This window comes from Lactuca saligna, chromosome 8, assembly GCF_052625555.1.
Source record: "Lactuca saligna cultivar CGN05327 chromosome 8, ASM5262555v1, whole genome shotgun sequence".
Lineage (NCBI taxonomy): Eukaryota > Viridiplantae > Streptophyta > Magnoliopsida > Asterales > Asteraceae > Lactuca > Lactuca saligna.
The window spans coordinates 9,534,074-9,606,162 of NC_136424.1; the positions used below are offsets into that span (position 1 = coordinate 9,534,074).

The 72,089-nt window shown below is 37.3% G+C and overlaps 2 protein-coding genes and 1 non-coding gene across 7 annotated transcripts; 1 reads left to right on the top strand and 2 right to left on the bottom strand.

Moving 5' to 3' along the window:
* Positions 1–6,415: 6,415 nt before the first annotated feature.
* Positions 6,416–6,518, bottom strand: LOC145013753 (U6 spliceosomal RNA). The gene has a single exon (XR_013665272.1). It is a non-coding gene; the product is annotated as a U6 spliceosomal RNA (small nuclear RNA).
* Positions 6,519–23,951: 17,433 nt separating this feature from the next.
* LOC145009383 (uncharacterized) lies at positions 23,952–24,464 on the top strand. The gene is made up of 2 exons (XM_078968092.1): positions 23,952–24,129; positions 24,289–24,464. Exons 1-2 carry the CDS (start codon positions 23,952–23,954, stop codon positions 24,462–24,464), a joined length of 354 nt encoding a protein of 117 aa, XP_078824218.1.
* Positions 24,465–28,695: 4,231 nt separating this feature from the next.
* Positions 28,696–33,636, bottom strand: LOC145011459 (trehalose-phosphate phosphatase A-like). 5 transcript variants are annotated; one of them, XM_078970184.1, is made up of 13 exons: positions 33,467–33,634; positions 33,219–33,319; positions 31,240–31,310; positions 30,702–31,129; positions 30,545–30,616; positions 30,366–30,443; positions 29,906–29,962; positions 29,718–29,819; positions 29,560–29,637; positions 29,419–29,488; positions 29,267–29,337; positions 29,088–29,180; positions 28,696–29,005 (listed from the first exon to the last, which is right to left on the bottom strand). In XM_078970184.1, exons 4-13 carry the CDS (start codon positions 31,122–31,124, stop codon positions 28,952–28,954), a joined length of 1,098 nt encoding a protein of 365 aa, XP_078826310.1. In that variant the 5' UTR covers positions 31,125–31,129; positions 31,240–31,310; positions 33,219–33,319; positions 33,467–33,634; the 3' UTR covers positions 28,696–28,951. The 5 variants fall into 5 exon arrangements, 4 of the variants coding, with proteins under 4 accessions (XP_078826310.1, XP_078826311.1, XP_078826313.1 ...); XM_078970185.1 differs by having other exon boundaries at positions 30,702–31,132; XM_078970187.1 differs by lacking the exon at positions 33,219–33,319.
* Between the last annotated feature and the right edge of the window lie 38,453 nt (positions 33,637–72,089).

The window sequence follows — 72,089 nt, forward strand, 5'->3', positions numbered from 1 at the left end:
GGAAGACCCAACATACCACCAAAGCCGAAGGCGAGAGCCTTCCAGATGACGCTCGAGGCTGCAAAGGAGGCAGCAGACGTCGCTTCAGGTACCTTTCTTGTAAATGGTTTGCCTGCAAATATACTGTTTGATTCCGGAGCCAACTACTCCTTTGTGTCGCATAAATTTAGTGCGAAATTAGCATTACCTGTAGAAAAACTTGATAACGCCCTAATTGTAGAAGTTGCCAGTGGCAAATTTGTACATGTTAGTAATCGTATTAGGAACATCATCATTGACCTAAACGGAAACGAATTCCAGGAGGAACTATTACCCATAGAGTTAAACGGTTTCGACATCGTTTTGGGTATGGATTGGCTTAGCGCCAACGATGCCGAGATATTATGCCGAAAGAAGATAGTTAGGATAAACCCACCCGGAAAGGAATCATTTATGGTGTACGGGGACAAACGCAGAGTGAGTTCTGGAATCATCTCCTTGATGAAAGCCAGGAAATGTTTGTCCAAGGGATGTGCATCGTACTTGGCATTCGTAATCGATGCTAAGAAAGAAAAGAAAGAGGTGCAGAATATACCGGTTGTGTGCGATTATCCGGAAGTCTTTCCTGAAGATCTTCCCGGATTACCACCTGATAGGCAAGTAGAATTTCGTATAGACTTATTACCAGGAACAACACCGATAGCAAAGGCACCTTACCGATTAGCACCGACGGAGATGAAGGAGCTCATGATGCAACTTCAGGAGCTGTTGGACAGCGGTTTCATTCGACCTAGTTCATCACCCTGGGGAGCTCCGGTGTTATTCGTGAAGAAGAAGGACGGAAGCATGAGGATGTGCATAGACTACCGAGAGCTGAATAAGGCAACGGTGAAGAACAAGTATCCATTGCCGAGGATTGATGACCTATTCGATCAGCTGCAAGGTTCAAGCTACTTCTCAAAGATCGATCTTAGGTCAGGATATCATCAGCTGAAGGTGAGAGAGCAGGATATTGAGAAGACTGCATTCAGAACAAGATATGGACACTACGAGTTCTTGGTTATGTCATTCGGACTAACCAATGCTCCTACATCATTCATGGATTTGATGAACAGGGTTTGTAAACCATTCCTCGATAAATCCGTGATAGTGTTCATCGACGACATTCTCATCTACTCGAAAAGCCAGGAGGAGCACGGCAAGCATCTACGAGAAGTATTGGAGGTGTTAAAGAAGGAGAAGCTTTTTGCAAAGTTCTCCAAATGCGACTTTTGGATACGGGAAGTCCAATTCTTGGGTCATGTTGTTAACCAGGAAGGAATAATGGTTGACCCTGCTAAGATCGAGGCTGTAATGAAGTGGGAACGTCCGAAGAGTCCCACGGAGATTCGAAGCTTTCTAGGATTAGCCGGATATTACCGACGATTTATCCAAGGCTTTTCTTCGATAGCTGCTCCATTAACAGCTTTGACCCATATAGGAGCTACGTATACATGGAGTGAGAAACACGATGAGGCATTCGAGAAGCTAAAGAAGAAGTTATGTGAAGCGCCGATACTTTCTCTACCCGATGGAGTCGAACATTTCGCAGTTTATAGTGATGCATCTGGAGTCGGGTTAGGTTGTGTTCTGACCCAAAGAGAAAAGGTGATAGCATACGCATCTCGACAATTGAAAGAGCACGAAAAGAACTACCCCACTCATGATCTGGAGTTGGCAGCGGTAGTATTCGCCTTAAAGATATGGAGGCATTACCTCTACGGCACGAAGTGCAAGCTCTTCACTGATCATAAGAGTCTCCAGTATCTCTTTAATCAGAAGGAGTTGAACATGAGGCAACGACGCTGGCTAGAACTTCTCAAGGACTACGACTGTGAGATACTTTACCACCCAGGTAAAGCAAATATTGTTGCTGATGCTCTCAGTCGGAAAGTCAATCTTGAAAGAAGAAGGCCAAGAGCGTTAAGAATTGAAGTCGTCTCGACGATTGTGGAAAGTATCAAGAAAGCTCAAGAAGAAGCCTTAGAAAAGAATGACCGAAAGGAAGAACGTTTGGGAAAAACGTTAGTGTTCGGTACGAACAGTCGAGGACTGAAGGTATTCCAAGATCGAATTTGGGTACCTAAGACGGGAGGAATAAGAGATCTTCTAATGAAAGAAGCACACAAGACCATGTACTCGATTCATCCCGGTAGCACTAAAATGTATAGGGACCTAAAACCCTACTACTGGTGGCCGACGATGAAGCTCGATGTTGCGAAGTATGTGGCTGAGTGCGTAACATGTGCGAGGGTTAAGGCACAACATCAAAAACCGTATGGGAGTTTAGAACCCTTACCTGTACCCATGGGTAAATGGGAAGACATCACCATGGATTTTGTGACTAAACTGCCCAGAACGAAGAATGGTCACGACATGATTTGGGTAGTCGTGGATCGTTTCACCAAGAGTGCACACTTCATAGCAGCCAACGAGAAGTGGTCTATGGATAAGCTCGCAAATGCTTACGTGAAGGAAATTGTAAGACTTCACGGTATCCCTCTTACGATTGTGTCAGATCGTGATAGTCGTTTCACGTCGAGGTTTTGGAGGAGTCTACAAGAGGAGTTGGGTACAAAGTTGTGTTTGAGTACTGCTTACCATCCGCAAACTGATGGTCAGAGCGAAAGAACGATTCAGACGTTGGAAGATATGCTGAGAGCATGTACCCTCGAATTCCAAGGGAATTGGGACGACCACTTACCCCTAGTAGAATTTTCCTACAACAATAGTTTTCACTCGAGCATCAAGATGGCACCTTATCAGGCCTTGTATGGACAGAAGTGTCGTACGCCGTCTTGTTGGCTTGAAGCCGGAGAGAAGCAGTTTATGGGCCCCGAGATAGTCCATGAGACTGCTGAGAAATTGAAGGTGATTAGGGAAAGAATGTTAGCAGCTCAGGATCGTCAGAAGAGCTATGCCGACAAGAAAAGACGACCGATAACCTTCGAAGTTGGGGATTCCGTTTTACTTAAAGTCTCACCGTGGAAGGGACTTATACGATTTGGGAAACGAGGAAAGTTGAGTCCAAGGTTTATTGGACCATTCAAAGTTCTTCAGAGGATTGGGAACCAAGCTTACAAGCTGGAATTGCCCGAAGAACTCAATGGTATTCATAACACCTTCCATGTGTGTTATTTGAGGAAATTCATGGGAGATGTTCCCGACATAATTCCAATCTCGGAATTAAGGATGGATGAGAATAAAAGGCTGATCGAAGAGCCTGAGGCAATTATTGACCGTAAGACTAAGAAGTTACGACGCAAGATGGTCGACTTGGTGCTAGTCCGATGGAAAGATTCGAATGGGCCGAATCTCACTTGGGAAACAGAGGATGACATGATGAGTCGCTATCCACATCTGTTTGCTGATGCATGATTCCGGGACGGAATCATCCTAAGGGGGTGAGAATTGTAACGCCCGGGTTTTCAGGGCTAAGCATTTTTGTCAATGTAATAGTCTAGGTCAACTATTGTAACTCTTTTTGAAGTAATAAATATGAAATATTTGAGTATTATGTGAATTATGTGTGTTTATGTGTTTATTATTTAATTATAAATGTATAATTAAGAAAGAATAAAAATGAGCGTCAAAATTAAAGTGTGAGATAATCCCGATATCTCTACATAAAGTTGTAGAATATGTCTCAAGGTTTCCGTACATATAAAGAATGCCCAAATCCGAGCTATAACGAAGAAGTTATGGCCCGCCGAAGTTTTACGGCTAAACCGGCACGACACCGGGAGACGTAAATAGTGAATTTACGATAGAAGACTTTTTAGCCTTAGCAATCTAAACAAAAGTCGTAGAATGTGTTAAACTAAGAACATCGATAAAAAGAACGCCCAAATCTGACTTCGTATGAAGAAGTTATGATTTTTCTAAGATTCGGCTTAGCAGTGCACGGCCTGAAACTCGAAGTTTAGTTCGAGCGGTTTTTGGCTTACGCAACGTAAATGAGAGTTGAAGATCTCATTAATAGGAAATCAACGGTAAAAAGACAGACAAAAACAGAGTCCGTATGTAGAAGTTATTAATTTTACGCAGACGTTTAACAGTATAATCTCCTTGTACTGTTAAATTTAAGATCGGTCGAGAATTAGCTGACGGTGTCAAAATGAAAGTTGTAGATCTTATTATTACCTACGCGTGGATATAAAGAACGTCAAAAACGGAGGTCGTATGTGAAAGTTACGGATTTTAGAAGTCGGAAGTGTGCTGTGCGAAAATGGGTGATGTGGCACAATCTTGGCCATTGCTTTCTCCCCAAGGCTTGCCACCAGATGGTGACATGTGGCACCAAGTTCAGCCACATTTCACCCTATAAATACCACCTCTCCCACCCTCATTTTCTTCACACCTTTCCCATTCTTTCTTCTCTTTACTCTCTCTCTCTCTCTAGAACCTCTCTCTAGCCCCGAAATCCCCCGAAAAGCCTAGGGAACCTCCCTAGCACGAGGCGGAAGCCCCGGAGTGCTCGAAGGCTCTGAGAAGAAGAGATTTTCGGCTCGGGAACGCTGCTCCAAGCAAAGCCCGGTTTTCTATAAAACCCGCTGTAAGTGAGCTACGCCTACGCTATTTTTAATATAACTTTTATTTAATTATAGTAACGTTATTAGGAACTTATAATAAATACTTGGGCTATTATTATGGGTTATATAAGTATTTTTTTGACGCTTATATAATAATAATAATAATAGCTAGACTATTAATTAGTCTCGACGAATAATAAACTAAACTCTAGTGGTAATAATACTAGGTTTCGTCGAAGAAAAATTCTTTTTAAGAAGCGAAGCGCTGTCTGAGTTCGGAATCACCACCTTTTCCGGTGACTGCATAGTTACCTTCAACTTACACATAGATATGAAGTATTTTATATAAATTACGTGCTATGTGTGCATATTATCTGAATACTTGTTATCTATGCTAGATGAACGTTGTTATACATGTTTTCAATGATTTAAACTGTATACGTATTTTATATCTACGAAAATGTTGGGGTAAAACATGGGTAGATGTAATAGGTGATGTGTGATAAAATGATGAGAGGCCTCGATGTTTTTGTTGTTGATCCAGTCATCTAGCGGAGTATAGATGACGACCACGGACTCTTCTAGACAGTCCAGTGGAACACTAGCAGGCTCGCAACCTGTAGGTGTTGTGAACGATGTGTTCACCGGTGTACTCCATCCCCCACATGGTTGCCTATTAGGACATTTATTGCTAAGGAATCCCCTTAGCAGTAGTGTCCGTCCCGATGATAATCCTTAGGCTAGGTCCCTTATAATAGGTGTTTAGGGACGTAAAGTGAGGATAACGGGAATGGGTAATCGGGTTATTGTTGATTGATGAAATTAATAAACTTATTTATTGTGGGTTGAAAACCCTATGTGCTCACCAGGCTCCCAAGCCTGACCTACTCAGTTTTATGCATTACAGGTAGTGGCGCATGAGCATAGGTGTGATGTTTTGGACGAGGGATTACGGATATAGGCCTGTAGATATGAAATAATGTAGTAAGGCTTATATTGTACTGTTTATACTTTTGATCTGTACGAACATGACATCCCGAGTCTTTTAATGAAATACATTTCTATGGAAATGCTTTTGATAAATCTTTATCATATTATTGTTTTGGGACAAATTCCGCAACCCTTTTTATTAAAAAATAACTCTGATTTTGAAATAAAGTATAAACAAAACCGGTCTTTTCTGGCCGTGATTTTGGGGATGTCACACTAATCAATGTGAATGATTTGTTTGATGGAAAATAGTTGCTTCCATTTAAACTTATCTCACAACCCTTCTAGAACTTCTAAGTCCAGAAACTCATATAATTGATGATCTTCATTACATAAATATGCAACATTTTATCAATAACTTCTTTTTTGTCATTTAAATGTTTACATGAACACATCCATATGTACAAAAACAAAATCTCACTTTGATACCTCCCATCAATGTCTACATTTGATAACGAATGGAAATGTAAAACCAATAGGGACTTGTATAGGATGTCTATTATCAATTATTTTATAAAAAGCAAAACCACAACATGAACTAAGAAACTGAAGTTGCAAAATGAATAAAAAAATCAACACATAAACAAATACATACATACTATATACAACACATAAACGGAAGTTTATAAAGCATGAAACTTAATGACAGGAAAAAAAAAAAAACTTAGAGGAGACTTTATAGAAAGAAAGATCACCCTTACTTGCCACAAATGGTTGAAGACATCAACAAGAAGATTAATCTGACCATAGAATCCACATATTGTCTGATCATGACTTCAGTAGATGAACTACTGAAACGTAAGAATTGCAATTGAACTCTATTAACATTTGAAAAGGGAATTAGGCTTCCAGAGAAGACGACGAAGGGTTAAAAAATTATTTTGGACCATTTCTCGATTTGTGTGTGTCATCCTTGCGCAGAGACCATGCTAATCTTCTCTGTATCGTTCCAATTTTATCGGATGTCCCCAAAGGGACGACTATAGATGAAGAGCTTCGTCACATAGAGGAGTAGCAGGTTATATGGGACGACGTGAGTTCTAAAGGAAGTAGTTTACTGTTGATGGTCATATATTCTCGATGTCTTTAAAATTATGGTTATGACTTGGGAGGGTAATAAGGTTTCCAGTTTGTCCGTATTAGGCCACTAAGGTTTTTTTGTGCGTATTAGACCAATTTGGTTGTTATTACCGTTTACAAATAGTCATTTTTAACCGTTAAAACCGGTAAAAGAACTATTTCTAAACGGTAATAACAATCATATTGGTCTAATACGCACAAAAAAAACCTTAGTGACCTAATACGGACAAACTGAAAACCTTATTACCCTTCTAAGTCATTATCCTGAAAAATATAATGTTGTAACTAGGTATGTATACAAATTATAAATTCTTAAAAAAAAAATTGAAAGTATAATAATATTATACTATAAAAATATAAAAGCAAGAATGCAAGATACTATAATGCATAAAAATGATATAGATAAAAAAAAGTACGCCATATGAGTCTTTAATTTACAAGAAATTGTTAGAGAACCTAGTAAATTATACGAATGGTCTTTATGGTTTGGAGTAATTTACGTGTTTGGTCTCTAACTTATTTTTTTAACTCGGAAGGTCCATACTGTTTGTTTTTGTTACTCGTTTGGTCCCTATTGTTTGTTTTTGTTACACACTTGGTCCCTGTCTTACCTAAAACGACTAGTATTTAAATAGAAAAAAATGATGGAGTAGGTAAGGTAAGGTGAGAGGGGTGGGGTTGGGGTGTGTTTATTTAAATAAATTAAAAAATCAAGGACAAAATAGTCTTTTTATGTATGATAGAGACCAAACGCGTAACAAAAGCAAACAATAGGGATCTTCCGAGTTAAAAAAATAAATTATGGACCAAATACGCAAATTACCCTAAACCATAGGGACCATTCATGTAATTTACTCTAGAAAAAAACTTATGAACTAAGAAAGAAATAGGTATCGTATATTAAAAATATTAATACTTTTCCAATTAGAAAATTTAATGTTTCTAGGAACATAAACAATGCTGTGTTTTAGATATCACGTGGCCGATATTGGAAAAATGAAGCAATTAATAATGTTGCTTGATGTACGATAATATCGTGTGTTAGTGTTAATAAATCCTCTAATCAATCTTCAATCATTTATATTGCAAGCAACCATGTATGCCTCATATCAGTTTTTATGTTTATGTCGAGTGAAATATTTCATATAAAACATTAAACTTTCTGTAATTATGTAAACTCCATCAAATCATATATTTGAGATTTTATTATGACTGTAATTAGTATATCCTAATTAATATAATTGTTTCATCGATTTTTGAATAAGTTGAATCTTGGTTTCAAGGTATGTATAACTTTTGTTACTTCTAGAAAAATCCTGTTGATACTTCATACTGATTTTCAAAAAGTATGGTGATTTTTTCATTCTTTATTTTCACATGTTTGATATTATTGGTTAGGATATTAAAAACAAAAAATCATAATAGCCTAATCCACAGGATGTCAACGGGTGCAAATGAGACGGGAAGTGCATTCCCCGCCCCTGATTGATTTTGGACTGTCTTTTTATGGGTTAAAAAAATTATTATTTAAGCTAAAAGAAGTTATTTTTAGGTAATAAATAATTATTTATGGTATAATTTTACATGTTAAAAATCAAAAAGTTATGTCATCTTTAAAATATTATACTAGCAACTTAAAAACATGTTTTTTTGATGAATTTTGAAAACTCAAAATCATGTTGTTTTTTATTATATTTATATAATTAATATATATAAATATATGTCTAATTTATTAAAGTGGTCCCCATGATCATTTTAAAAAGAGATTGCCTACCCCGCCTTCGCCCCCATATTTAAAACGGGGATTAACTTTGTCCCCAACCCGTCCCTACCCCCTATTTAAAAAAAAATCCCCCAAACGGAACGAGGCCCCCACGGTAACGGGGTCTCATGAGACTTTTTGACATCCCTATTAATTACTTTGTGGAAAATAGCAAAAAAAAACCCAAATTACAAAAATAGTCACTAAAATCGCAAATGGACTCGGTTCATTTGCGATTTTACTTGTTAATCCGTGATTTCCCCTTTTTCAGGGGTATAAAAACGTAATTTTTTTTCTTTTATTTTTCAAACTTTTTGTTGGAGAACTCTTTCTTTGGAGGCGCTATAGACGATTTCATTTTTCAAACTTTTTGGTGGAAAATTCATTTTATTAGAGAGGTTTTAAACAAATTTTCCAAAGAAATAACAACTAAAGTGATATTTTTTTGCAAAACTTTATATATAATAAGGCTGTTTCATAGTCAAACCACATGAATTCGTAGTCAAAATAAAAAAACATAAAATCGTAGGTGTGATGAAAGGAAATCGCAGACAAACTTAGTTCATCTATGATTTTAATTAGATATGGGGGTATTTATATGAAAAAAACAAAAAAAAAACCCCACCTGCGAACGTACAAATCGTTAAAGCACGATTGTGTTTTAGCGACTTATACGCAGTTGGAATGTTAAAATCGCAGATGAACTTAATCCATCTGTGATTTTCATGGCTACATTTGCATTTTTTTTTTTTTTTTGGCTATTTTCCACACAGTAATTAAGAAATTATGTTATATTTGAAATTCTCTATTAGAAAAACAAATTATATTTTACTTTCTAATCTATTTATATAATAAACTACTTTTTATTATGTTTATGATGATATGGGTTATGACTGATATCCAATTTGTTTATCAGTCCAAGTATTTTAGCGGATTTAGTTATTTTCTTCCTGTTTCTCCATTCTCATTAATACTTAAACATGTGATAAACAATAAAGCATCTAACTATTTATTTTGAACTTATGAATATAATTATTATTTTGTTCATGTGGAAAACCTATAATTACTATTCTCTAATAATAACTCTTAATTTGAAAGATTAATTTTCTTGACCAAACTTATTTAACATTAAGTTTCTTAGATTTTTAGTGCATTGAACTTTTAATAATTTAATAGAATGTTATATTATTAACTATATCATTTTACTCATTATACTCTATACTGTGTTAAACTTTATTAAAATTTAATTGATTATCACATCAACATTTCACTATATATTTTTATAAATAATATTAATACTTAAAGGGTAAATTACACCAATTGTCCCTCGTGTATGTACCAAAACACATGTTTAGTCCCTATTTTCAAAAATTAACTCAGACCGTCATTTATTTGCTTAAAACTTGCACGCTTCTTCCCTAATATGCGTTTCTTTTGCCAATGTAGTCCATGTCAAATCTAAAATGACTATAATGCCCTTTGTGTATTTCTTTTTCATTTAATTTAATGATATAAAAAAGGGTAAGCTTATCATCCCTACCCACCCCACCCTATTTGTCCCTTCTGAACTCTTCATCTGCCTCTTACCACCTAGCACCATCACTGGAAAATGGAGAAATGTCGGTTATCTTTACCCAATTTCTCTCCCTATGTCTCGTACACCTGGATCTACCCCACTATCAAATCTATACCACCGCCACCGATTTATTCTGAATCGGAATTGGAGTTGTAGGCGAAGAAGATTCTTGGAATCCACCCACCACCGTTGACGGTGAATACAACTCGTTTCTCTTCCACTTTGTCCTTCAATCTCATCCAACTTAAGCCTACATATGCATCCGAAATTTCCTTCAGGTGAATTCACCATAAAAAACCCCTAAAATTCTCGTCAATCGGAAACCCTAATCCCAAATCCAAATCCATTATGAAGTTTTGTTTGTAAAGATTACCAGGAACACGTCGATTGCATCGAGAACATGATGAGACACATATGATGACAGATTGGTGGGAATAGATGAACGCGGGCTGTAACATAAAGCCTTGCCAACGTACTTTCTTGCCACTTCATCTACCACTTTATCGACCTTGATTTACAACCATTTTGCAGATGATGAGGGAACGGGATATGTGGTTGAAAGTAGGGGCAGAAGACGAGGACTTCACTACTGCTATCGTTGGAAAAAGAAGGGGGACGAACTCACATGGTTTGATGGATTAACAGTTGCATAAAATGGGCTAAAAGAAAACTTACCAAAAACTTGAATGTTACAATATGACATCCCCAAAACCACAGCCAGAAAAGACTAGTTTCATTAATGGTTTTAAAATAATTTCAGAGTAAATCCATTGATTTAAAAGAATTTCGGAATTTGTTCCCAAAACAAAATATGATAAATAAAAGTTATCAAAGCATTCCTTAAAGAAATGTATTTTCATATATAACAAAACTCAGGATGTCATGTTCCGATACATAACAAAAGCATAAACGGCACATTATAAGCCTTACAACAATTATAGACAACTACTGACCTATAAACAAAATATCTTCACAAGTTGTCCAACTTATGCTCTCGCACCACTACCTGTAATACAAATAAAACTGAGTGGGTCAGGCTTGGTAGCTTAGTGAGCATATATGGTTTTCAACCCACAATAAATGATTATATTTAATTTTCACCAACCAACAATAACTCGATTACACAATCCCGTTATCCTCACTTTACGTCCCTAAAACAACAACTATCACAAGGGACCTTGTAACGATGAGATTTTTAAAACAATTTTTTTTTCAACAACCAAAATTAAGCAAAAACATTCTCAAAAGTATTCAACAATTGTTATCAAAATATAACACTTCCCAAGATCACATGAAATCAAATCCTTTTTCTAATGTGTACGGGTCACGCCGGCGCCTTCCCACGGTCCTCGCTAGTACCTAAGACACAAAACATAACAGCTGTAAGCATAAAGCTTAGTGAGTTGCCCAAAATACCACATACAACACATACGCCACTCAAGGCTACTATACGACCCTCCATTCGATGTGTCTCGGCGGAACCCTCCAGTTTCGTAATTCTTTGGGTCCTCCGACCCGGTCTAAATCGTTGGACCCTCTGGTCCGGTCTGTATCGTTGGACCTTCTGGTCCGGTCTACACAATCATATAGCATACAAATATCACATAGCACATAGGTTCACATAATCTCATACATAACACATAAGACCCTTCGGTCCACACTAGGTAACGTATAGTGAGAAAACTCACCTCGTGTAGCTCGGTAACTCGTAAATCTCGAAAATCTCAAACTCCGTGGGATAAGACCTAGCCTCCTCCTAATCATATGAAATAAGTACTCGATATCAACACATTTCCCCAAGGCTAGACCATCCCTTCTCTTAATACTCTCATGAGGGTAAAAGACCATTTTACCCTTCACATGGCTTAAATACCCTAAAGTTGACCAAATCCTAAAAGTCAACAAAAGTCAACCCTTCGGGTTACGCTGCGCGTACCAAACATGTACGTTGGGCGTAACCGATAACTTTAGAGGATCGAGGTACGCCACCCCCTACGCTGCGCGTACTGGAATTACGCCCAGCGTAATACCCAGTTTCAGTCCTTCAGCTCTTGGGGTCTTAAACAGTTAAGACCCACGTCCAACTTTTACGTCTGATCATTTCTAAGCCTCCAAAACCATAAAGTCGATGACTTTAAGCCCTTGCATGGCTGAATAAGTCACTAGCACCCAAAACATCTCATTCTCTAACCCTAGAAGGCATAGAACTCAAGCATGACCTCATATCAACGACCAAGATGGGGACTTTATGGATCTAGACCATAAATACTACTGAAAAGGGATAGATCTCGGACCATGGAGCACCTTACACTCATAAAGTCTTCACCTTTGGGGTTTTTAACCCTAGAAATGGCACATGCAACAACAACCAAAAAGAAGAGGAAAGTTTTGAACTTTATACCTCTAAATGCAGCTCCTTTCTCTGTAGATCTCATATCCAAACTTACACTTCAAGCTTTTAGTCTCAACAAGCTCCTTTCTTCCTTCTTCAATAACACACCAAGGCACTATTAGCTCCAAGAACACACACACTCACTAAGGACGATGGAAGGCTCTCTCTTAGGGTTTTACTCACTAATATGGAGGCTGAGAAATGAACCTTAGCATCCTTTAAATAGTGCACAAGTCTTATTAGGGTTTTGTATCTGGGACGGGTACGCTCGGTGTAACTATGGGTAGGCCCAGCGTACCTAGCGACTCCGCGTCCAAAATAAGCGCATGAGTACGTGCAGCGTACCCCTCTGGTACGCCCAACGTACTCACTTGCAAGGCTTCCTCCACTCAAGGACCAATCATGACCAATTGACAAAGAATAAGGGTGAAATAAATGTACCTGAATCTCGGGGTGTTACAATTCTCCCCCAGTAGAACCATACTTCGCCCCCGAAGTCTCATTCCATGAAAAACTCTGGATGCTGCCCTCACATTTCCGACTCTGACTCATCTCGGACCCCTTCCGATGTTGCCACTGAACCAGAACCAGAGGTATCTCATTGTTTCTCAGAATCTTGATCTTCTAATCCAAGATTGCGATTGGCTTCTCAGCATAATTTAGACTCGCGCCCACCTGGATATCCTCCAATGGTACCACTGTCGACTCGTCGGCTATACACTTCCTCAACTTCGACACGTGGAAGTTCATAGTTCGAATTGTGAGATTTGGCAATTAGTCTGAACATTTTGAGACTTAGTAACATGAGCTCTAAAATTGTTTAGACGCACATATAAGCTATCTAAGAAAAAGGTGTATGAGTTTAAGAAGCTTGATAAAGGATTATCAAATCATCTAGTATTAGAAATATGAACTTAAGGAATTCAATAAAAACTGTTTTCTGGAAATTCATTTGTTCTCTGAATACATGTTAAAGCTAGTGGGAGCAAAAGTGTTATGCTAATAAGAAAATAATCATCATGTTAATGGGAGCGTGATTATTACGCTAAGTATTGCAAGTTGGCAATATTAATTATAGAAAACAAATATTCACTTTGCAAAGTTGTAAGGGTTGAAAAGTAGTTTTGCTATAATTAAGGAAGAGAATACTATACGTCGTTTCAATATCTAAAGCTTAGATCGAGAAATGTTAATAAAATTTAGTCAAGGACACATAGCACGTTCTCAAATTCGATTATGATTACGACATCCATCTTTATAGTTTGAATTGTGAGAACATAGCTAACAAAATATTATGGTAGAAGACTGATAAAGTACCATGTCTTTATGTGAGACATTATGCAGCATGTCCCATAAGCTTCGGATATAGGATCAATTGCATATGCTATAATATTTGACCATTCTAAAATTTTCCAAATGCCTAGCACATTAATAGGGAAAAAGGACTAGAATCGGTTTTGACTAAAATAATTAAACAACTATCAAAGGACGATCCAAAGTGCGTTGAGGATTAGTCGCTTGTGAGTAGTTGGAAGTATAGTATTGGATGGACTATATCAACATTATTATGAATAGATAAGATTCTATTAAGAATGAGTTGTCATATAGAAAATATGGAAATGTTTCCATAAATGGGAGTTGGATATTAAGAAACTATGTAGATTAAAAACTTTTATGCAAGAAGGATGTTCAAAGGAATGTACTTTGAATGTGAGACTTCATGATAGAGAACCTTGTAATTTCATTGACCAAGTCTTGGTGACCTTTGTGCTATGACTTTACGAAAGGATCGTTGCATAAAATGTTAGAATCTAACATATTCTAATAATGGCAAGAACCTTGTATTCTTACACTAATGATGAGGATTAGGAATTGTGAAATGAGCATCATTGGAAAAGTTTTCAATTGGTCTATTTCACAAAGCATGGACCATAGGAAACATAGTGTGCATGCCTGGTGCATGGGACAACTATTGTTATAATTCAAGTGTCAAGTTGATTATCCGAAACATTATACAATCAATAATGAGTAATCAATATGGTGACTAAATAAGAGGTGTTTTTATTTATACTCAAAAGTTTTCGAACCTACACAGTCGGTCATACATTGGAAGTAGGTATGAAGTATGACTGTCATGAATCTGTCTGTAGATTGTCTAGAGTGTTTAGACATGGGTGATGAATTAGATCTAATGAAACCGTTGTCCAACAACTCCTGAAGTTGCATCATCAGCTCCTTCATCTCCATCGGTGCTAGTGTGACATCCCCATTTTCACGGTCAGAAAAGACCAATTTTGTTTATGCTTTATATAAATCAGAGTACCTTTTTTTATAAAAATGTTGCGGAATTTGTTCCCAGTAAAATATGATAAATACGTTATCAAAGTGAAACGACCCAAAAACACGACCCAAAAATTTTCGTTTTTCAATATAATCAAAACCATAATATAAGTATCATAACATAAAACATACGCGATGTATCCCCAAAACATAATAAATATTGTGCGGAAAATTGTATCATACAACATCAATCCAAAACATCAAAAGACCTCCCCAGGATAAAAGCTATGTTGTGGTGTGTGCGATGCTGTCACCCCGAGCTCTTCCCTTTGCTTGCGGAAGTACCTGAAACCAAAACTGAAACTGTAAGCACGAAGCTTAGTGAGCTCCCCCAAACTACCACATACCATACAATAACACATAAACACATATTGGGCCTTGCCTACTGCATCGGGCCGAAGCCCGGAAACTGCATCGGACCGAAGTCCGGAACTGACTGGGACCTTGTCCCCTGCATCGGACCGAAGTCCGGAACTAACTGCATCGGACCGAAGTCCAGAACTGACTGGGACCTTGTCCCCTGCATCGGACCGAAGTCCGGAACTAACTGCATCAGACCGAAGTCCGGAACTGTCTGACTGAACATGGCATAGCATAACACATCAACTAGCATAACACATATACGACATGCTACATCGGGCCGTGGCCCGGAACACATAGTACTTAACACATAAAACATAGTACACAAATCCTGTTCGAACCACGAAGGCATCGAACATACCAACTACTGCATCGGACCTAAATCCGGAACTACTGCTAACTGAACGGGCCGGCATTGTGGCCTTAGACCCGTTCCTACTGGAAGGAAACTCACCTCGTAAGCTGGCTGCTGAGTGTGTGGCTCGGGAAGCTAACGGCGGCTGCTCCTGAATCTCCTCGGCTACAAGTCCATAAACACACTCAATCAAATACTAAACACTGCGCTTGGGGTAAAAATGACTCTTTTACCCTCGGTCAAAGTCAACTCTCCTTTGGGCTGACTCGCCGAGTTGGGCCACCCAACTCGCCGAGTCCCACTCTTACTTTTCACTCTTACTCACTGCTACTCATCGAGTCTGGCATCGACTCAGCGAGTACCCTCTTGATCCAAGAACTCAGACAATCTTCATCCGACTCGCCGAGTCGTATGAACAGACTCGACGAGTTGTTCTTGATCCCAAGAAGATTGCCTTGGACTCGCCGAGTTGTATGAACAAACTCGTCGAGTCCCTCCATCACTGAGTCTACTCTCAACTCGCTGAGTCCACTTCCTGACTCACCTCGTCTACTCGACACTGATAAAACTGAAGGACTCGGGACTCGCGACCCGACTCGTCGAGTCGTTCTTCCGACTCGCCGAGTCGCCGCCATGCAACTGATTTTTACTTGATTTTGTTTGAATCCAATGCATACAATTGATAGATCTGAGTCCAATAAGCTGTTTTACCACGTAAAGTTTCCAACTTTATGTGCACAACCTCATGAATAAGGGAAATAAGGCTAAAAGGTGCATAAAATGGGTAGATCTATGGTTATCATGCAATATAACCCCAAAAAGACAGTAGATCTGGGCTCTACAACACCCCAACATTCAGATCCATAGATATTTCGACTTAATAAGACGTTCATGCAAGTGTAAGGCTTGGAACAAGCATTAACTAGCTCTTAGGAGAGCTCTAATGGAAGTTTAAAGCATATAATAAGATGGAACTCCGAAAATACCTCAATAAACTCTGATTTGGCCTTGGATCTTTGCACTACAACCTTTCTCCTTGCTTCTTTCTTCTTCTCCTTCTTCACACCTTTACAAAGAGGGCACCAAAACACATATAAGCTCTTCAATGGAGGTTTGGGGCTCTAATACTGCGTTCTCAGGGTGAGGGAGGCGAGAATGGGGGCTATATGGTGGTATAAATAGTGGGCAACCCGGGGAATTTAGGGTTTCACCCAGACAGATGGACTCGCCGAGTCGGGGATATGGACTCGTCGAGTCCCCGGCTCACGCGTGCCCTCAGACGCGACCCTACTCGGCGAGTCAGGCTAGAACTCACCGAGTCCCTCTTGAAAAACTCACTATAATTACCAATAAATCAACATACCGGGAACGGGTCGTTACACAAAGCATTTATGAAGAAATGTATTTTTATTCATTTGAAATCATTTGGGATGTCATCGTCAATACAGAAACATAAGCATAAACAGAACTTACATTCATTAATTATCACTAGTGATTTATATCTCCTTAATCTCTCAGTGTAATGTAACTTCATATCGACACCTGTGATATAAATAAACTGAGTGGGTCAGGTTGGGAAACCTGGTGAGTACATAGGATTTTCAACCCACAATAATACAACTATTATGTTTAACCAATTGAGCAATCAACCCAATTACCCATCCCTATTATCTTCTTTATTCTTAAGGATCTACCCTAAGAATCAACTATTCCTTGTTCATTTATTCCTAAGGATCATCCTAAGGAATCGGCACGAAGTCCATCGTTGCCATGGTTTACACAACATGCACTAAGTCTGCATAGTCGCCAGGGGTTAGGCATCAAGTCTGCATGATCGCCAAGATTTACACAACGGGCACTAAGTCTACATAGTCGCCAGGGTTTAGGCATCAAGTCTGCATGATCGCCAAGGTTTAGGCACCAAGTCTGCATGGTCGCCAAGGTTTAGAGTACACCGGGTGAACACATCGTTCACAACACCTACAGGTTGCGAGCCTGCTAGTGTTCCACTGGACTGTCTAGAATAATTCGTGGTTGCCATCCATACTCTGCTGAATGATGGGGCCATCATTTGGGAAAAAGGCTTCTCACATCGTCCACCTTTCATCCTCACCTCATGGTCTATTTCACCTCTCAACTCATACTCCATCTATTACATCTACCCATGTTTTACCCCAAAATTATCGTAGATATAAAATACATATACAATTTAAATCATTTAAAACATGTATAAAATCGTTCATCTAGCATAGATAGCAAGTACTCAGATATATCACAAGTTTGCTGCAGAGTTCATTAGTGCTTGGATAAGATTAGAGTATTGGATTAAACCCATGCTCACTTGAATCACTTCATGGTTTTTTATCACGAGTGATTGTGAGATGATAATATTGTATATTCTTGAAACCGATACGTGTGAGTTGTAGTTACAATTCAGTTGCAAATTGATAATGTGTAAAAGCACCAGTAACTTGGTGTTATAAAACATATTGTTGTGTGTGATTTGATGAGTAAGAGAAAGCGAGCATTTGAGTCAAAGTTTATCCGTTCCTTTTACCCAAATTGGGATAAAAGTAATATATGTGGGCCCCTTGATGATTTAGTGATGACACCTAAGCGATTGGCCAAACCGAGACTAAGTTGATGTGTTCAATTGTAGTATGTTGTCTCTCGTCATAAATCGGATGTAAAGAAACAATATAAAGAGAATGATTAAAATCCATGTATCATTCTATATGATATCTAGAATGGAGGAATATATGATCCCTTATCTAAAGGACACACGTATCTGATAAAATCAGAGTTTACAATGGTTTTTGAAAGCTACGATTGCTGATCAAGTTCTGAAGTTATGCAAAATAGTTATTAGACTTATCCAAGTGGGAGACTATTGGATTGGTGTCTAAGTCCATAACTATATTGGTATGTACTTTACCCGATTATGAGCATAGTCCTTTTGGGTTGCCTTCACCATACCTGTGACATCCCCATTTTCACGGCCAGAAAAGACCGATTTTGTTTATGTTTTATAAAAATCAGAGTACCTCTTTTAATAAAAATGTTGCGGAATTTGTTCCCTGTAAAACATGATAAATATGTTATCAAATCATTTTCAAAGAAAAATATTTTTATTCATTTTAAAACATTTGGTATGTCATTGTCAATACATAAACGTAAGCATAAAGAGAACTTATATTCATTATCACTAGTGATTTATATATCTTTAATCTCTTAATGTAATGTGACTTCATATCAACACCTGTAATATAAATAAACTGAGTGGGTCAAGTTAGGAAGCCTGGTGAGTACATAGGGTTTTCAACCCATAATAAATAAGTTTATTAACTTTATCAAACCAAACAAACCCGATTACCCGTTCCCGCTATCCTCACTTTACGACCCTAAAACATCTAACACAAGGGACCTAGTCTAAGGGACTTTCATCGGTGTGACAACACATGCTTCGGGGGTTCCTCAGCAATTCATGTCAAATAAGGCAACCATGCGAGGGATGGAGTACTTATGGTGAGCACACAGTTCAAATAAACACACAGTTCAAATAAACACCTACAGGTTGCAAGCCTGCTAGCATTCCACTGGACTGTCTAGAACAGTCTGTGGTCGTCATCTATACTCTGCTAGATGACTGGATCATCAATAACATCTATATCGAGGTCCCTCGTTATTTTATTTGGTCACACAGAAACTATTACATCTACCCATGTTTTACCCAACACGTTTTGTAGATATAAAATACATCTGCAGTTTAAATCATTTAAAACGTATATAAAAATATTTCACCCAACATAGACAGCAAGTATTCAGATAATATGTACACATAGTACGTAATTTATATTAAATACTTCATATCTATGTGTAAGATGAAACTAACTATTCACTCACTTGAAAAGGTGGTGATTCCGAACTCAGACAACGCTTCGCTTGTTAAAAAAATAATTTTCGTCGATGAAACCTAGTATTATTACCACTAGAGTTTACTCTATTATTCGTCGAGACTAATTAATAATATAGTTATTATTACTATTATATAAGCTTTAAACAATACTTATATAACCCATAATAAAATCCCAAATACTTATTATAAGTTCCTAATAACGTTACTATAATTAAATGAAAGTTATATTAAAAATAGCGTAGGCGTAGCTCACTTATAGCGGGTTTTATAGAAAACCGGGCTTTGCTTGGAGCAGCATTCCCGAGCTGAAAAGCTCTTCTTCTCGAAGCCTTCGAGCACTCCAAGGCTTCCGCCTCGTGCTAGAGAGGTTCCCTAGGCTTTTCGGGGGGTTTCAGGGCTAGAGAGAGGTTCTAGAGAGATAGTAAAGAGAAGAAAGAATGGGAAATATGTGAAGAAAATGAGGGTGGGAGAGGTTCTATTTATAAGATGAAAATGGTTGAACTTGGTACCATATGTCACCATTTAGTGGCAAGACTTGGGGAGAAAGCAATGGCCAAGATTGTGTCACATCACCCATTTTCGCATAACACATTTCCGACTTCTAAAATCTGTAACTTTCAAATACGACCTCCGTTTTTGACGTTCTTTATATCCACGCGTTGGTAAAAATAAGATCTACAACTTTAATTTTGACTCCGTCGGCTAATTCTCGACCGATCTTAAATTTAATAGTCTGAGGAAATTATATTGTTAAATGTCCACGTAAAATTCATAACTTCTACATACGGACTCCGTTTTCATCTGTCTTTTTACTGTTGAGTTCCTATTAATGAGATATTCAAATTTCATTTAGGTCGTGTAGGCCAAAAGCCGCTCGAACTAAAATTCGAGTTTCGAGTCGTGCACTACTATGCTAAGTCTTAGAAAAATCATAACTTCCTCATACGAAGTCGGATTTGGCCGTTCTTTTTATGGACGCTCTCATATTATCGTATTCTATGACTTTTGTTTAGATTACTAAGGCTAAAAAGTCATCTACCGTAAATTCACTATTTACGTCTCCCGATGACATGCCGGTTTTGCCGTGAAACTTCGACGAGCCATAACTTCTTCGTTATAATTCAGATTTTGGCGTTCTTTATATGTACGAAACCCTTGTAACATATACTAAAACTTGGTTAAGACTAATCCTTCTAAATAATATTCCATCAAAAACTCATTTTTGATGCTCATCGTCTCTAAATTGACTAGCCCGGATTTGCGGACGTTACAATAGTAATATGTAGGATAAGTTAATGAGAGAAAGGTTTAATTATGATATATTAATATATTATGAGAATGATATATTAAAGGATAAATCATATAGTTTAATTAATATTAGTCAAGAATTAATTAAGAATTAATTTTGTGGCTAAAATAGATTAATTAAACTTAGGGGAATGGATTTGTAATTATAAGATAATTACAATTGGACTATGGATCACCAAGTATTATAGGTTGGATGAATTCTATGGGAAGCCCATAAGGAATTTGTCCAAGGGATATAATTAAAGGAGTCCATGGGCTACTTAGGGCATAAGCAGCTAGATTAGGGTTTCGTAAGTGCAAAACCCTAATAGTCTAAGTATATAATGACCCCTAAGGCCCCAAAAATCTGGCTAACACTTATGAAGGGTTTCCTGGACGTTTTTGGCTGCTTCCTTTCTTCTCTTCTTCATCCAATTGCTTAGTGGTGTTTGTGACTCCATTAGAGGTGCAACACTTGAGGCACTAAGCTTTCTAAAGCCAAGTAATTGATTGTTATTGCTACATAACAATCCAAGGTAATCTCTAAACCTTATTTCAGTTCATAATATGTTAGATCTAGGTTTTATGGGTTTGAATATTCAATTGCATGTTCATTAGACAAAGTAGATCCAAATGCTATTAGGGTTTGCATGTACACCATTGGAATGATGTATTTCTCGAAACCCATCAACTTTTGGGCTGGATCTTATCATGGGCCGTGAGAGTTGGGCCTGAATCTTTGGGCTTGTGAATTAGATACTATGAGCAAAGAAATATTATAATTTTTCCTTGGGCCCTTGTGTTGGGGCTTTCCATTTAGTTTTAAGAGTGGGCCTCGGGTGAGCCCATTTATTATTGGGCCTTGGTTGGCCTAATGGGTTATAGGCTTTTAATGGGTTGGATAGTGGTTTTCCTTTAGACCTAATGAGTGAGAGTCTGGACTTAGTTTCTAAATGGGTTAATTGTGGTTTTGGCTCAGAGTTAGAGGTTGGTGCGTAGCAACAACGTTATAGGGGATGTTCATCATACGAGGTGAGTCTTCTCACTATACTTTACCTAGAGTGGTAACTATGTGTGACCATAGGATCTTATGTGCTTGCTTGAGTTAGGCATGATTGTGTGATATGTATTGTATGCTATATTATTTGTTTCTTAGACCGGACCGGAGGGTCCAACAAACTATGAGGCCAGAGGGTTCTCAATTAGACCGAACTAGAGGGTCCAACGAGCTAGACCAGACCAGAGGGTCCAATGAGCTACGTGACTGGCGGGTCCCGTTGAGACACATGGACCGGAGGGTCTTACAGATTGTAGCCTCGAGTGGCGAATTTGTTGCATGTGGTATTTTGGGGAGCTCACTAAGCTTCATGCTTACCGTGTTTTGTGTTTCAGGTTCTTATCAGGATCGTGGGAAGGTGGCGGCTCGATTATACACACAAGAGAAAAGAGTCATGAATTAGTATCCTAGATTTTGATAATTACTTTCGAAAACTATTTTCAAATATGTTGTGACATTGACACTTGAGATTTTGAGAAACAAACTGATTAAATCAAAATCATCCCCGTCAACAGCGCCAAAATTTTGGTGGTTGTTGAGGCCAACAAAATTAATAACCATATATCTTTTACACTAAAATAGTGTATAGTGGTAAAGGGATCGTATCCACGAAGATTGGTCTAATTTTATAAATCTATGAGAAATCTCTTTGTAAAAATACTTGTAAAATGACAATAAAAGTAAAAATGGGGGTTTGGACTTTTGAAATACTTGAAATAAACTAAAACTAAACTAAGATTTAAATAGACAATTTCAATAAAAACAAGAGTTTGATGTCAAATCAATAAGGGAAATAAGGTTGACTTAAAGTTTCCTCACTTTGACTTTTTGATGAACATATCATTAGAATCCAATGGTGCAATATTTGTTTTAAATCCTTAATTTGGCTATAGTAATACAAGAAGCTTGAGATTACCTAGACTTTTCTTATTTGTTAAAATGGTTAGAGAAGCTCATAACAATTTCCTTAGTCAAAGTCACAATTTTCATTAACCATGTAATTAATGAAAGTCAACTAACATTAAGAACCAAAAAGTCACCAAATCCAATAGGATTCAAATACTTTCATTACCATGTTGTAGGAAATGTTTAATTTTATGATTGTGTGAAACATAAACAACACAAAAATTGTTTGTTTCTTGCTAATTTGAGGATCCTTTACTTAATCAAGAAATTAACCAACTAATCACTAAAAACACATTTAAACTCATGAATAAAAACATACAAGTAGTGATAAGATGTTAAAACACAAAACATTCCCATAAAGATTTAAGAACATGTTTATGGATTCTTCAATATTTAACAAAAGTTCAAAGGATTCAACAAAAGTCAGCCAATTTTTGTTTAGCCAAGCATGGCTAAACTCATAGAAACAAAGTTAGTAAAGATTGTAACCAACATTTGACAAGAATCAAGAGATGAAAAGATGATGATCTTAAGGTGTTCTTGGCCTTCAAAAGTCTTCAAAACTCCAGAGAGAATGTGTCAAAATCGGATGTTCAAGATAAGGCTAAAGAGGCACACTAATCTTCCAAAGATAGAGCTCTAAACAAAATCCAAAAAATGCCCCTTCAGGAATCCACGCAGGCCACTTGAGTGTAACGGGCTTTTGGCTTTCTTCAAGTCTTAGGACTCCACAACTCAACCGTTGACCCAGTTTGATCCTAATCAGCTTCTAGCCCATTTTTCTTCAAGTTCTCTTCAATTTGAGCCCAAATTGCCTTCACCAAATCACTCATAGCTTCCACAAATTCCCGATCATCGATCTCCGCACACTCAAAAATTCTCCCGCACCTTGCAATTTTAAAGTTCAAATCTTCCAAGCCTTCAGGGAATTGACAAGTCCACTCCATGAATCACCTCCATAGCCATCAAGCTCGAAATCCTCATTGCCTTTCAAGTCCAAACCACCTCCCAAAAATCCCGCTTCGCTAGTCTCCAAAAAAAATTGCAATAATGCTCAAGAAACTAGAAAGTACCCGAAATTGTCATAAAATAACATAAAGGAAAATATGCATGGAAATTAACTAAAATGTGAATGAAATGTGCTAAAATAAACTATAAAAAGAAGTAAATAAAATGAAGCTATCATGTAGGAATATTCTTGATGGACCCTTAGTTTTAAATGAGGTTATGGAATGGTATCGCAAAAGTAAGAGAAGACTTCTTGTTTTCAAAGTTGATTTTGAATAAGCATATGATTTGATAAGATGGGATTTCCTTGATTTTGTTTTGGATAGCTTGGTCTTTGGATGTACTTGGAGAAGGTAGATTTCGGGTTGTCAGATGAATGTTAGGGCTTCCATTCTTGTTAATGGGTCGCCTACTACCGAGTTCGAGATTTATAGGGATCTTAGACTAGGAGATCATTTGTCTCCGTTCTTGTTTACATTGGCTATAGAAGGTTTGCAAGCAGTTATATGCAAAGTTAAGATTGTAAGCTTGTTTAAGGGTGTCATGGTTGGTAATATTAATCTGAAGACTTCATCTATGTTGATGATGTTATTTTCCATGATGAGTGGTCCCAGTTGAATGCTAGTAACTTTGTGTCCTTGCTTAAATGTTTTTACTTGGTTTTTGGGGTTAAAAATCAATATCCAAAAAAGTAAAACTATTGGTGTAGGTGTTCCTTATATGGATGTTGCGGAGATGGCAATGACTATTGCTTGTGGGATGATGTCATTGCCTTTCTCTTATTTAGGTGTGCCTGTTGGGTATAACATGGGTCAGGCGATCAACTGGAAAAGTGTTGTTGAGAAGTTTACTTCAAAGCTTTCTTCTTGGAAAGCTCGTGCTTAGTGTGTTGGCGACCGGTTAACTTTAATTATAGCTGTTCTTGGGAATTTGCCTACATTTTTATATCTATTTATAAATTCTCGGTTATGGTACAACAAAAACTGAAATCTCTACATAATAATTTCTTCATTGGTGGTGATCTAGAAGATCAAAAGATTACATGGGTTAAATGGAGTAAATGCATGACAAGTAAAATTAGGGTAGTCTTGGTGTTGGAAGTATTTTGCTTTGAATAGGTTTCTTCCTTTCAAGTGTATTTAGCATTTTAAAGGCAACACAAATGACTTGTGGGTCAAAGTTATTGAAGCTATCTATGGCAGAGATCATCTTATAGGGGCGGTTCATCTTCTCGTTGAGAGTTTTAGCCCATGGATTGATATTCTCAAATCGACCAAGCACTTGGATCAGGATTGACCTTATGAGTGCTTGTTAACGTAATATGGGGAATGGGACAAATACTTCCTTTTGGTATGATATTTGGTGTGGTGATCAATCTTTTAAAGATCAATTTTTGCATGTTTATACATTAAATGAAGAAAAAGAGTGTTATGTGGCAGAGCGTCTTACCTTAAATGATTGGTTCTCAGCTTTTAGGAAAGAGAGTCGAGAGGTGGTGATGAACTTGTGCAATATACATCGTTGAGGGTTTGTACGAGTTTGGTTGTGCTTATGGATAAAAAAGAATCCATGGGTCTGGTCGTTAGGTGATAAGGCAGGTTTTTCGGTTGCTTCTATACGTGCTTTTATAGATTCCAAAACTTTGGTTGTGGATAATGTTCCTACTAGATGGAATTGCTTGGTGCTAATAAAAGTTAACTTGTTTATATGGAGGATCGGCTTGAACAAGATTCCACCTCGATTCAACCTTGACAAAAGAGGTTTTGACGTTGGCTCTTTGTTGTGCCCTTGTTGTGGTAGTGACATGGAGATTGTTAATCACATGTTCTTCTCTTGTGTGATGGCTATGGATCTTTGGTGCTTATTGGCTAGATGGTAGGGTTTGAACATTCCGGTTTTTTATTCTTTTATTTATTGGAAACCATGGTTAAATTCTACTTGTTTGCCGGCTCTTTTGTGGATTTGTTTAGATGTTGTTGGTTCCATGCTTATGTGGGCTATTTGGAGTTTTCGTAACAAGAGATCTTTAACTCTATAAAATCTTTGAAGGCGGTTTTGTGGGATTTTGTTGTTTCTCAATCTTTTTTGGATTAATGCTAGAAAGTGTAGAGTTAGATTGTCTTGGAGAGAGTGGGTGAAAAAGCCTAATATAGCTATTAATATGTAATTCTCTTTCTAGCTTTTGCTATTTTTTATAAATTGTCGCCGTTCTAAAAAAAGATGTATCTTTTGAAAATGACAAAACTGCACGAATGGTCCCTGTGGTTAGCTGAAAATTGCCACTTTGGTCCAAAAAAGTTTGGACTAGCACCAGAGGTCCAAACTTTTCATTTTGTTGTGAGTTTGGTCCATTTTTGTTTGAACAATTTTATAAAGATGATTTTGCCCCTGATTATTTAATATTTCAATTTTCTTTTATTACAAAAATTAAAAAGAACTAAAAATAAAAGAAAAAAATAAAATATTCTCTCTCTCTCTCTCTCTCTCTAATAAACCAATACAATTAACACATATCCTTCTGCATTCGTTCCCATCCAAGAACACAAGAGCATTCTTGTTCTTTACACCCCATCGATTTCCTGTAAAAAATCAACCTCACTCATCCATTCCATTTATCCATTTCTGTTAAGAATCAATCAACAAACACTCATCTTAACCTAAATCTATTGACTAAACCCCATGGATTTACAATTAATGTAAAAAGAAGAGAGATGAAAGGAAACATGTGATTGTCGAGCAAACAACGCCGAACACCCCCCATCGCACCTGCCTTTCTTCCCGTCGAGCTCCACTACCAAACACACCACCTGCGCCGATGTTGATGCTCTCCTAGCTCAACCGGTTCTCCCTTCCGCATCACACCTTGTTACCAGAACTGGAAGAGAGAAGCTTCACAGCCTTCCCTTTCCTTTGCTTCGACCCTATCGATCTCCAGAAACAAAGCTTACGCAGGAAATCGACCCTCACTACTGCCCTACCCATCCCGTTCCCTCACCTATTCCATGGTCAATGACCATGTTATACCAACATTTTTCATGAATCGATTTCATGTGAGAATTTATTGGTTCCTTAAAATCGATTGGTTTGAATATAGAAGGGAAATGCTTACGATTCATCGCCGATTTTGAGATTTAGAAGGTTGTAAAGAGAGACGATTTGAGAATCGAGATCATTGGATTGCTTCGAGCAATGATGAAGTCATTTTGGCATCAGAATATTCCTTCGCTAACCTTCTATCACCCCCAATAAAAAAAACCCTAGACATACACAGGTAGAGTGCCAATCTCTGCAAATTTGGTCTCCGATTTGGCCCTCTCATCCCCGATTTCGTTCAAGGTACCTCTAATTTAGTCAATTGGATTCAAGTGGTGGAGGTTGTTAAAGACTTAAGATTCGGCACAAATGAAGGGATAGCGACTGCTAAGATTTATTGGTGGTTTGGGTGAGGGTTAGCATCATAGCAGGTGGCGGTGGGAACAGGTGGAGTGGTGATGCGATTTACCTGAAGAACCTTCTTCATCTTACCTGCAATTCATCATTCTTCATCTTACCAACAGGATGGTGGCTTCAGATCGACGATGAAGGAAGGTGAAAAAATATTGAAGATTTTGAAGGACGAGAGAGAGAGAGAGAGAGAGAGAGAGAGAGAATATTTTATTTTTTCTTTTATTTTTAATTCTTTTTAATTTTTATAATAAAAGAAAATTAAAATATTAAATGGTCAGGGGCAAAATCGTCTTTATAAAAAAGTTTAAACAAAATCGGACCAAACTCGCAATAAAATGAAAAGTTTTGACCTCTGGTGCTAGTCCAAACTTTTTTGGACCAAAGTGACAATTTTCAGCTAACCACAGGGACCATTCGTGCAGTTTTGTCTTTGAAAATATTGTTTCTTATTATTTAGAGTGGACAAAATTGCAAAAATGGTCCCTGTGGTTGGCAAAATTCTGCAGTTTTGGTCCAAAAAAGTTTGGTGGTGCATCAATGGTCCAATTTTGGATCTTTTTAGTGTTTTTGGTCCTTATACACTTAAAATGACTATTATACCCTTTAGATTTCTATTTTCTATTTTTTTAATGTTTTTAAATAGAGTAAATTACCGAAATCATCCTTGTGGTTTGATCAAAGTTGCACGTTTGGTCCCTAACTTTTTTTTTTGCACTCGGGTCGTCCCTGTGGTTTGGTTTTGTTGCGTGTCCATGTGGTTTGATTTTGTTGCATTTTTCGTCCCTTACATACATAAAGTTAAGGACCAAACATGCAACTTTTACCAAATCATAGTGACAAAAAACGCAACAAAAGCAAACCACAAGGACGATCCGAGTGCAAACAAAAAGTTAGGGATCAAACGTGCAATTTTGACCAAACCACAGGGACGATTTCAGTAATTTACTCTATTATTTATTTTGGTTTCCGGACAAAAATAAGAAATTTAACATTAACTAGGTTGGTTGACTTCACAACCTAAAAACTGTTATTATGCTTTTGTAATATCTTTGCTAATTTATAAAATCTTTTGTCTTTCTAAAAAAGATAAGAATTTTAGAAATTTGGATGATTCTTGGTTTGATTGAATGTTTAATAGCATTAAGATACATGATTGTTTATCAAATTTAAAAGATACGTGGTATGTACGGAATCGGCTTCATTTGATCCAAATTAACTATAAAATCCATCTCTTAGTTCCGGATTGGGACCAAAATGCTTTTTATTTTGCCTTAATTGTTTAGTGTCTAGCGAAAAGCATAAAATGATTTGACATTGAAAACTATTCAATCAATACAAAGTATCAAGTTGTTGAGTTCCCTGATTTCAAAATACTTAGCTTGTTTTTAGCTATAATTAGGTTTGGTTATCTATCAATATTGTTTTTAGTTGGTCCTCCCACTTACAAATACAAATATTGTTAATGGTTTCCAGATGACTATTTTCGTTTAACAAAAATTGCTGTTTTTGTGTAATGAGTCAATTCAATTGTTTTATAGCCCTCTTCACTCGCATATTTATATAATATTAAAAAAAAAATGTTAATAAGTTATTTCTAATCCCAGTTTTCTTTATGCAATGAAACTGGAACAACAACTAGTCACATCTATTAAATATGCATATTAACATATGATCAAAATACTAGTCGAATTTAATATCAAAATTCTGCTACAAGTAAAATTATAGTAAAATATTACATGAAAGAAAAAAAAAATAAAGAAACCAAAAGTCTGAGTTACTTACTTAAGAAAAAAAAAATACATATACAAAATATGCATCAGAAGTCAGAACTCTATTTTATTGTCTTGGGTGCTATGCTATATGCATGGTCAAAATAGTAAATGCGCAGAACAGTATCATTCTCACATGTATGCGTCTCTCTCTCTTTATAGTGGACTCGACTTCTTATTCATCACCAGTAATTTTAGAAATTCCATCACCTAATATTAAAATTATAAGAAATTTTTTTATTAAATGCTGTAAAAAGGTTTAAAAAATAATAATAATAATATATGCGTGTACCTCTGATGGATCCCTGAGGGAGTAAAACGCACTGCTTTCTTTCGGGGCACAAGACACCAAGATCCCAAAACCTCCACCATCTTCTCTTAAAAACTGTTTAACAAGTTTTTTTTTTTTTAATTAATAACTAAAACCGAAATAATTTAATTTCTGAATGGGCCCACAAGCTACAGGTATACCTTGAATGCATCCTCATCAGTTCTATCATCTCCAATATATATCGGGAGCACATCATCACAATTATTTAACCCTACAAAAACCACATTTATATTAACTTCTTTTAAAGTTAAAAAGAAAAAAAAAAAAAAAAAAAACAATAAATTATACCAACCAAGTGACTCGAGCAAGAACTCAACCGCCTTTCCCTTATCCCACTTAAGCACTGGACGTACCTCCAAAACCTATAATGGAATGGAATGATGAAGGGAATGGAATGAATCATTGCACAAAAAGACAAACTTTTGTTTTGTACCTTTCTCCCATGTGTCAATCGCAGACGTGGATAGTCCTTTAAAATGTTTTGTACATATTGCGCCACTGTTTGCCAACTCTGTAATTGTAAAATTAAAGAAAAAAAAAAGTTAATCAAATAAAAATATTTTTTTAATCAACGAAATGTTGGAATGCTACCTTTTCATCTACATTGCGGTAGTGTACGGAGACACAAAACTTATTGTTCTCCACTTTTGCTCCTTTGATTTCTTTGGTTGTTTCAACAAGCGACTTATAAACCTAACAAAGCAAATAAATATTACAAAAATCTCCCAAAACACAATATTATTTAAAAAAAAAAAAAAAAAAAAAAACCTTACAATTACCTCATTGATCATTGCTAGAAATTCACTAGCAGGCTGGAACAAGTTACCTTCTTCCCCCTATCAATTAAAAGATAAAATAAAAACTTTGTTACACACCACATAACATAACATGACAACACATGTACTGCGTAATTAACAATAAGGTGGGACCGAGTGCATTTTTATCCTAAACAAAAAGTGGGCCAGCGACTTGCTCTCAACATCTTGTCTGTAAAAAATACGTAACTGATTCAGTATCCAAAATAACCCTAGAAAATTTGACTTTGTACCATCAGGTCAATATTATTACATGACATGACACAGTACCATCAGGTCAATATTATTACATGACATGACACAGCAAAACAGGTTGTACTGTACAAATGGATTGGACTGGAACTACAAAAAATTATCCAAAATAAGTCAAAAAGTTTGTGCAGTCTTGTCAAATATTACAGTCGCGTGTAACAAATGTAGGTACCTCCTTGCCGGGGCCCATGATGTCCATCCCATGACTACCAGCATAATAGAGTTCTTGTAACCCTACAAACTCGTGTACCTAAAACAAATAGTCGAATAATTTGTATAATGAATCATTAAAAAGTAAAAACACACACACACAACACCAGTGGAAAAAAATAATATAAAAATATAAAATACCTTGTCACGGCTTCTACCACTGATGATTGCTGTTGGGATGTATCTGGCCACATTTTTCACAGCAGCCCGCATCTGAATATTACCACTAGGTATTTTAACTTTTAACTTTCAAGTTTTTTTATAAAATAAAAAATGAAAAAGGTAAATAAATCCTTACAGCATCAGACATGAAGGCAAGATCGGGGTTGTCCACAATGGGTGATAAAGTTCCATCATAATCAAGAAACAATGCTATTCTTTTACCCTTTGCATATTTCATAATATGTTCAAAGGAGGTGAGTGCAGAAGGATATTTGAGAAGCCAATTGCAATAAGCAACCGCCGCCACGTCATTTGATGACGTGTCAGTTCCAGAAACAGAATCTTTTGTTAGTTTTTGATGAGTGGGAGATGAGGACTTCATTGCATCCAACCAATTATGTAGTCCAGGCTTTTTCCACTGGACTTTTAAGAAAAGGCCAGGAGACAAGACTGCTCCAGATGAATATGGTAACAAAGCATCATAAAGTCCTAATCTTGCTTTGTTTATTGGTGTGGGGTCCGTCAGTGTAGGTGCACTGTGATTCGACTTAATGTCCATCACAACTGCTGATCAATACACATATACATATTCAATAATAACAATAATAACTACTTCATACAAACACAAAAAAGAATAAAAGATCCCTTAGAAAAACCAATCAACACATACAAACCTCAGTCTGAATTATATGCATCCAAGACTCCTCTACGCAACTGCTTGTTTTGATCAACGTTAGACAGATAACTACAACACACAAAAGATCCCTTAGAAAAACATGTAAACAAATAATGTACATTATATATCGATATCTATATCTATATATACCAACAAAACATCACATTGGACAAATGTCACAAAATCCATACATGTTGCTACAATACAAGTTGCTAAAAGACAAATCAAAGAATTCGGTAACCTAAAGCATCCAAAATTCCAAATCCAACATCATAGGACACAAAGATTGTCCTGTTGCTAGCTAAAAGACAAATCCATATAACAGTAAACAAAAGAATTCAATAACCTAGATCATCCAAATCCAACATCATAGGACACAAAGGTTGTCCTGTTCCAACATCATAGGAGACAACATTATGCATAAGAAAACAGAAAGATGATTGATAACAATTACATGAAGAAAGAAGCTTGACACTTTGATGTTGTATGTAAAAAATGATCTAAATTTCCAAATCCACATGGTGGGGTTATGGCAAGGAACAATAGCATATGGAACCACATAGTATGGGGTCCCACTGGAGTATGGGAATCATTGAATTGTATAGGGACCCAAGACAGAACGCATGCAAATAAACAACCATGAGGTGAAATGAATTTGGTGAATAACTGACTTTGACAAGTCAAGATACTATTCTTAATATTCCATGATGTGAAATGAATTTGATGAATATTTATGTATTTCTACCTTGCTGTTTATTCCACTCTAGAAGAAGTCAGCAAAAATCAGAGGATAATTTTCCAACAAAAATCTTGTGTGACCATTGGGTATCTTAAAAGGATTGTTAGTATCTTAAATTTTCTGACATCCAAAATGTTATATATTCATAGTGTGATACCCTATTCACATCTTTTTTGCATTAAACCCCTTCTAAAAAGTAAAATAAAATGACTAACAGTATGAAAATATAAACTGATAATGTCACTCTCGCCCTATAAAACTAATTGTCAGCCCAATTTATAGAAATAAACATGAGGAATTGTAATACTCTAGAAGAAATATGAACTAGATGTAAGTGGAACATATGTAGGCAAAAGGCCATTACCTCTGTTTCAAAAATGTGAGTCCCATTTGTTTGATGCATGCAATGCAATTTATCAAACAATATTTTCCAATAATACCACCAAAAGATGGAAAGACAACTTTGTGATTATTCATTGACAAAAGTGAAAGATAATTATAGACATCATTTCTTTTATGCAAAGTGAAACTCTTTCTTCTTAGGCATGCAACAGAAAGAAAATTAGAAAATCAGACTCTAATTCTGGGAGGCAGTATATTAGATCAACCAAATTTAAAAAGAAAATTTCGCTCATGAAGACATAAATTCTTGTTATACATAGGAAAAAAGAAAAACAAAGATCAGTTGCTAAGCCAAAACAGACCCTCAAAATATATACAATAACCCTTTGGACTTGCGCCATAAAAAACGTATAACATAAAATCCTTGAGGACAGAAAACTTGGTGTGAAAATTGTGCCGGATGTTCTTCAGAACATTTGTTCTTTCTTTAAATTAAAGAACCACCAAGAAATATATAAAGAAAGGGAGACAAATTAGGTCAATGCATATAACGCTGTTAACTTTCATACAAGAGAGTGAGAAAACCAAAGCCAAAAGCTAGAAACCCGGTTTCATGAATCGATATGATAAGAGAATGTGGTAAACAAATGGCGGACTTCTTCCATGAGAGAAAGGAAATTCTAATAACTTAAGGAAGGGAAAACGAAAACCAGTCGGCTTTGGACCAATTGTATATTACCGATCTCTTTCGATACAGAGGAACTGGGGATCCTTCTTCCGGTCATTATAACATTTCTACGGGATAAAACTATGAGCAAACAATGTATAAATTCCTCAAATACAAAACAAGTACATAAATTACAAAAAGGGAACAACTCGAATTGAAGCATTGTTACCGAGCGTACGATCCGGTGCAGAAGCCGATTTTGAAGCTCTGTCTCAATGTCTAATCCAATTTTTTACTAGAACACGATCTGATTCGAAAACTTCAAACAATCTATAAGGATCATCAACAGAAACGTATTAAATACTAATTGTTCTAGAATATGCCATGAGAGCACGAAGACCAAGCCAGTTGAAAACGGCAAAAGAAATCAAATCAAAAAAAAAAAAAAAAAAGATTCAGAAAAAGATACGGCATTACCTTTCAGGAGCGAGAAAAAAAGGTATAGAGGAATCAAATGAAAATGAAGCCCTAGAAAATCGCAGAGATGATAGGTTTATAGATACAGAAAACGTACACGTATAAATGAATAGGGGAGGGAAAGAGAAGAAGAGGGTTACGGGAGAGGTTTATATGAAGTGTGTGTGTGTGTGTGTGGTGTTAGCGAACGTGCGTTCCTAAAATAGTAAAAGTCGATCGTTGAATCTTGAAATCGCCTTTTCCAGTTCTGGCTACCTCTGTTGAATCACGCGCTCACCCATGCCGTGCTTGCACACTCCTTTTTGTTTTTTTCTGTAATTTGGATGGGATGCAGTTGTTGTAGAGGAAATTTTGTTATATTCTTGCACAAAATAATGAAATATCGACAAATAAAACAAAAATGACCCCAAAGATTAACCAAATTTTGTAATTGTATATATATAGTCGTTAAAGTTTCCTTTTTATGCAATTTGTCATTCTACTTTTAAGTTGTTATAAAAATTATAAATATTTTCGTAATAGTATTTTTGGAACAAGTTAAATGGTAGATGGCATATAAAAAAATTAAGTATTAAATATGTATAGTTATAAAAGTTGGTTGCTCTTACAAATCATTAACCCTTCTTTTTAATCTAATCCAATACAAAACATTTTTGCAATGCTTTAAAACGTATTTACCACCGAGGGATCATGGGGGTGTGACATGGCCTTCGTGTTGCTTCATATTATAAAACTTAATTTTTTTAAAGATGCGACGTATGGATAAATATACAATGTTATTTTTGTGTGTTTTTACTTATGTACAAGTTTTAAGCGAGTTGATTTGTCGGATTCATGAACTTTTAAAGATGCAACTTTATGTCAACATTGTCTCGTGCATTGTGTGTTATAATAGACATTTATCTTATCTAAGATATATTAGTTTAAGTATTAAATAAAATATGAGTATTTTATATTGAAATTTGAGGATGTATTCAAAATTTGTATGGTAATATCTTACCAATAATATTGTGTGTCGTGCATAATGATTGTGTACTTTATAAGATTTTAAATAGATTATGTATTTGTTGATTCGATAGTTGTGGGTATGGGTTTGATTATTCAAAACTATCAGGTTTATCCAGCAGTGCATATCAAATTTTGAAATGTTTTAAAAGGGTTTGGATCAATTTTGATTCATTTTAAACCCACCCAATTAACAGGTGTATATTATTATATCTAGGTTCAATAGTTATGAGTTGAAGTTAAAGTGATATTATTTCTATTAGAATAAATATAGTTTTATTTTTTAGATAATTCGGTATTGAATGTGCATTTATAGATTAAGACATTTTAATTCATTGTTTGTATATACATGTGATTTCGAAATATTCATGTATGACTTGAATCAAATTAATTATTGGAATTAAATGGTTATTAGTTGTTTTATTTACACAAGTCATGCTTATGTTGAAAATGTTGAAAGATGAGTAAGACATCTTTCATCGGGCAATGTGAAAGAGCTAATGATCTACTATGACCCATACATACTAATGTGTGTGGGCCTTTTAAAATTGTATTTATAGATGTAAAAATTACTCCATTAGTGGTGATTATAGTAGATATGGTCATGCTTACTTGTTAAGACATAAACATGAAGCCTTTGAAATGTTCATAGTTGTTTATAATTAAGTAGAAAATTAGCTTAATAGATCCATAAAAACCATTTGATATGGTAGAGGTGGTGAATATATGAGTTAAGAGTTTTTTTACCATCTAACGGATCGTGGGAATGTCTTATTGTTAACTCCACCGGAAACACCATCGCACAATGTTTTGTTCAATATAAGAAATTAAACCTTAATTGATATGGTTTGATTTATGATGAGTTAAACCCTTATATCTTTATATTTTGGGGGTTATTACAAAGAGTTTAGCTTAATAGATCCATAAAAGCCATTTGATATGGTAGAGGTGGTGAATATATGAGTTAAGAGTTTTTTTTACCATCTAACGGATCGTGGGAGTGTCTTATTGTTAACTCCGTCGGAAACACAGTAGCACAATGTTTTGTTCAATATAATAAATTAAACCTTAATTGATATGGTTTGATTGATATTGTTAACTCCGTCGGAAACACAGTAACACAATGTTTTGCAACACGTATACTCAAGATGATTCAAATAATGAATGTGACTAAGACATCATAAAAGTTATAGCATGGACATGCTCCCAAATTATCCTACATGAAAGTTTGGGATTGTGAAATGTGAACCCCATATATTATTTGAAACTTTTAGCAAACTAATGCCTATTGTCAAATATATTTTATTGGATACCTATAGAAATGGTGAGATGATATTTCTACAGCCCCACTTAGAATAAATCGCTAGTTGCTCGGCATGTTGAGTTATATATATATATATATATATATATATATATATATATATATATATATATATATATATATATATATATATATATTGTTGGAATAAGCGAATGGAAGTTGTGTAGATCTAAAAAATAATAACCACAAGATAGAACACCTTTCACTAGTGAGCAATATGTTAGGCCCGAGCATTTGTTGCATAGGCACACCATACAAAACCTGACATTCACATATTAAGGTGAAATTTTCAACATCCCACAAGATATGAATTTCTCATAGTTGTTAAATAAAATGAACTAGGGGATTATCATGAACAAACTAATTACCAAGAGGTTGTATCCTATCAGGAATCTGATATACAATTTAAAGTTGTTAATGCAGAGATATAACAAATGACATACAACAAAAATTGAAACTTAAGGCGTGTTTGATTCACAATTTTCAAAATAATTTAAGGGAATTGAATGCAAACTCCAGTAAAAGTTATAGTTGGTTGACAAAACCAAAGGAATTGGAATTATATAAATTCTACACTATACCCACCCACCCTGCCGCCACCATTACCCTTATCCATCCATACCACACACCCCTACACATACACCCATCCCACCCTTATACCCGCACACCTACACCCACACCCATCCACGCTCATGTAACACCTAAATTCCAGGTATTCGTTTTAACCCTTGAGTGTGTTTATTTTGCAAGTCTAGTCCCTGATGACAATTTTATAAATTTGAAGACCTTTGGAGTAGGCGGGGCATACACCCTCATATGTAGAGCGTACTCCAGAGCGCCTTATTACGATAAGCGTATGTAGTCAGAGTACAAACCCCAAAATATAGGGTTTGGACCCTATTTAAGCTCACTTATGGCCTCAAGCACCTTTTTACCTTCAGCATCCCTCCTTATCTCGAAAACACTAAGTGTGTTTGTGCTTGTGAAGCTTGTGTTGGATTAGTGTCTAAGTCCATAACTATTTTGGTATGTACTTGACCCGATTATGAGCATGGTCCTTTTGGGTTGCCTTCACCATAGCAATATGTAGGATGATTTAAGGAGAGAAAGGTTTAAATATGATTTATTAATATATTATGAGAATAATATATTAAAGGAGAAATCATATTGTTTAATTAATATTAGTCAATAATTAATTAAGAATTAATTTTGTGACTAAAAGAGATTAATTAAATATAGGGAACTGGACTGCAATTATTGGATAATTGAGTTATTGGGCTAAGGAATGCTAAAGGAATAAGGGGTGAATGAAATTATGATGGAAGCCCGTCATATTTTCATCCATAGCCTTGTCCAAAAGGTTCCATGGGCTGCTTAGAGTTTAAGCTGTCCATTAGGGTTTTGACTGAAACCCTAGCAGCCCACACAAGTATATAAAGGACCCCTTAGGCCCCAAAAACGTGGACAACACTTCTCTAGGGTTTCTAGTCGTTTTTGGGCAGCCTCCTTACTTCTCCTCTTCATCCAAGTTGCATATGGTGTTTGTGACTCCATTAGAGGTACTACACTTGTGGTACTTGCTTTCAAGAGCTAAGGAAATTCAAGGAACCAGTTGTTATTGCTATATAACAACAAAAGGTATGTATTCTAGTTTTATATATGAATTTCGAAAATTATAGTAGCATGCCAGGTTTCTTTTTGTGTTCATAAAGTTGTATAACTAATAGTGAAAACATAGATCCAATACTAGGGTTGCATGCACACATAGGATTGTTTGTATTAAACCCAACAGTGGTATCAGAGCCATTGGTTTTTGTTTTCAATTAGCTTTTATTCAAATTTGTGAACTTGACATATTAGGGTTTATGGCTAATAAACCCTAAAGGCTAGGTAATTTTCGCAATTAGGGTTGCAAAACCCTAGATGGCGATTTTTGCTAGGGTTTCCCAAATCCTTTCCTTAGCCTCCAAGATTTTGAAATCTAGGGTTATCCAACCCTTGGATTTCGAAATTACCTCCTTCCCCAAGGTTAGATCCTAAATTTTAGGGATTTGGATAATCCCATATCTTGTAATTATCTTTTAATTGTTAAATATGGTAATTAAAGATCTTGAATTATCCCATCCCTTATTTTCGAGATTTAGAGAGGGATTCAAGGGATTAGGATATCTTAGATGTATAATTGGTAATTATCCTCATGATCTAGATAATCCCTTGTGATTTAATAATTTAAATTAATTGTTTAATTTATGGTAATTCTTAAATCAAGAGTTTTAATATTTAAAATTTTAATTTAAATGTCTTAATTTCGAAAATTTTAAGTGAGATTAAAACCTAATTGTTTTGAAGAGTTTCAAAACTTGCCCTCAAGTTTTGGAATTTAAATTGTTGATTAAAAGTTAATTTTGAAAGTCTAAATTCCAAAACCCTGATTTTGAAAAGTTCAAATTAAACCCTTATGGTTTTATTGAATTAATTAAGTGTATAATTAAAAGAGATTTAATAAATCCATAATGATTTTGGTTAGTTAAAAGTATAATTTAAACCACCTAGTATTTTAAAAGTGTAAAATACACCCTTATACTATGTATAACATTAAAAGTTTAATATTATATATGTATAACTAAAAATTCAGTCTTACCGTTAGTAGGCCTCATTCACGAAACTAGTCTATAAGGGGTGTTTAAGGAAATTGCCTATAAAATGGCGATTGAATGGGTATCCACTCTTACCCACCGCACTCTTGACAAGTGGAGGGTCGTTAGCCGAACGGGTAGGATAGGACAGAAACCTTCCATTATAAGTATAATGAAGTACAAAGTAACTAAATGCTTTTTCAAATTCCCAAATCATAGTTACTTTAGGCAAAATGTGAAATTGTATGCTAACCCATGGAATTACACTTCGTACCCTTGTCAAACGTTAGTGGAGCGTGTGTGGTTAACCGGCACACTAATTTGGGGATGACATTGGTGGCAAAGGGTGGCTCGATGTTTGTCATAGATCAATGGAACGTGTGTGGCTAACCGGCACATTGATTAGGTGATAGTAACATTGGGTGCACCACGTGATTCGTATGGTTATTCACACCTTGTTTGTGATCCTCGGCATCCCAATCACGAATAGTAGGGCATAATCGAGATTAAACATGCCATTGAAAAGTTCAATGAATCTCAAAAGATCTAGGAGTTTCAATTCATTTAAAACTTAAACTTCCTTTCGTTTTTCATGGTGGAAATTGGTAAATCGTCATTTACCTACCTTCAGATATTCTGCAACTAGATTACGGCATCCCTCTTCTAGTTGTAGAGTATTGTGTTGGATCCTAGCTTGATGTTTCATTTGGGTGTTGCATCAAGAATTCTAATCAACTTAACTTGAATTTTCTCCCATTTTGTAGATGTCTGAATCTTACAATGGTCTTCCCAAATTCTTTGGAACAAGCTTTCCAAATGAAGATGACGTTCCGAGATACGATCAAGGAAATGAGAGTCATGCTTCACTTCCTCCACCTCCTCCAATTATTCTCCCTGACCCACAAGTTCAAAGGCTTGAAAAGTTCAAGCTCACTCAAGCCCTTTTGGCAAGTAAACACGAAGATGGGAAACCTGTGTGTGCGCACGTCTTAGAGATGAAGTCATACATTGATAGGTTAAACATGTTGGGTGTCGAGATTTCAAGTGAGTTGGCTGTTGACTGGGTTCTTCAGTCACTTCCTAAATCATATAGTGAGTTCGTTAGAGAGTACTATATGATGGACCACGACGTGACCCTAATTGATCTCACCTATTTGCTTATAGCTACTGAATCAGCAATGATTTGGCGTGCTGGTCAAGCAAATTTGTCCAGTGAATCAAACTCCCAAACTTCAATGGACACTAGCAACATTGGAAGTCCAGAAAGAACTAAGTCTGTGATTGTCCGATGTGTTGTGCCAAAGGAGTGTATTTGCTTTTATTGCCAAAAGAAGGGGCATTGGAGACGAAGCTGCCCTAATTACCTGAGAGATCTAAGAGATGGGAGAGTCAAGACGTATGGCTCTGCTTCAGGTAAAATCCATTAACTAACTCTTTTAAGTTCCTATTCTAGATTCTTAATACATGATGTGATAAGATTACATTTTGATGTTTTGTAGGATCGAAGAAAAGAGAGGAAGCTTGAGAAAAGAAGTGAGCTGAATCTGATCATGAAAAAATGGATTTCGATCGCATTACTTGAAGAATGGATTCTTGAGCTACAACTTGGAGTTAGAATAGATTGTTAACATAGTTTTTCAATTGAATTGCATTGTAAGGACAAGTTTTTTTTTCCGCAATAAAATAAATTTTGATTTTGTCTTATTTATTTATCCTTACAATGAAATATATGAAAAATTGATGTTCATGTACTTCTATTATTAGCAAAATGGATTTGATTCTTAATTATGGAAATGTCAAAAGTGTACCAAATAGGGAGACTTTCTCATCGCCCAAGTTTCAATTGGATAGAAACTTGGAATCATGCAATGTGTATTGTATGATGAATGGAAAACTTTCACATTTGGGAAACTTAGACTAATTCTTTGGCAAAGTGTCAGTTGAAGGACTATGAGATCAAGTACACAAGGTTGTGTGTTGATCAAGTCCACCACAAGAGTGACAAAGATATTCGTCATGATTTACTAAAGCTTAGTAAATATGATTATACTTATAAGATTAAGTATAATTCTGAGTTGATTGAAAAAGTTTCAATGAATAGTAGAACGAATAAAGAAGAATCAAGTAGGCAGAAAGATAAAAGTTTCTCTATTCTAAGAAGAAGGGAGAGTACCTTTTATTGTGTTTTATGATAAGTCTTAATGATTAAGAACCATATCTCAATTGATCCTCTAAGTGAGTCTTAGTGCATTTGCATGTCTAAGAAGAGGTATCAAGTATTGTAGAAATGGATATATCAATAAGTCAATCATACTTCGTTCCAATATCAAGTCTTAGAGTCAAGATTGTGACATTGAGTGAAAAGTCTTAAGTAGGTTTATAACACTCATCAAATGTGGAATTTGGAAAAGTTTTCTTATTCTTGCACATTTGAAATTGGTAAGTTGTGCTGTCTTAGATAAGACAAAGACCAACTAGGACCAATTGTGTGAAGTGTTTTGTCTTGATAAATGCTTCACTAACTCTTGAATATTTGTTTGTCAAGAAATGTTTCTTGACAAGAGAATCTTATATGTCAAGAAGTCAGTGGGAGTCTTAATGGTCTTAAAAAGTTTCAAGAACAAATCAAGAATAAACCTTATCGATCATCACTAGCACACGACTTGAGGTTTACAACCTATCGTGCTGACATTGTTTTGTTTCTGTGCCATTCCAATTGAGTTAATTGTGTATATGAGTTCTATGAGTTCTCATTTGAATACACACTAAAGCCTTAGTCTATGGAAAGTAAATTGATATGTAAGGACAAGTTACTAAACTACTTGGAAGGCATGGTGGGCACTCGTGTTACCATAGGGCAAGAAATCAAGATTAAGAAAGTTCAGTCCATATGAGTTTGGATTTGTCACAAACCTTGGTTTTGGCAAATTCACATGGATAGGAACTCATACACCATAAAATCTAAGTGTCATAAGATTCCCTCCTTCATGAAAATGACTGTGAGGAAATGCTTTCACTAAGAGAGATTTTAAGAAGATAGCAATTATGAAAATTGTATTCTCAAATTCGATTATGGTTACGGCATCCCTTTCCATAGTTCGAATTGTGAGATTTGGCAATTAGTTTCAACATTTGGAGCTTAGTAACATAAGTTATGAATTGTTTAAACACACATATGAGCTATCTAAGGCAAAGGTGTATTAGGTTAAGAAGCTTAGATAAAGGCTTATCGAAGCATCTGGTATTAGAAATATGAATTTCAGAATTTCAATAGGCATTGTTTTCTGGAAGTTCATTTGTTTTCTGAATACATGTCAAAGCTAGTGGGAGCATAAATGTTATGCTTATATGATAATCATCATGATAGTGGGAGCATAAGTGTTATGCTTGTATGATTGTTATGGCGAGTATTGCAAGTTAGCAATATTAATTATAGAAAAACAAAGATTCCATTTGCAAAGTTGCATGGGTTGAAAAGTTGTTTTGCTATAATTAAGGGAGAGAATATTATACTCCGTTTCCAAATCTAAAGCTTAGATTAAGAAATTTTAATATTTTCAGTCAAAGGATACATTGTGTGTTCTTAAAATTCGATTATGATTACGGCATCCCTCTTCATAGTTCGAATTGTGAGAACATGACACATAAAATATTATGGCAAAAGATTGGTAAAGTATCATATCTTTATGTAAGACATTATGCATCGTGTCCCATACGCTTCGGGTATAGGATCGATTGTAAATGCTATAGTATTTTACCATTCTAAAATTTTCCAAATGTCTAGCGCATTAAGAGGGAAAAGGACTAGAATTGGTTTTGACTGAAAGAATTTAACAATTATCAAAGGACGATCCAAAGTTCGCTGAGGATTGATCGCTTGTAAGTAGTTGGAAGTATGGTATTGGATGGACCATATCGACATTATTATGAATAGATAAGATTCTATTAAGAATGAGTTGTCATATGGCAAATGTGGAAATGTTTCCATATTGGGAGTTGGATATTGAGAGTCTATGCCTAGATTAGAAACTTTTATGCAAGAAGGATGTTCAAAGGAATGTACTTTGAATGTGAGACTTCACATCTATGGAATTGTCTTGTAACAATTTCTAAGAAAGTACTTTGTAATTTCATTAGCTACGTCTTGGTGACTTTTGTGCTATGATTTCGCAAAGGGATCGTTGCATAAAATGTTAGAATCTAGCATATTCTAGTAGTGGCAAGAACCTTGTGTTCTTACACTAATAATTAGGATTAAGGAATTGTGAAATGAGCATCATTGGAAAAGTTTTCAGGTGATCTATTTCACAAAGCATGGACCATAGGAAACAAAGTGTGCATGTTTAGAGCATGGGACAATTGTTGGTATAATTCAAGTAATGAGTTGATTATCTGAAACATTAAATGATAAATAATGAGTAATCAATATGGTGGATAAATAGAAGGGTTTTATTTACTCTCACAAGTTTGGGGCCATATAGGATTAAGTATTTTTGTTATGTTTCACTTTGCATGTTTTGACTTCCAGAATAACTAGGTTATTCAAACATCCACAGTCGGTTATACGTTGGGAGTAGGTATGAAGAAAGACTGTCATGAATGTGTCTGTAGATTGTCTGAAGTGTTTAGACATGGCACAAGTTTGCTGCAGAGTTCATGAGTGCTTTGATAAGATTAGAGTATTGGATTAAACCCACGCTCACTTGGATCACTTCATGGTTTTATCACGAGTGATTAGTGAGACGATAATATTGTATATTCTTGAAACTGAGACATGTGAGTTGTTATTTGTTGGTCGGTTGCACATTGATAATAAGTAAACGCACCAGTAACTTGGTGTTATAAAACTTATTGTTGTGTGTGATTCGATCAGTAAATGCAAGCGAGCATTTGAGTCAAAGTTTATCCATTCCTTTTACCCAAAGTGGGATAAAAGCGATATATGTGGGCCTCTCGATGATTTAGTGATGACACCTAAGCGCTTGGCCAAGCCGGGACTAAGTTGATGTGTTCAATTGTTATCTTTTGTCAGTCGTCATAAATCGGAAGTCGGGAAACAGTATAGAGAGAATGATTGAAATTCATGTCTTATGTCTATACGATATCTTGAGAATGGAGGAATATATAATCCCTTATCTAGAGGACGCGCTATCTGATAAGATCAGAGTTGACAATGGCTTTTGAAAGTTACGATTGCTGATCAGGTTCTGAAGTCATACGGAAAATAGTTATTAGACTTATCCAAGTGGGAGACTGTTGGATTAGTGTCTAAGTCCATAACTATTTTGGTATGTACTTGACCCGATTATGAGCATGGTCCTTTTGGGTTGCCTTCACCATAGCAATATGTAGGATGATTTAAGGAGAGAAAGGTTTAAATATGATTTATTAATATATTATGAGAATAATATATTAAAGGAGAAATCATATTGTTTAATTAATATTAGTCAATAATTAATTAAGAATTAATTTTGTGACTAAAAGAGATTAATTAAATATAGGGAACTGGACTGCAATTATTGGATAATTGAGTTATTAGGCTAAGGAATGCTAAAGGAATAAGGGGTGAATGAAATTATGATGGAAGCCCATCATATTTTCATCCATAGCCTTGTCCAAAAGGTTCCATGGGCTGCTTAGAGTTTAAGCTGTCCATTAGGGTTTTGACTGAAACCCTAGCAGCCTACACAAGTATATAAAGGACCCCTTAGGCCCCAAAAACGTGGACAACACTTCTCTAGGGTTTCTAGTCGTTTTTGGGCAGCCTCCTTACTTCTCCTCTTCATCCAAGTTGCATATGGTGTTTGTGACTCCATTAGAGGTACTACACTTGTGGTACTTGCTTTCAAGAGCTAAGGAAATTCAAGGAACCAGTTGTTATTGCTATATAACAACAAAAGGTATGTATTCTAGTTTTATATATGAATTTCGAAAATTATAGTAGCATGCCAGGTTTCTTTTTGTGTTCATAAAGTTGTATAACTAATAGTGAAAACATAGATCCAATACTAGGGTTGCATGCACACATAGGATTGTTTGTATTAAAACCCAATAGCTTGTTTGGGCCATTTTGGTGCATTATTGGAGCGCTTGGAGTGGAAGGAAGAACATTAATGTGGTAGTTTTACACTCAAGGCTTTGGATCCAGCATCTAGTCCCCCTTGTGCACCTTGTGGGGGTAAAAAGTTTCAACCTTGATGGTAAAATCTCTTGGATCTTTATTTTGCTCAAGTTGCTTCCTTTTTGGTCCTAAACTTAGCCTTTGTAAGTTGGAGGTACTCCAATGCATTTGATTTTTCCTTTTAGAGGTTTTTAGGGGTGTTAAGTCATAAAGTTGGGTTCTTGGTCACTAGTTTTTCCCCCTGCAAGCGCTAAATGGTCTTAGTGGGTTGAGAGGTAAAACATCCCAAAAATCCGGTCCAAAATTTTCGTTTTTAATTCATTATTAAAACCATGAATGTCATCAATATATAAACATCATAAACCATGTATCTCAAAAATAATATAACAACTGTCAAAGTATCAAAATATCATATCAAATACCATAGTGAAATATCCTAAGCTAGAAAACTGTGGTATGTGTCATGCGATCATCCTGAACCCTTCTCTTTGCTAGCAGAAGTACCTGAAACCAAAAACAGAAAACCATAAGCATGGAGCTTAGTGATCTCCCCAAACTACCACATACCATACAATAAACACATAATAACATATATTGGTCCTTTCCCACTGCATCGGGCCCCGCCCGACATCGGACCGAAGTCTGGTATACATATATCATAACAACAACATATAACATATAAAGCTTCCTAGGTATCAGACTAAAGTCCGAAACATATAAGTTGCATTGGGCTATCCCCGGCATCGGACCAAAGTCTGGAAAATATAAATAAGTACATGCAAGAATCACAAAGACATCAAGCATACAACATTCCTCAGGCTTGCCCTAACATCGGACCGAAGTCCGGAGCATATAAACTGCATCGGGGTATCCCCGACATCGGACCGAAGTCTGGCATACGCTAACATACATGAACGGTCCGACATTGGTGCCTTCAACCCGTTCCTATTGGAGGAAAACTCACCTCTCAAACTGGATGTTGAACTTATGTGCGAGGAATCTCTGTCGGTTACTCCCACGACTCCCCAGCTAACTCTATACAATAATACTTAGTCAGAAAACTAAATATCCATCTAAGGGTAAAATGACCATTTTACCCCTGGTCAAAGTCAATTCTTTGGTTAAAGTCAACATTCCGAGTTGACTAACTCGTCGAGTTAACCTTTCGACTCGTCGAGGTCCTTTAACTCAGAAATCCTGAAATCGCGACTCAACTCGCCGAGTCGTTCCCCCGACTCGTCGAGTCCTATCAAGCTGCTCATAGTCACGACTTGGCGAATCAACTCATCGAGTCCCTCTACATACTCCTCGAGTTCTACCATAAACTGGAACGGGACAACACGACCCGACTCGTCAAGTTCCCTTATGGACTTGATGAGTCCCTCTGTCTGTTTGGACATCTTAGCAATTAAGCCCTTGTTCTCTAGATCCAAAGTTTGTACTTCTATTGTTCACTAGAAATTACCTTTATAAGGGTAAAGTTTCCAACTTTACCCGCTGATTACCCTTCTTGAAGGATTTAGCTAAAACCCTAATTTCTTTAGGATATAGAACTTGTCCAAAAAGCCTTAGTATCCCAAACCAAAGCATGAAAACCTAGATCTAGGGCCTAGATACTAGTTAACCATATAAAGTCTTGATCTTGCTTCCATGCATGGCCTTTTAGGGCTAAAAAGGTCATATAAATGCTTAAAAGCTTTCATGGGGCTTCCATGGTCATAAAGTTTGCATCCTTATGCCATGGAACCCCTCCTAGATCCCAGATCAGAAATATAAGTCACTTGGGACATCCAAAACCCAAATACCAAGGTTCTTGAACCAAAACCCTCATATTATGGAAGCAAATAGGTCTAAGAAAATAATGATCAAGTTAGAGACTTGATTACCATAAATTGTAGCAAATGGAGTGTAGCTTTTGGATCTACTCCTTCCCTCTTGAGCCCTCTATCTCCTTCTTCTTTCACGAGCTTCAAAAGTGCATAAAGATCACTTAAAATGGCTCACACATTCAAGGAAAGCTCTAGGTTTTCATGGATCAGGGTTTGGGACAAGGAGGTTGTAAATGAGGCCAAGGGGTAGGGATTAAGATGCTTAAATAGGGTGCAAAACCCCGAAATTAGGGTTTCGCTCTGGTCGAGTTACTCGTCGATTCGAGGATCTCGACTCGCCGAGTAGATAACTCAAACCATGTGCATACTTTTCCCTCCACTCAACGAGTTAGGTTCACCAACTCATTGAGTCATTCTTTCAAAATAAATAAATAAATGAGTTAAATGCGTACCAGAAACCAAGCATTACAAGAGGCTAGGGTTTTAGGTTAATAGCAATGCTAGGCCATAAAGTTGGAAACTTTATGGCTTAGGACATCTTATGTGACCTAGATCCGAAGTTTGGACGTGGGTTCTTAAGGGATTAAGCACTTAGTTAAGAAGTTGGCAAGCAACGTCGTACACAAGGTGTACCGAAGGGTATGCTGAGCGTACGAGGTCAGTTCCTTGTCCTTTGGTCAACTGTGAGGTACACACCGCGTACTGACTGGTTCAACCTGATTGACTTTGACCTGGTTTTTACTAGGGTTTGACCCAGAACATTTTAGTTATTTGAATGGTAGTCTGAGTTTTGGTGGTTTCTAATTGTAAATGTGATCAGTAGTATGAGTTTCGGAGCAGCGTGTCAGTTCAGCTTTTCGTCTGTCTGTCAGGTGAGTCTTCTTACCACCTTAATGGGTCGAAGGCACTAAGGCCGACCAATTGTATTGCATGAGTAGGATTGCATGTTATCATATGATTATTTTCGTTGTGTTTGTATGATGTATGAATTGAGCTATATGAGGTCAGAGTCATTACGGACAGGGGGTTGATACGGACCTGGGGGTTTATACGGACTCGACACAGCTATACGTTGTAATTTGGGTTGATATGGACCCGGGGTGTTGATACGGACCTGACACAACCACGTGTTATTATTTGATATGTTTTATGTATGTGGTAATTTGGGAAGCTCACTAAGCTTTCTGCTTACAGTTTGTATTATGGTTTCAGGTACTTCCAGTTCCAAAGGGACGGGCCAGGCATGATGGCACAACATCCTCCCCACGTGATTTTCGTATTGATGTTTTTGTACTATGATGTTTTGGAATATTGTAATGAACAATGGTTTTTAATACAATCAAAGAATGGAAATTTAATGTTTTTAAATGAAAACTGTTGGCACTGTTTTTGGGTTGCTACAAGTTAGTATCATCTCAGTTAATTTCTATGTGTAGGCTTTCAAAGTTGTATATGATCAGGATTGTATACCCCTAGAATGATCGGTTTTGCCTCATTTCCTGTTCCTTGTTTGTTTATGGACTTAGGGTAGAATCTTCATTTGATAGTATGTGTGATCCTATTTTGTGTGTAACTTGCATGCATAGGGCAACCAACAGTGTTGATCGAGGTTCTTAGTACTGCTAATGGTGAGGGTTCCTTGAAGAGTCTAGGGTATTGATAACTCCTATTTTATATATATATAATTTCGGTGTTTTCTTATTATTTTATGATATGCTTTTATATTATTTAGAGCTAAAATGTACTTATAATGCTTTGAATTATAATTCATAGCTATTATTTGTTGTTGGAGCGAAAATGAAGCAAAAGGCATGGAAAAATGACGTTAGAGTGCAAATGTGAAGATGTGGGATGCAATGGGTTGAACACCCAACGTTCCTTCCTTGCTGATTACGAGATTGCTTAGACCTATTCCCTACGTTCGTTGGACATACACCCAACGTTTGTAGGTGATGTAAAAACATTATAAATTGACATTTACCTCGTTCTAAAGGGAGATTCCGACTTCTACCCTACCTTAGTCGACAAGTAACATTTTTTAAGCCTTTTTGAGGTTCTAGGAGGTGGCCAGAAGACCGTTAAGCTGATAGGAGCGAAGATATGAATGATTGGAGAGCAGATTCATACCGGTAATCATGTGGTTCGTTGTTCCTACCAAGATTAACATTCAAACATGATTCTATATGCAATTACTTTCATATTTGGGTGTTAAAACCCTTTGCTTTGTGTTTATGATTAGATAAACCCTTGATGTTGTGGATTAATTGCTAATTGGATTGTTTTAGTCGTGTTTAAGTAATCTTGTTAAGCTTGTTAAAAGATCCTCATGTTTTAATGACAATTATTTTCTATTAATTACTAATTACATTGAGTTGTATGAATATCTGCTTGATTGCTTGTCTCTTATGATTTTGATGATCATCAAGATTGTAAGCCTAGTGTTGTGAACATAACTTAGGGTTAACTAGAAAATAAATAGATTAATGTGTGATGACCAACCACATATGATTTAATTGAACCAACCAATTTGATTAACTCTTATTACAAGTCTTTCTTGATTCGAACTGAACACTAGGAAACATGTTAGTTTAATCAAATGATCACCGCTTGAATTGACTTGTTTGCTAAAAGATTAGTAATAATGAACATGAAACTAATCATATTAGAAATTGGTGAAGATGAATAAATTATTTTTTGTTTGCAATTATCTATGATATTAAGATGTAATTGTCTAAACCAAAGCACCTAAAGAGAGTTGTCTCCGATCAGTTTATCGAGATTTATTGTTTAGTTGATTGTTTGAGATGTAATTCCATAAAACCTTTGTTTACTGCTTTAGTGTGTTTTGTGTAACCTATAATCAAACATTCTAAATTAATTCACCACCGTTCTCATTATGTTCGACACCCATTCTTATCAAAGCTATATTATACTCAATCGGGTTCACTACCTGTAAGGTGTGGTTTAGATGCAATAGATTAGGATGTATAAAGAAAAAACCAGTGCATTAAAAATAAACATCATTTATATATATGTTGTGTAGCATAGATTTGCTCTTGGTTGTAGTATAGTAACTTAGAAGAATCAGGATTTACCAAGAAGGTACAAGTAGGTGTGGAAGGTAGTATTGAGCCTATACTACTACGACAACTGTCAATTTATAGTCGAGTCAAAGTAAAATGAAGTCAACAAGTCAAACTGGTCAACTCAACTAACCCTTGTATACTAGGGTTTACATTATGTAATTATTGTTCAACTCGCTATTTTAATAAGAAGTCATCACTTGGAAAGTTCGTATGTTCAGGATTCTTGAACCCTAATCGAGGTAAGTGATGTAACAAAATGATAAAACACTATTGCATACCCTTCAGGGGTGTGTAAGATCCTTAAACATGGCCTAACTAGGTTTACAAACCTTGCATTTTGAAGTTAAACACTCACAAAACTCACAAATAAAGTCTCTCTAAATCTTTCTCGCTCTATCGCTCTCTCTGTGAAATCTCTCCCAAATCTCTCCAAGTATGTGAAATCTCTCCCAAATCTCTCCAATCATGTGAAATCTCTCCTAAATCTCTCTCTCAATCTCTCTCAACTTTCCATAGTCATCTGGGTCATCCCGACCCTTAATTTAGTCAAACACTACTCAAAAAACGGAAGTTTACGTAAAAAACCCTCTTAGGGAGCCGAGCCCTCTTAGGGAGCCGAAACCTCTTAAAGGACCGAAACCTCCCTCCTGAGCTAAACCTGCTAAGGAACCGAACTTTCCAGAACCGAACTTGCTAGAGTCGAACCTCGCAAAAGCCGAAACCGAACCAAGTGAACCGATACCCCCTTTCGGACCGAACCTTCGCCTTCGCTTCCTTACTTTTGCGTTCGGTTCCTCACCTGATAATCTATCCGACCGAACCTTTCTCTCGGTTCTCACCTTACCAACTGAACCTACCTTCGGTTCCCACTCCATGAAGACCGAACCTTCGGCTCTCACATCAGAACTTTGCAGATCTTGCTTATTTTCCCGGTTTTCAACCACGACTTCGTTTTAGGCCAGATTTTCATGATTTTGACGTGAGATTTTCACCAAAAATCATATTTTAACATATAATAACCTAAATATTCATAATTTAAACACATTTTTAGGTAAATCTTTATTTAAGAATAAAAATATAGTAGGTAAGATATTTAGGTGAAGTGTTGACTTTACCTTAGTGTATGACACAAGTTACCTCACGTACTCACTCCATGACCATCCCTAGTCACTATTCCACCATACCTTGTCATTCCATCATCCTTTTCCCACCATTTTTCCAGACATACTCTTGAACAAAAGCTGGAAAATCTCATCTCTCTTCCCATTTCACTCCTTCTCCACCAAAGAGCAAAAATCCATTCTCTCTCACTTTCTCCCACTAATCTCAAAATTCAAGGGCAATTTCCAAGTTATTCATCTACTTTTGGTAAGTAATATTATCCTTCATATGGTTATTCCACATCTTTCTACTCGAATCATAGGTTTCTTACACAAACACCATCATATTTGTGTTAGAACTTTGAATCTTTAAGCAATCTTCTAAGTGTTCTTGCGTTGAACACTTCTTTTCTTCGACATCCATCCACTGAAATCACACAATTTGAGTTCATAACCCTATATTTTCATATTTTTCCTTAGGTTTTAAGGATGGAATAGAAGTTAAAATACCAAGAACATAACTAAACTCATCCAACAACTTTCATCATAAAAGTTTAACTCCATTCACAGACTGTTTTGGTCAACTTAAACATTTTAGTTTTCCAAACTTTATTAGATGAAAATATTTCAGCTTTATACCTTTAAAATGACTACTTGCACATGTCCATATGATTTTTCTACAATTTATGGCGATTTTTTACAAAACTACCTATCATTGTAGCTACGAATTCGGACTAGTCTGTGAATATGGACATTTTCACACAAGTTACAGACATCTAAAAATCATAATAAAATTTATGAACAAACTAGACACATTTTCTAAACTCTCAGAGTTTACGAATTCATTTTTCGACTTCGTATGATTTTTCTGTGATTTTTCCAAAACAGTGTAGAAATGTTAAAAACAAGTTAACATCTTACAACTTTCATTACACTTTGTAACATGTTGAGCAAAGTGTTAATCTTTGATGATTTCATATTTTACATGTGTTTTCCGTTGTGGTATAATTATATAATAGAAAATACTCACTGATTGGTAAGATTCCTTTATCATTACAAATAATACAAGATACGGCATGATAAACATAGTTATGTTTTTGCTATACATTCGACTCACATAAAATGGGATTCATTTGCATTATAAACATTTTGGATAAACTATAATAGGTATATTTTATGTTTCATATACATTACAAACAGTTATGTTAAACTATAATAGATATAGTTTGTGTTTCAATTACATTTCAAACTCATTACCAAAGGTTTTCAGTTCATATAAACGGGGTACGAACACAAAGTACCGGGTTTATACAAAAAGGAGTTTTCAGTTCAGTGCACGTAATTTTGTTAATGAATAAATTTGTGAGACATTCGCTTCGCGTTACATCCAAAGTAAGGAAATCAAAAGTCTTGTAAATTGTAACCAGAGTCTCTTGTATGGAGAACGTGATAGTTTTGTATAGATATATATTGGGTCTGAAAAACTCACACATGAGTTGCATGCAACAACTAGACCGGCAGGTCTGGGGTGACAAGTATCATTTAACTTGCGACTCCTGAAGAACGTCGTATTGCGAGGTTGTCTGAGTCATAGTATGGTTATAATAACTCACATGGGGTATTAACAAAACATAATATTTACAGGTTATACTTCTAAATTTAACGAGTTTATGTCGATTCAAACTTGCATAAGTTTCTTTAATTATGGTAAAATACTTGTACATTTCGGTCTTGACTTTTAAGACTACAATGCATTACATAAGGAAAATATTTGATTTTTCTCAAACAAACATCACTTTGACAATAAGAGGATTTTAGTATCATTTTCAAAAGCTTAGGAACTCACCAACTTAATTGTTGACACTTTTTCAAAACTACTTGTATTCTCAGGAAATAAATAAACAGGTAATCGGCCGATTTTGAGGATGGAACGCTAAGGCGTCAAACATTTCATTTTTTTGTCAACATAATGCAATTGATTCAGAAACATGTAAACATATACTATGATGTGACCTTTTCAATTATATATATGTTGGTTGTCTATACTTGGAGCACTATTATAATTGTTGTTATGATACTATACATGAAGTCCTCCACCCCCGAACGTTTCCTCCATCCTTGGTTTGGGGGTGTGACAACTACTGGAAACAGAAGACCTATACTTCAGACAAGTGTAAATCTGGGGATTCGAAGGGTATCAGTGTGTTGTGAGTTTTGGTCGAGTGTTTGCTGATTATTTATATCTTTGTGTTTGAGTTTAAGGATGGTGGTCACTTGTTTGGGATTGGAGGTATTGGTTATGGCTCTAGTTTGGGTTTGGGTTCTGACTCTGTCTTAGAACTGATTGATGAGATGTTGCATGACCTTATTGCGGACGAGGTTACTTGTGGTATTCTTGATGCTACCCCCATGATTTTCGGTGCCGTCAAGGAGGGGATTTTGGAGCTCATGGACGAGCGGCTTAGGACCTTTCGAGTCGAGTTTGTTGCAAGGGAAATTAGGGCACGAGCTCCCTCATTCTAGGAGTCCAAGGCCTGTGGAGCTTCTAAGTTCTTTGGGGCTAAGGACCTCATCATTATCATTTGTTGGATCGCTGACATGGAGAATGCCCAGTGGACGAGCTTTTGCCCCGAGGGGACAAAGGTGGGATTTTTATCCTATCTGTTGAGGGACATGGCACAATACTGGTGGGAAGAGGTTACCCGAACTATTGGGACAGCAATAGTGGCATTGATAACCTAGTAAGACTTTTTGCAGAGGTTCCAGAGGGAGTTTGCACTGGATATCGAGGTGCAGCAGTTGGCGAAGGAGTTTTAGGACCTTCGCCAGACCATTTATATTGTGGCCGATATCAACACCAGGTTCCAATAGAGGGCTATGTTGGTTATGTAGTATGCTGTGGATGAGGAGATGAAGAATACTAGGTATCATGACATGTTGAGAGATGACATCAGGGAGTTTGTGAGTTTTTTAGGGTGCAAGACCTTGAACGATATGATTAAGAGGGCCCATGAGCGGGAGATTGATTTAAAGCATCGAATGAAGAACAAACCAGAGCAAGCACATACTGTGATGGGCCAGAGCAATAATTCCAAGGTTTATGATTTGAATTCTAGGGGCCAGCAGGGTCGGGGCCGCTACAGCAAGTGTGGCCAGCATCATATTGGGGCATGTCGGTCAGTGGGTTCAGGTTGTTACAGTTGTGGGATGACTGGTAAAATGAGTAGGGATTACCCCCGGAGCATACTATTTGTTTCCATTGCAATTAGAACGACCATAAAAAGGCTGATTATCTGAGATTGATAGGGGGAGTGGTGGTGGCACCTACGCCAGCCACGTTGAGGAACATTGATGGCCGCCAGGGCAAGGCGGGGACCCTTATTGTGAAGAGCAGGGTATTTTAGTTGACCACTGATGAGGCCTGGGAAACACCAAATGTGGTTACAAGTATGTATCTTATCTCTATTATTTATTGCTTTCTTTATTTCATGCTCATATATATGCTTGATTTTGTATAGGGACCTTTTTTGTCAATGGTATATCTGCTCATGTTTTGTTTGATTCGGGAGTGACCCAATCCTTTGTATCTCTTGCATTCAACAAGATGTTTTACGATGCTTCTGAGATTTTGGTTTCCCCTCTAGAGGTGGAGATTGTGGATGACCGTATTGTAAGTGCTTCGAGGGTTTTCCGTTGATGTGTCCTAAACATGTTTAGTGAGAGGTTATCTATTGATTTGGTGTCGATACCCTTGAGATGATCGAAGGTTATCATCGATATGGATTGGTTGGGCCCCAATGGGGTCGTGATTGATTGTGAGCGGCTACTGGTGAGAGTTCGAACCCCAAGTGGGAGAACTAGTTATTACTAGTGAGAGAGATTCGCATGGGCCAACTCTTTGTTGGCCGCGAGGGTCAGGAGATATCTGCAACAGGGTTGTTTTAGGTTATTAGCTTATGTTTCTGACACGCGGGTTGAAGGTATGAAAGGTTGACCAGAGTACCCATTGTGTGGGATTTTTCTAATGTTTTCCCCGAGGATTTGCCTGGGTTTCCTCTGAAGAGGTAGGTTGAGTACCATATTAATTTGGTGTGGGGTGCGGCTCCAATAGCTAAGGCGTCGTATCGCCTGTACCTATGTAGATGTATGAGTTGTCTATGCAGCTGCAGGAGCTTATAGACAAGGGTTTTATTCGTCCGAGCATCTCTCTATGGGGAGTGTCGATCCTATTTGTGAATAAGAAAGATGGTTCACACAGGATATGCATTGATTACCAGGAGTTGAATAAGATAATGATAAAGAACCATTACCAACTCCCGAGGATTGATGATTTGTTTGATCAACTACAGGGTGTATCTTGGTTTTTCAAGATTAATTTTCAATTAGGGTACCATCAGATGAGTTTCAAGGATGAGGATGTGTAGAAGAAAACTTTCATGACTCATTATGGTCATTACGAGTTTGTGGCGATGCAATTCGGGCTCACAAATGCACCATCATCATTCATGGACCTCATGAACCGGGTATACAGGCTGATGTTGGACTGGTCTGTGAATGTATTCATTGATGATATTTTGGTCTACTCCAAGACCAAGGATCAGCATACGCAACATTTGCGAGAGGTGTTGGAGAACCTAAGGAGGGAGAGGCTTTATGCCAAATTCTCCAAATGCGACTTTTAGTTGTGCGAGTTGTAGTTTTTGGGGCACATACTCAACCAGAAGGGAATCTTGGTTGACCCGGCCAACATCAAGGTTGTGATGCATTGGGAGGCCCCTAGGACTGCGTATGAGATTCGGACTTTCTTAGGGTTTGCAGGGTATCATCGGAGATTCATTTAGGATTTCTCCAAGATTGTTGTGTCGTTGATCCGTTTGACAAAGAAGAGTGTGACCTTTCGTTGGTGACCTGATTAGTAGTTACCTTTTAAGACTCTGAATCATAGATTATGTGAGGACACTATTCTCGTTCTCCCTGAGGGTCTGAATGATTTTGTGGTTTACTGTGATGCCTTTATTTCCGGTTTGGGAGCTGTTCTTATGCAGAGAGGTCACATGATTGCTTACGCTTCAAGGGAGTTGAGGTATCATGAAGCGAACTATCCCACACATGATTTGGAGTTGGGGCCATGGTTTTTAACCTCGAGATCTATATGCACTATTTTGCATGGGGTTCGACGTACTATCTACACTGACCACAAGAGTTTAGGTACTTGATGGACCAACTGAATCTAAACATGAGGCAGGAAGATGATTGGAGGTGGTAAAGGATTATGATTATGAGATCATGTACCACCCTGGGAAGGCTAATGTTGTGGCTGATGCTTTGATCCGCAAGATCGAAAGTACCTCTAACAGAGATGTTTGCTTGAGGATGGTTGTCACTGCGCCTTTATAGGATTTGATCAAGGAAGCTCAGGTTGAGGGTTTAAGAAGAGATAATTGGAAGGCCGAGCGGATCGGGGGACACCTTCCATTGTTTAGGGACAGTTGATGATTGTTGACTTAGTGTGGTAGAGTTTAGGTATCAGTATCAGGTGGGTGAGGCAAATGGTTCTGGAGGAGGCGCAAAATTCAAAGTTTTCTATCCATCCGGGGGCCACTAAGATGTACAAGGATTTTAGATTAAGTTATTGGTGGCCCTGCATGAAAAGGGAGATAGCTTTGTTTGTTGAGAGATGCCTAACCTGCAGGAAATTCAAGCCCGAGCATCAGAGACCCCATGATAAGATGCAACCCTTACCCATTCCCATGTGGAAATGAGAAGACATCACCATGGATTTCATCACAAAATTGCGAAGGATGGCACATTGTGTTGATTCTATCTAGGTCATCATGGAAAGGTTGACCAAGAGTGTGCATTTCATTATGATTTCTGAGAGCATATTTGTAGAAAAGTTAGTTGATATCTACGTATAGGGGTGGTAGTTTGGAATGGGGTGCCAGTTTTGGTGGTCTCGGATCGGGATGTTCGTTTCACTTCTAGGTTTTGGAGGAAGTTTCATGAGGATTTGGGTACTCAATTGCACTTTAGTACAACTTACCACCCTCAAACCGATGGACAGAGCGAGTGGACAATCCCCACGCTTGAGGATATGCTTCGGGCTTTTGTGTTGGATTTTAGAGGGAGTTGGGATACTTACCTTCCACTAGCCGAGTTCTCTTACAACAACAGTTACCATGTTAGTATTGATCGACCAGTATTTGAGATGTTGTATGGGAGAAGGTGCAGAACCTCGGTTTGTTGGGGCGAGGTTGGTCATCAGGTCATGGGAAGAACCAAGGTGGTGCTTAAGACCACAAAGTTGATTCAGCAGATGCTTGACCGACTACGAGTCGCACAAAGCCGACAGAAGAGTTATGCTGACTGGTGGCGTTCGGATCTCAAGTTTCAGGTGGGAAATTTGGTGCTTCCGAAGGTGTCTCCTTGGAATGGCGTCATCCAATTCAGGAAAGTGAGGCAAGCTGGGCCCCAAATTTATCCGACCTTTTAGGATTTTGGCCCGAGTGGGTACGATAGCATACCAATTGTATTTTCCAGATGAGCTCAGTCAAATCAATAACACCTTCCATGTGTCACAGCTTTGGAAGTGTGTGACCGATGAGTCTGCAGTTGTTCCTCTAGATGATATTCAGTTCGATGAGTGTCTGAATTATGTAGATAGACTGATGGAAGTTTTAGATCGTAAGACAAAGGCGCTACGCAACAAGGAAGTGTCATTGGTCAAGTTCTAGTGGCAGCATTAGAAGGGTTCCGAATGGAAGTGGGAGTCGTAGGATGAAATGCGTGAACACTACCCATATTTGTTAGTGGAAGCAAATTTCGAGGGCAAAGTCTAGTTCAAGTGGGGAGAGTTATAACACCTAGATTTCAGGTATTTCATTTTAACCCTTGAGTTATGTTTATTTTTCAAGTCTAGACCCTGATGGCAATTTTGTAAATTTAAAGACCTTTGGAATACGCGGGGCATACACCCTCTTACGTAGGGCATGCTCCGGAGTGCCCTAGTACGTTGAGCGTACGCAGGTATGTAGGGCATACACAATCAGAGTGAATCTCTTGGATCTATTTTTGCTCAAGTTGCTTCCGTTTTGCTCCCAAAATTAGCCTTTGTGAGTAGGAGGTACTCCAAGGAATTTGATTTGTCCTTTCAGAGGTTTTTAGAGGTGTTAAGTCATAAATTTGGGTTCTTGGTCACTAGTCCCCCCCATGCAAGTGTTATATGGTCTTAATGGGTTAAGAGGCTATAGTTTTTGGTTTTAAGGAATTAATAGCCATGCTAGGCCATATAGGTGGAAACTTTATGGCTTAGTACAACTTATGTGACTTATATCTGAAGTTTGGACGTGGGTGCTTAAAGGATTAAGCACTTGGTTAAGAAGTTGGCAAGCAGCCTTGTATGCAGGGCATACGAGCGTACGAGATCAACGCCCCCATCCTTCGTTCAATTGCGAGGTACGCCCCACGTACACGAGGAGTACGCCCCACAAACTAACTGAGTCAACTTGGTTGACTTTGACTTGGTTTTTACTAGAGTTTGACATAAGGGAATTTTAGGTAGTTGAATGGTAGTCTGAGTTTTGGTGGTTTCTAAGTGTAAATGTAATCGATAGTGTGAGTTTTGGAGAATCTTTTCGTATGTGTGTGAGGTGAATCTTCTTACCACCTTAAGCAGGCTGAAGGCACCAAGGCCGACCCACTGTATTGCTTGAGTACGATTGCATGTTATCATATGATTTTGTCTGTTGTGCTTGTATGATTTATGCATTGAGCTATATGGTCTTGGAGTCATTACAGACTCGGGGTTGATACATACACGGGGGTTGATATATACACGGGGGTTGATATGGACCCGACACAACTATATGATGTAATTTGGGTTGATACGGACCGGGGGATTAATACGGACCTGACATATCTATGTTTTGTTATTTGATATGTTTGATGTATCTGGTAATTTGGGAAACTCACTAAGCTTTATGTTTACAGTTTGTGTTATAGTTTCAGCTACTTCCAGTTCCAAAGGGAATGGCCCGACGTAATGGCACAATATCCTCCCCACGTGATGTAACACCCCGTTTAATTGATACATAAACAAATAATTTAATATGTAACTCCCGGACTGAATTGTGAAGAATTTTGATAGTTGAGGGTTGTTTAGTAAATTCCCGGATTTAATTTGAGAAGGATTTTAGAAGTGCGGGTATGTTTGGTAATTATTAGGACTTGTTATGAAATGGAATTCATAAGGCAGTGTATAAATGGTAAATGATGGACTTAGATTGAATAGATTCTTGGAGGCGGGGGCTAAACGGTAAATTTTGGGGCTTATGTGAAGAAGAATTGATAAGGAGGGGTTGTATGTGACAAAAGTGAAAGGGAGTTTGTATGGGAGCGGATATACCCGGTGACCTTTCCTTCCCGTAACCTTATTACTCCCAAACCCTAACGCCTTGTTCCCCAGTTTTTTTTGTAAATTCTTTAAAGGAAAGGGAAGGAAAATTTCGACGGAAATAAAGGGAGGGGAAGGAAAATATTCATTATACTGTGTTCCCGAGTTCGAAAGAAATTAGAGGAAAATTTTAAGTTTTTTTGTTCCCGATTTAGGAGGAAAAAGAAAATAAAACTTGAAATTTTCCTTCCCCTCACTTTCTTCCCAAATCCTCCCAATTTGAGAGGAAAAATTGGAAGGAAAATATGACTCCAAAATCCTTCCCCTCCCTTCACTTTCCTTCCATTAATGAAACTCGGGAACACGATTTTCCTTCGACACACCTCACTTTCCCTCCGTATCCTCCCATTTCCCTCCTTAAGTAGAACTCGGGAACAAGGCGTAAACCTAAAGGTTCTAGTCGCCACCACCATGTGTTACACTTTCAGCCGCCACCTTCTTCTTGTTCTTCCGAACAGTCAAGAGCGTCGCAGGATGCCTCACCGATGAGTACCACTGCATCGCTTCCATCGGAGACGTAAGGAAGTCGGGGGAACCACCGAGACCCACGAAGGAGACGGTGAACGCTGTTGTTGAGTATGAACGACCTGAAACTCTCGGTTAGTCCACCGCAAACCACCCATCTATCCTTTCTTCTTTGTTCTTTGTGTGATTTGGTGTTGTGTATGTCAGGTGATGCCGCCAGCAGCCCTATGGTCGCCGTTTGGGTCGCCACCGTTGTTGGATCGCCATCTCCTTCCTCCACTTCTTGCTATCGGCATTGTTTCGTTCCAAGGTGGTCTCTTTTCATCCTCCTCATCCCTTCTTCTCTTTAGTTCATTGTTGCAACGTTGCCTTTAGCTATTGTTGTGGCCGTGGGGGTTGCCGTTGTCGTCTTCACGCACCACCATAAGGTGGTGGTTGCGTCCAGATTCCCAACCAAGTGCTTACCGGTATCGTTGTTGTTTGACAAGAGAATTGCCGCCAGGTGGGTGGTTGGTTTCCTTTTCTGAGCATAGGAGTGAAGATATGCGTGTTTGTCAAGCTGGAAAGCCGAGGACCGCCACTGCCCCCACCGTGAGGTGGTGGCTGTCGCCAAGCGCCACCGCCAGCCACCACGGGTGTGGTTGTATGTGTGTGTTAGTGAGTGTGTGTGTTATTTTGGATAAAAGCCTTGTAACTATAATTAGCATTGAATAATGAAAAAAATAATCACCCCCGTAAGGTGGTGGCCGCCGCCGTGAGCCGCCATTAACCACCACTACCCGAGGTAGCAGTGGGTCCAGATTCCCAACCAAGTGCTTACCGGTATCGTTGTTGTTTGACAAGAGAACTGCCGCCAGGTGGGTGGTTGGTTTCCTTTTCTGAGCATTGGAGTGAAGATATGTGTGTTTGTCAAGCTGGAAAGCCGAGAACCGCCACTGCCCCCACCGTGAGGTGGTGGCTATCGCCAAGCGCCACCGCCAGCCACCACGGGTGTGGTTGTATGTGTGTGTGTTAGTGAGTGTGTGTTATTTTGGATAAAAGCCTTGTAACTATAATTATCATTGAATAATGAAAAAAATAACCACCCCCGTAAGGTGGTGGCCGCCGCCGTGAGCCGCCATTAACCACCACTACCCGAGGTGGCAGTGGGTGGTGCCCAACTAGCAAAACCCTAACTGACCTTGCGAAATCCCTAATGTGCTTAAAGATTCATTTTGGGCCTATTGGTCCATGTTTGGGTGGAAAACCCTAATTGTGAGTATTTGGGCGTTGGACTTATTTGGACCCACCTTTGGGCCATTGGGATTGGATTGTGTATTAAGCCTAAATTATTCCATATCATTTATCTAGTAGAGTAAAGGAATTAATGGATTAAGTCCTTAATGAGTTAAGTAAGAAACACTTAACCTTAATTGTCATTTTATTTGAAACCCTAATTTCACTTGGACCTTAGTTGGGCCTTCCTATTGGGCCTTGGTGATTCGAATAATAATGGACCATCCAAGAGCAAGCAAACGGATTAGAATAATTTAATGGACTTAAGGTAAGGCCCATATGAGGGTTTGGGCCCATTTTAGAAAATTGGGCCATAGTTTGGGCCTTGATGGTTATATGATATTAAGCCATTAGAACGTCAAATGTTGGACTGGACTAAATGGTTGGTCCTTTGATCAAGACCATATAGAGACTTGGGCCTAATTGGGAAAATTGGGCCATATATGGGCCACAGTTGGGCCTTGGTCCATTATTAGACTTTTGGGCCTTTGGATTGGGCCTTGGGCTTGAGTCAAGCTAAGATAGGGGTAAAGTAGTCTTTTACCCTAAGTATGGACCTATGGTTATGAGTTGGAACCCAATTATTAATTGGATGTTATTTTGATAGTGACAGACCGAGAATCTGTCATCCAGCAGCTATGGTTTTGTCAGCGAGACTTTAGTAGTGTGAAGTGAGTCCTCTTCCAGTAGGAACGGGTCTAAGGCCACAATGTCAGCCCGTTTAAGTAGTTGTAGTATGTCGGGGTAAGCCCGATGCAGTTTATATGTTTCCGGACTTCGGTCCAATATCGGGGCGATCCCGAGAAGTAGTTAAGTATGTGTGATGTCTTTGTGATTCATGCAGGTTATATGATATGTGCTATGTATTCCGGACTTCGGTCTGATGTCGGGGCAAGCCCGATGTATGTTAATTTACATGTTGTGTGTTATGTGCTCCAGGGTAAGCTCGATGTCGGGCAAGCCCGATGTATGTTAGTTATTATGCCATGTGTTATGTGTTCCAGGGAAAGCCCGATGTATGCTAGTTTATATGTTATATGTTATATGTTCCGGGCTTCGGTCCGATGTTGAGGCAAGACCGATGCAAATTATGTGATTATGTTATGTAATATATGTTGTATTGTGTATGTGTCGGGGTAAGCCCAATGCCGGGGTGAGCCCGATGCCCAATGCGGTCGGATGTCGGGGTGAGCCCAATGTCGGACAAGAGTCCAATGTCGGGATTCATCCTGATGTATTTGGGAAGAGTCCTAGAGTTATATTTATGTTATGTGTTTATGTTATATGCATTGTGGATATGTTTTATGTGTACCAGATTACGGTCCGATGTTGGGTAGGGCCCGATGCAGTGGGCTAGGCCCAAGTTATGTGATTATGTGTATGGTATGTGGTAGTTTGGGGAGACTCACTAAGCTTCGTGCTTATATTTTTCATTTTTGGTTTCAGGTACTCGGTTTTCAAAAGAGGAGCTCGGGAAGATTACAGTGCACACACCGTTTGTTCAGTATGAGATGTTTATACTCTAATATATTTGACGGATGTTATGTTATTCTTGATATACACCGTTTATGATTTTTATATGTTGAAAGATAATTATGGTTTTATTAATGAGTTAAAAACGAAATTTTTGGCTTGTACTTTTGGGATGTTACACGTGATTTCCGCATTGATGTTTTTGTACTTTGATGTTTTGGAATATTGTAATGAACAATGGCTTTTGATACGATCAATGAATGGAAATTTAATGTTTTTAAATGAAGTTTTTTGGCACTATTTTTGGGTTGTTTCAACCCACCCACCACATCCACATACATATACCCCATATGTACACTTACGCCTCCCCCACTCACATTCCCACATTTACACCTACACCTACACCCAGAATACCCCACCCATTACCACACCCACACTCATACACCAACACTACCCTACCATTACACCCACCAGATACCTCATCCTACCCCACCTCATACTTACATCCACATGCTTACGCACAAACCTATATCTACAAGCCCAATCTCATTATCCCCACACCCATACCAACATGGATACACCGACCCTCATTGTACCTCATCCTGAAACCCACACTAAACCGACTTTACCCCTACACCCAATCATATACCCACATCGACAAGTAAACGTACATGTCCATGCTTATGCCCTGCGTCATGCACAAATAGGGATGGCAAAAGAAACCGAACCCGATGGTGAAAACCGAAAAATAACATATTAGGGTCGGGTTTGGGGTCAGTTAATCGGTTTTGGGATCGGGTTTGGTATGCTTTTAGATTTTTTTTCGCGAGTTTGGTTACGGGGATGGTAAACAAAATACCCGTCCCGATTACCCGAAACCGAAACCGAAACAAAAACCTGTTACCTGAAACCGTTCATATATATATATATATATATATATATATATATATATATATATATATATATATCTTTGAGTTATCTTCTTTGTTGTGAACGATTTAAAGATAATTTCTTGAGATAACTTCCTGTTTATTTGTAGTGCTAGTGTTTTGACATTTTTTATTTATAGTACGTAGAGTAATAGTGATATTATAGTTTATGAATGCTAGTGTCTTTATTGTTTTTTTTTTCCACCAGTAACCACTTATGTATCAGAACAAATACGTCTATTCTTAATGATTTTGTAAATTATCAAAATTATTTTAGATATGAATTTATGCTTGCATCACTAAGTCTAATGGTTTTGTAATCTCATTGCATCAAAATTATTCTTAATTTGAATGTTAAACGGGGATCTCCGTTACCTTGTTGTGATACTCGCAGACCCGATAGTGTTTGGAAAACGGGTACCCGCTGGAAATCGGGTCGATGATGAGATCAATTTTCATATTCGGGGACGGGAACAGAATTACCAAACCCGCCCCGTTGCCATTCCTATGCACAAATACATGCACACTAACACACATGTTTTAAATTTATTTCTTTAACTTTATAAATCTGCACCAAACTATTGACTAAGTATCCTTATACCAAGATCTAGCCCCAAAAGCAAGATAACTATTAACTTTAACTGTTTTTATCAAGTGCAATTATATAATTTTGTTTTGGTCCTATTAAATAATTTATTTTCCAATTTCTTGGACAAATTCGCAAAAAAATAAAATAAAAATAAAAATAAAAATTCTACATCAACCAAACACTTAACAGATTTCAGTTCTTTTAAATTCTAATTATTTTGACAAATTCAATTCCTTCTTAAAACAATATGCAAACAAACCACCCTTTTAGTTGATCTTCCATCAAACTACATGATATTCATCGATAGATTAAAAAAAAGGTCATGGAGCACAAACGAGAGTGAAAAGTTTCTCTAACTTTTTAAAGAATTTTAGAGCTTCAATGATAGCACGTTTTGTGAGGAAATGCTTATATATTTTCATGTTTTTACATACCCTTTTCAATTATATATTTCTTATTTTCTTAGCTATCGGAACATCTACACATTAGATCTTTAAAAAATAGAGTTCATATTAAATAAAGGAATACTAACAATAAAAACTGCCAAAAGGTGGGGGCCATGAGGATATCTTGGGTAGGACTTAGGAGCCAATTAGCACGAAGGAAAGTGACTCTTCAGCCACTCTTTAGGGCACCTGTGAGGCCGTCATTCATGGCGTGGCCACGTTCGCTCTCAACAACAGCTGTGTCCACTATCCAGTCAAACATCGGCGACGGTTAAGATCGCGTCTTTAAAACCAATAAAACTCTAAAATAATCGTAGTTTATAAATTTAAGCTGTCAAATCAAACTATGTAAGTATATATAATAACGATTATTTTTTAACTGTACAAACTTTAAAAAGAATTCTAAAAAGTAAACATGATTTTACAATTTATAAAACCGAATCGATTGTTGGAATGTGTTACTTGACCAATACGTACAATAAAAATAGATATGAACCTAATCTTCATTTTTCTATTTAAATTATAAGAAATGCATAGATGTGATACATCAAAATAAAAATATAGGGAAAAAGGAGATGTATAAGAAATTTGGACAATCGTAATTCAAAAAAGAAGGAACGAATTGGTAAATACTACGTTAGATTATATTTATTGACATTTATCATAAATATTTTATACTAATAAATAAGTACTCTCATCCACACGTGGCATTCTCTGAGCCCTCCTCAATAGATTTTTCTCGTTGATTTCATGAAACTGAAATTCCAAAATTGCCCTTACATTCGATTTATATCTTTTATTTTACGATTGGTTTTTTCTTTAGAACTTCCTATTCCGCCGTGCCGTTTTGACTGAAACTGACAACCCTATAAATAAGGTAATTCGATAACATTTTAAAATTCAAAATATTTCTCATCTTTTAATCCATATCGTGACATCCTGTAATTATCTATTTTTGCATGTATTTTTAACAAGGAAACTCATAAAACATGATTTATTCACTTATAAATTGACATTTACTCTCAATAATTACATATATTTATTCTCACTAGTTAAATATTCCAACCACAGCCTTATCTAACATAATGTCACTAAATTTGAAAAAGATTTTTATGGATTTTCTTGGGTAAATATTCTCACCTTTCTCAATTGATCATTCACAATTCCGTTCTTTCACATATCCATTGCGGGAGTAGAAGAAAAAAAAAAGCATTCAAATCGACATCACTTCAATACATGTAAGTATTGTATGTCAATATTTGTGTGTTCCTTTTAATATATATGTATTACATACTTTGTTGTGTTGTTAGTTTTACATAATCTAAAGAGAAAAATATTCACAATTTGAAAATTCATATTACATCATATGACCATTCGTGCAAACATATCCACAACTTCTTGATGATCACATTTAATAAAGTACTTACAAATCCACTTCTTCTGTTAAAAAAAACTATTGATTTTTATTGTTTTGATCGTTCTAATACCAAAATAAATTAAATTCTTATGAACTTAATAAGAACAATAATTCAAGATAACAAAGTCATATATGGATTGTAATACAAAAAAAAAGTATATTCGAACTTTGTCTTTTTTTAATAAGTTGATGCTTTCAAGGAATAGCAACATACTTTTGATTTTATGATATTTCTATTATATTTGATCGAAAAGTACAAAGTACAATACTTGGACATCAAAATGAATGTAAATTGCTTTGAGGGGGTAAACTATATGTCATACTTACCATTTATTTTAATATGACCACTATGCATTATACAAACATTTCAGATGGTGTAACACCCTATTCCAAAATGTTTCCTAATTCGGGGTCGTGACTTGGGTATCAGTTATCATAAAGCTTGGGGCCTTTGGGATAGAGAGAATTAGCCTCCTTTGGGCGTGGAAAATGTGGATTCGATGACTCGGGAGTTCAGTTTGTGTTTTTGATCCCAATGGAGGCCTTTAATGGATTTTAGATTTAACTATATAAGTTTGAAAAGTTTTAAGGCAAGGGAAAGTTGATAGAAGTGTATATCTTCTCATTATGTAACACCCAAAGTTTGGAAGGCCAAGAAAAGAAAGAAAACCTTAATTTTAAGGGAGACTCGGCGAGTCTAAGGATGAACTCGGCGAGTCCGAGCGGGATCCGGGTCGAGGAGTAAGTGACCGACTCGGCGAGTCGGGAAAGGGGACTCGGCGAGTCTGGTCTGTGCGAGGAAAACCCTAAAATCGGGACTTGGAGCCTATTTAAACGCCTCATTCTCTCCCCTAAGGTTCCTTTACCGCCTCTTTCACCCAGAACATCAAACCCTTGATGCCACATCCATTGATTGAGCCATTTGTTGCCTTGGAAGGTGCATTGAAGCTTGGAGAGGGATGAAGGAACTTGGAGGAGCAAGAAAGGACTATAGATCTGGGATTGTGAGTTCATTCTGAGCATTTGGAGGTAATAAACTAGTTCTTGGACCCTTTTTGCACCTAGATCTATGTGTTGTTGTTGGGGCTTTTTAGCCATAATGTTATTCTTTCAAGTTAGAAGTCAGATCTGAAGTTGCTACTTCAGATCTAAGCATATTATGGTCTTGAGAAGCATAAAGTAGTAGCCCTTGAGTTGATTATGGAGTCTCTTTGCCTTAAACCCTAGTTCATGGTGTATTTTGCCTAGATCTCCTTCTTTACACGTAAAGTTTGCAACTTTACGTGAGGAATAGGCTTGGGAAGGGTAGATCTACAGTTTGGAGTCCATGCATGACTCAAAAGTCCTCTGCATGTAAGGAGATTTGAATGGACTCGACGAGTCCTTTGAGTGGACTCGGCGAGTAGCATGAAGGTCAGGAGCAACTCGACGAGTGGGATGAACAGCTCGTCGAGTCAGATGAAGATTTCCTTGTACTCGGCGAGTCAGGTTGCGAAACCCCAAACCCTTCAAGTTGAGACTCGAATCAGATAGTCGGATGGAGACTCAGTGAGTTGGACAGGTTAGGACTCAGAAATCGGTAGACGCGGCGAGTCATGGACTGACTCGGCGAGTCGAGATGCGAATGGAAGGAATCTGAACATTTGAACTCGGCGAGTCAGTAGGGTGACTCGGCGAGTAGGGTTGACCTGGAAGGTTGACCTTGAACAGGACTTTGACTTGGACCAGGGTTGACTTGGTTGTCTTTCGGGGGTCAGTTAGACTCAGTGTTGCATTGATATTGGTAGTTCGGGGAGCAAGGGGAGCAGGAGTTTAGTGAGTTGTCGGGCAGCAGCTAGTGAGTACATCAGCAAGTTCAGCCAGTGCAGGTGAGTTTCCCTTTGTGTGAATGGGTCTAAGGCCACAATACCGGCCCATGTAGTTATGAGTAGAAGACCCGGGGGTTAGCCCTAGGCACAGTATGCTAGTATGATAATCAGGACGAGGTCCATTAATAGCGGGCGGGTGCCCAAGGATTGTTTATATGATAGTTTATACTTGTTGTCTGTGTGATACATGTATGTGCTTGGTGGGGAGGTGAGTGTGGGCGAGGTCCCGTATCTCACCAATAGCAGAGTGTGGATGGTGTTCCACATCTCATGTTGGGCCCGTATCTCACTACCAGTAGGAGCGCGGATGGGGTCCCATGACTCATCAGTAGCAGGACAAGGGCGAGGCCCAGGATAGGCGAGGCCTTAGGACAAGATCAGTCGTATGAGTTTAGCTTATGTGTTGTGATATGTTTATGTGATATTATTTGTTGACGAGCGGGGCCCTGTGACAGGCGAGGCCTAAGAAAAACAGATCTGTATCCGAGCGGGGCTCGAAGCCAGGCGGGGCTTGGAGCGGCGGGGCCGTTATAGTGGGCGAGGCCCGAGGCAGGGGGCGAGGCCCAGGATAGCGGGCGTGGCCTAGTATGTGCAGTATGTGATTATGCATGGTATGTGGTAGGGTGGGGAACTCACTAAGCTTCGTGTTTACGGTTTTCAGTTTTGGTTTCAGGTACTTCCGGTAGCGGAGGGAAGAGCTCGGGGTGATCGCATGGCACACACCATAGATTAGACAGTCTGGGAATGTTTACTCTGATAATGAACATGTGTTTTGAAAACTAATACTCTGATTATGTTTGGAATGATGACTTTGCTTAAAGTGATGTTTTATTAAAAGGAATTTTGGGTCTTGAATTTTGGGTCGTTACACATTACCTTTCCTTGGATATAAGGTTCGTCGAAAACGGACTTAGAATGATGAAGTTATGGCCTTTGGAAGTTTGGTGGTATTGGGGTTAAGCCTAGTACATAGGGCATACAAGGGAATACGTTGGGCGTACCAAGCAAATGGATCGCAAGCACCCTATGGAGTATGTTGGGCGTACTAGGATTATGCAGGGCGTACTCCAGTCAAGTGCAAACCCTAATTTGGGGTCTTGGACCTTGTTTAATGGCCTTAACTCAACTCCAAACCCTTATACCTTCAGCCTCCATCCATTAAACCCTAGAAACAAAACCCTCGCCTCAATTGGTGTGATTCTTGAGCTTTTTGTGTGATTTCATGCATTTTGGTGCTCATTAAAGAAGAATGAGCTTCTTGGAGAAGTGTGGGATTGATTGAAGCTTGTGGATCCATACGTGGTGCATCTTGCTCTACCTTTTGGAGGTATAAAACTTCAAAATTTATGGTTCTCTAATGTAGATCTAGTCGTGGGTGGTATTTTCTTATGTGTTGGTCCCAAGGTTGTTGATCTTGTGAGTAGAAGCTACTCTAGGACCTTCGAGCCTTATATTTGGTCCTTGTTGGGTTGTTAAGTCATAAAAATTTCATCTTGACGGTTTTTGTTGATGCATGCATGAGTTGGTGTTCTTAGCATGGATAAAAACAAGGATTTGGTCCCATTAAGTAATGCAAAGGAGTAAAGTTGCCCGCTTTATGTGTTAAGACACCTCTTAAGGGTCAGATATGTGTTTGGATGCTTTTGTCTTAACCATTAAGAGTTATTCGTGGATTTTGAGCCTCTAATGAGTACGTTGGGCGTACGTAGGAGCACGCTCGGTGTAATGTTGGTTTCTTGCATTGGCGACTTGTACATTGTGCTTCGGCAGTAGCTACATGGGGAGTACGTTTCAAGTACACAGGGCGTCCTCCTTAAGAATCTATTTTTGGCCTTTTGGGAGTTGGGCCATGAGAATTTGTACCGGTTTTGGGAAGGGTAAATGATCTTTTACCATTTAGTAAGATGGATTAAATATTGGGCCTTGGTTTTTTGGGATATTGGTTTAATTAGTGATTAAGGTTATATTTATTGTACTCTGGTGTGACAACCCGAAATTTCCATTATGAACAAACCATATCAAGCCAATGGATGTAGATCAGTTACAGTGAAAATTTAGACTCCGAGTGTAAGTTAGGCAGTTTTCAGGATTTACACTTAAGAAGATATTAGGAGAGTGGTTGCACTAGGGTTTTGTGCAACACTGTTATTCCATTACTCTAAGACATTAGAGTTCGTTCCAGGAATAAAAATATTTTCTGCCAAAAATATTTCAGGACTATAAATAGAATTCTGAACCAAACTGGTTCATTTGTTGAATTCCATTTAGAGAAAAGTCAAAATTCTCTCTCACGGATCTTCGGGTTTTTATCCCAAATTGATCATTGTGTGTGTCTAAGTCTTCACTTGACACCAAGCACTTGTCCGATCCTTCCGTACGATAACAGTCCGTTCAATTCCAGTCACTTACTGCAGGTGAGTTCATACCCCTTAACTAATGTTTTAAACTATTTTTAAATGTTTTATGGGGGGGGGGGATACAAGTAGAATCATGCTACTTATTATGTCAATCACATGTGATTAGTAAGTAGGATTATATTACTTATTACATCAATCACATGTGATTAATATACAACATTCAAATGATTTGGCTACTCATTAGCCGTTTTACCAAACAGTTTCCTTCAAATGACTTTTTATAAACATTTTATATGTTTTAAACTCCTTATTACACTGTACATCTTACTCCGTACATTACCTTTCAAACTTATTTACAACTGTGTTTCAAACAAATGTTTCCTTATACTTAAACTGTTTTATTAAACTTATGCCTTCAAATTGTTTTATAGATTGACATCAAGTCGATCTTTTCTTAAAATAATATTTATGTTTCAAATGTCTTACAAAACTTATTTATGCTTTTATATTATAAATTGCATGCCTCTATATGTATAGTTATATAAGAAATGTTTAAAAGACTTAGGAAGGCTATCCACCCTATTTCCTTTTTGCGCCTTGAGATGTGGTCTGGTGGGATATCGGGTATTCGTCCGAAAGTCATTTAAATATTAGTTATATATCATGTGTACATACATAGTCATAAAAGGTCCTTCCAGTTCAACATATGCCCTTGGGTAGCAAGGGTATACATCCATGTCCATACTTACCATATAGATTACTAGTAAACTACCATATGGGTAGTTTAGGAAGATACTAGAACAATTACTAGAACGCGATATCATACAAATGAGTCAGTTCATTCATGAGTCAATACCTTCTAGAACATTACAGTACATTACTATACTTGCTAGATATAGAGAACACACATTACAGTTAGCACACGTAGAACATTACAGTACATTACTATACTTGCTAGATAGGGAGAACACACATTACAGCTAGCAGTTTTACATAGGTACATATACATGATTACTTTTACATGATTACACTTACATGAGTACAGTTACATAAGTACATATACATGATTACTTTTACATGATCACACTTATAGGAGTACTTTTACATAGATATATCAGGAGGAGTCCTATTACATTTTATATGTATCGACTCTGTTATCAAAACCTTCATTCTTATCTTTACTTTGTGATACAATCACATAATCGACGAGATAGATTGGATTTAATATCCTAGTACCAAAGGATACGTTGCGGGATTGACCATTCCTAAAATCTCTGTTAGCTACAAAGGTAAAAGCACATCCACGGATGTCAACGGTTGATACCATTACAGGTATACTTTAAGGGACTGACTATTCCTATACCCAGCTGTTAGCAACAGAGGTAAAAGTACGTCTACGGATGTCTTAAAGTTAACAATGTTAGTTACCCTAGTATCAAAGGGTAATATTCAGGTTAGTTGTATTATTACCTTTATTCTGTGACTCATTCACATAACCAATGAGGTGAATTATATGTAAGTATCCTAGTACCAAAGGATACAATTTCTTATAATGATAATAATAGTAACACAGTTAGGTCTTGGTAGAAGACTAAAATCAGAACAATTAGGTCTTGGTAGAAGACTACATTCAGAACAGTTAGGTCTTGATAGAAGATTACATTGAGAACAGTCAAGTCTTGGTAGAAGACTCCTTTTGTTACTAATAGGAATCATGGGGATTTCTAGGTTTTTTCAAACATTTACAGTTGTTCTACAAACATTTTCATACTTATACGAGCTTTCTTTCAAAACAATGTCAAGTCTTAAAAATTATAAGTTTTACAAATTAAGACACATTAATACTTATGATCTCACCAGCTTCAAAGCTGATACTCGCTTTCAAAATTACTTGTATCCTCAGGTCATCATAGACAGGTACCGATGCATGGAGAAAGGAAGATGGAGCTTGTTCAAGACTTATCTTTCATTTTGATTTATGCTTTAGTGTTTATCAAAATTTGACAGAACACATTTGTATAATAATTATATTATTAATGCAATGGATGATGTTGTTGCTTGTTTACTACTTTACATTGTTGTTGATATTATACATGACGTCCTCCGCCCCAGAATGTTTCCGCCGTTCCTGGTTTTGGGGTGTGAATGATTGGTATCAGAGCATTGTTTATAGTGAATTAAGTATATCAACCCATAAAAGATATACTAACTATAAATACATAAGGGATTAAAAATACTCTGACCAAGAGTTTAT

Excerpts from the sequence above, each read along its gene's own strand:
- LOC145009383 (XM_078968092.1), top strand. The coding sequence starts at position 23,952 with ATGAATGTTAGGGCTTCCATTCTTGTTAATGGGTCGCCTACTACCGAG. Across the intron at positions 24,130-24,288 it reads GTTTAAGGGTGTCATGGTTG|GTGTTCCTTATATGGATGTT; the intron begins GTAATATTAATC and ends CTATTGGTGTAG.
- LOC145011459 (XM_078970187.1), bottom strand. The coding sequence starts at position 31,124 with ATGGACATTAAGTCGAATCACAGTGCACCTACACTGACGGACCCCACA. Across the intron at positions 30,617-30,701 it reads TTGCCTTCATGTCTGATGCT|ATGCGGGCTGCTGTGAAAAA; the intron begins GTAAGGATTTAT and ends GGTAATATTCAG. Across the intron at positions 30,444-30,544 it reads GTGGTAGAAGCCGTGACAAG|GTACACGAGTTTGTAGGGTT; the intron begins GTATTTTATATT and ends TATTTGTTTTAG.